We start from the raw sequence: 60,948 nt of genomic DNA on the forward strand, positions 1-60,948 counted from the left end.
AACAATGGTGACTGCCTAGTAAGTGTTCCATTCCCTATGTGACATTACATCATTTCTCAATTGTAGGTGGACACTTAAAAACGTACAATTCTCGAAGACAATGCCACTCAAATATTACTCATTATTACACGTCTTCTTTGTCATCACAGAGTCTTGACCAGTGTGGGACAACTGTAATATCACGGCCCATAAAAGACACAAGCGGTGTGAATGTAATGTTGTTGGCTTGACCATCTGTTCTTCTCGGTGTCAACAGCATTGGTACAATGGAGTATATCAATTAGGCTTAAGAATTTAAGTGCTTAAGGAGTGTAATGTGTTGTTTGTGTGGTGTTCATTTGTTTGTGTGGTGGTCAGAGTATATAATTAAGTAAAGGAGGTATACAAAGTTGGATTACAGCAAAGGGAGACAAAGTACGCCTGCACTGGAGAGAAGAAAAAAAAGAATGTAACATTTTTTTCAGCACATATTGTATGAGTCAGGACATCTGTTACTTTTAACATAGTTAATCCGGGGACGCATCTCTGTCATTTTTAGATTTCTTTGGGCTATTCAAAAATAGCAGATCTACAAGCTCGGTGCCGCGCTATGAGCTTGTAGATCGGCTATTTTAGAAAATATCGTGAAAATATCGTGCAAATCTTTGAATATGTATCATTTTAAAGCGAACATTTAAATTCAAATCTTTGCTTCTGGGGGATTCAACAAATGTCTTCTAAATCCTATTTTTTTTTTGAAAAAAAAACTTATGCTATAATATCAGTGGTTCTCAAACATTTTTCATGTCAAGGACCACCAAAATTATATGTATTTGTCCGCGGACCCCAGTCTCAAAATATTTTGTTCCAGGGACCCCCAGAAGCAAAGATTTGAGTTACAAATGTTGGCTTTAAAAAAAAAAGTATTTGCACAAACTTTCAAGATTTTTCAAAAATAGCAGATCTACAAGCTCGTAGCGCGGCACTCGGTGCCGCGCTACGAGCTTGTAGATCTGCTATTTCTACGGGACCGCCAAGCTTCAGACTGGAAATGCCAGAAAATTATGCCAAAAATAATGATTTGCCACAGCAAATGTTGAGCCGACGGTCGTTAATTCACTCATAGGCAAAGAGTGACTATTGCTTCAGTTATACTCTGCCGCACGACGAAGTATAAATCATCAGGGTTTACAATGAAAAGGAAGTAAGGCAATTAAAGGGATACTTCACCCCCAAAATGCCTTTTTTTCTATCGATTAGTCACCTCATGGAGACTTGAATTCATGGATAATTGTTAGTTTTTGTCGTATTCCTCAGGCAATAATTTGATAACAGGCAGCGGTTCCGGTAGGAGACTGGAAATTAAGCGTACTGAGCGTACTGGTCCATACAGTACAAACTAATAGGAGAGTGCGCTCCCGGTGCGCATTTCCGAACGCACTCCTTTGTGTCTCCTACCGGAACCGCTGCCTACCGGTCCGCTGGTCATCAAATTATTGGCTTAGGAATGCGACAAAAACAAGAAAATATCCACGAATTCAAGTCTCCATGGGGTGACTAATCGATAGAAAAAAGTATTTTTTGGGGTGAACTATCCCTTTAAGCATCTCGCTTGTTGTTGCAGGAAACCTTTGGCTTTTTGGAAATAGTGAATAAACGTTCCGTTTATTCACTATGGCCCGCCTGCCAGAACATTCTGCTGTCCCAAACTCAGACAAATTTGTATATTGCAAATTACACATTCATTTTTCTTTCTTTTTTTAAAGAGTGGACCGTTTTGTTCCTTTGCCGGTGGGGTCATCGCTGATTAGATGATGCGTCCTCACTTCTCTAATCCACGGTCACCAGGCTTCTCACTGTCGGGTACAACTCAAAGAATCCCTGGCAAAGAAAACACATACAGTACAGTATAAGACATTTGTTGATAAGCGTCTTATTTTTCAACCTGATAAAATCCCCCATTAGGCCTGTCACAATTATTACATAATCGTCCGATCGCAATTATTCGAGATAGTCGCAAATTATTTTTTGCATAATCGTCATAATCGTTTCCATGTTAGAAATCGTTCACACATTTTCAAATATTAAGAAAAGCAGAAATAGCCGATCTACAAGCTTACAACGCGTCACTTTGTGACACGTTGTAGTTTTGCATGTATAAAATTATTAAATATGTCAATAATTTCTTTGTATATTTAACTCATTGAGTGCCATTAACACATTGACTGCCAATCACGTAGATCTACGCGAACCGATTTAACACATTGAATGCCAAAAACGGTCCGGACCGTTTTTGAGGATCCAAACGAGAAGTGCCGAAAACGGTCCGGACCGTTTTTGACCCAATTCTATTTTTATACATGTGGGCCACGTGGGGCGCTAAAACGAAACTTTGACATCACCCAAGGAGTTTCTGAGAAGAAGAGGCTGGATCTGGCTCCATGTCAAAAATCCTTCCGGTCGGCGTTTTCAATGTTATCTCCTTGACTAAAAGCTTAATATCTCCATTTCTTTTTAACGTGGTGAAAACGAGCCGTTTTCGATCGGCGATCACGCTGCAATGGAGGATCGCGTTAGAAATATTATTGTTCCAGGCGTTAGTCGGGACCCTCCGCCGTCTCGCACGCACGCTTTGTTTACATGCACTTCCGCGTCGGGGCTTCTACAGCACGAAACGTATAACGCAAGTGGATGGAAGAAATGCAGGCACTCAACGTATAATATTTTAATAAACCTCTGGCACCCAATGTGTTAAAGCCGCCACGTGCCAATCGCGTAGATCTACTTTTTTTTTTTTTAATGTTTTTTTTTTCCAATTTCACCCAAAGACCAAGGAGATATGATTGGTTTAAGATCTAGACTCCTATCCACTTCCTTGTTAACTTAAAACTTAAAAAGTCTGTATTTCGGCTCCTGAGTACTTTTTTTTTTCCACTGGCTAAAAAAATATGAAAATAATTCTGGCAGTTAATGTGTTAACGTGTTTCACGTGTTTTTGAAAAAAAATTGCTTTTGAACCCAAGATATCATTATCTGAAGATTTGCAGCTCCATCCACTCCTTGTTTAACGTATAACTGAAAAAGGCTGTATCTCGCTTCCTAAGCACTTTTTTTTTACTTTGGAAAAAAAATAAATAAAAAAATTGTAATGGCCAGAAATAGATAATAATTTTGGCACTCAATGAGTTAAGTTATTTGTCATATCTGCCCTGTGCAATTTTTGATTACGAAGCCTAAAAGGCAAACAGAAATTGAGTTTTTATTCATATGTTCCAATGTTCAATGCCAAACACACAATTTGTAATCGTGACAGCCCTTATCTTGTGTGCAAAGCACAGAAGATGAACAACTTCAACTATGAACAATTTTCATGTCTTCTTGTCCTCTTCTCGTCCTGACATTACTTGGATCGATGTTATGTCCTCCACAGAATAACATTTGCAAAAATAAAAATGCACTCCGTACATTTCAAATCACAGGTAGGGACCCATGATTTAAAGCCAGGGGTCTCCCATGTGGGAGACCGCACTTCTACAGCTCTTGCGAGACCAGAATCCCCTTGCTTGGCCCAGGTGGAGATTTTGATCTTATGAGCTTCAGGCAGCACTGAATGTCCACCAGTAAGGTGTGCTATCTGACAACGGGGTCTAAATTTCTCAATGGAAGCGTAGGGAGACTCTCCTCCAGCCGGTGCAAATGTGCCAGTTATATTGTATTAACACCAGTGGTGGAAAAAGTACTCACATTTTTACAAGTAAAAGTATCAACACTGCAATGTAGTACTCTGTTTCAAGTAAAAGTCCGGAATTCAAAATGTACTTGGGTAAAACTAAAAGTACAAAAGTATTGGCATCAAAATGTACTTAAAAGTACCAGAAGTAAAAGTACTCATTGTGCAGAATGCTCCGTTTCAAGTTTTCAAATGTGTAAAAAAAGTTTGTAATTAGCCGATCTACAAGCTCACAATGCGTCGCGATGCAACGCATTGTGAGCTTGTAGATCGGCTATTTTTCAAATGGCCGAAATGTATATAGGGCTGAAGTGGTTAATGTATCTTTTGTAATAACAATCAAAATCTACAAAGTAACTAGTTACTAAAGCTTTCAAATAATTAAGTATGATATTTGCCTCTGAGATGTAGTGGAGTAGAAGTAAAAGTACTGAAAATTAGAAATACTCCAGTAAAGTAAAAGTACCTCAAAACTATTTACCATTTACTACTATTAAACAATTTACTCAAGTACAGTACTTGAGTAAATGTACTTAAGTTACTTGACACCACTGGGCAATACCCCATTGTACATGTTGCACCCACTAACATTTGACCGATCGACTAAATATGGAGATACAGGGATCCCTGATGTCGTCAGAAACCTCTGACGCCATGTTGATGACGTCAACGGGCATATACGAACGTGACGCAAAGCTCCACCAATCCGTGATCGGTGGAGCTGGCCAATCGAGTCCATTAACCTGTAAGACCCAGCGATGCTTTTTTAGCAACAATTATATTTTATAAAGAAAGGAGTTTAAATATTAGAGAGAGAGAGAGAGAGAGAGAAAGGGAGCGCCAGTGTTTGGTTCATTAAAACACAATAAAGCGTTCTCTCTCGCGGGTCCATTTTTTCACACCATCAGACTTATTATGTAGCTGTGGATAGGAGCGGTGCTGATTTGGACTTTTATTTAGTTTTAGTTCATAGTCTTTTGAATAAAATTCCATTTACCGGTAGTTTTAGTCATATTTTAGTCATTTGAAATGTTTTAGTTTTTGTCTAGTCTTGGTCGACTAAATATCATAAGATTTTAGTCGACTAAAACCACAGTTGATTTAGTCGACTAAAATGTATTGTGGCGGTGCCTTGATGGCGTCGTAATGGCTGATTTTACACTTGGTTGCGTGCTGAAAATAGCAGATCTACAAGCTCACAACGCGTCGCGCTGCGACGCGTTGTGAGCTTGTAGATCTGCTATTTTCAGAGCACAACCAAACCTAAAATGACTCGTCTTTTAGTCCTACTGGATCTCTTCTCCACTCGTCCCTCACTAACATTTTAGTCTGGTTTCGATTTGTTGACAAAATTGTCAATACATTTAGTCTTAGTTTTAGTCATTGTAGCTTAGTTTTCATTTAGTTTCCGTCAGTGAAAAAAACGGTAGTCGACGAGCATTTTTCGTCACAGTTTTAGTCGACGAAATCAACACCGGATATTAGGAGGCGAGGGAGGGGTTTTACCTTGAAGAGAATGGTGCTCTGCAGCACGCCGGAGGTGCAGCACATCTCCCTGATGGAGTGCATGGACAGCTGGGGGGCCCCGATGTCCAGCACGGGGATGCCCAGGCGGGCGGCCAGGATGGGGCCGATGGTGGTCCCGCACGGGCTGTCGTTGCGCACCATCACGTCCTGGCAAGGAGGACAAGGAGATGACAGAGAGAGAGAGAAGTCCAGTCAAAGTCTGCTTTTATTTGGCAAAATACACGTTCCAAAACGCACGAGAGCACCAGAGAAGGGTAAAGGCCTGATTTATACCGTGTCGCGTGCCGCTGTCACATCGCTAAGAATAGCAGCAGATCTACAACGCGTAGCGAGCATGTAGATCAGTTATTTTCATTGTTAAAGGGATAGTTCACCCCCCAAAAAAATCGATTAGTCACCCCATGGAGACTTGATTTGATGACCGGCAGCGGTTCTGCTAGGAGACACAAAGTGTCTCCTAGCAGAACCGCTGCCTACCGGTCAAATTATTGTCTTAGGAATGCAACATAAACTAAAAAATATCCATGAATTCAAGTCTGCATGGGGTGACTAATCGATAGAAAAAAGTTATTTTGGGGGTGAACTATCCCTTTAAAATCTCACCGTTTTGGGTCCATTTGCAACCACCTGACCTTGGGGGAAAGACCATGAAACTGCTCATGATCATTCTTTGTAATAAAGTGTTATTTTTACTCTCGGGTCAAAAGCACATCGAAACGAATGGCTGAAACACAAACGTCTGCGATTGAGACGTGTGTTTTCCCCCCTCTCTGCTAAAGGACTTCATAAGCAGAGACACTCCAAATCTAGAAAACGCTACTTATTTATTTGCATTCAAGTCTGACACGACACACAAGTGATTTGTGTTGCTCATGGCCGACGGCATGCTTTTGTACGGTGAGGAAAACAGATCCGTCTTTTGTTCCGTGTCCCAGTATAACTACAGCGTAGTGCAGCAATATCCACTTAGGTTAACATGTGTGTATTAAAAGTTTCATGTATTCTGTGCATGTACTGTCCTCAAGCAGTGGTGGAAAAAGTACTCAAATTCTTTACTTGAGTAAAAGTATCAATACCACAATGTAGCAATACTCCATTACAGGTAAAAGTCTGGGATTCAAAATTTACTTGAGTAAAAGTACCAGAAGTAAAAGTACTCATTATGCAGAATGCTCCGTTTCAAGTTTTCAAATGCATAAAAATCGTTTGTAAATAGCCGATATACAAGCTCGCGACGCATTGTTAGCTTGCAAATCGGCTATTTTCAAATGCTGAAATGTATATAGGGCTGAAGTGGTTAATGTATGTTTTGTAATAATAATCAAAATCGACAAAGTAACTAGTAAAAAAAAGTAAAAGTACAATATTTGCCTCTGAGATGTAGTGGAGTAGAAGAAAAAGTATTGAAAATTGGAAATGCTCAAGTAAAAGTACAAATACCTCAAAATTGTACAGTACTTAATTAAGTAAAAATGTACTTGGCTACTTTACACCACTGTCCTCAAGGCATGTGAAGTACCGTAGCAGCACCTTCTTCTGTGAGATTTAAAATGCACCGAGGTTGTAAGCATTAACATCACAGAGCATTAGTCATGCGCTTAGGATTGATTTTTAAAACGCCGTTTCTAGTGCCGTGCAGCTTGACGTTAATTGACCTCAACTGTGCCGGAGGTGTCGCACAGAGTTTAAATGGGATCTTGCATCATCATCATCATCAACGTGCCATTCTTTATCTCTAGTCTCAGAGGTGATTCAGAGAGCCTTTTGTCTGCAGAAACGGGGGAAAAGGATAATGTAATGCGTGATGATGATCTGTTTTATTGCCCCCCCCCCCCCTCTCCCCCCCCCGTTTCCTCTGCATTCTGTCGCTGTCCCTGTTCCGCCCGAACCTCCTTTTTTATAACCCATTAAATCCGGGAACGCATTTGTGTGTCATTTAAAAAAAAAAATTTTGGGCTATTAAAAAAAAATAGCAGATCTACGAGCTTGTAGATCTTTTTTTTTTTTTTAAATGGTATGTTGCTATAGCAGTGGTTCTCAAACGTTTTCATGTCAAGGACCCGCAAAATGATATGTATTTGGCCGCGGACCCCCTCCCATCTATCTCACAATATTTTGTTCCAGGGACACCCCCCCCCCCTGACAGAAGCAAAGATTTGAGCTAAAAATGTTTACGCTTTCAAAAACAAGATATGTTCAAAGATTTGCACACATTTTCCCGATTTAAAAAATAGCAGATCTACAAGCTCATAGCGCAGCACTCGGTGCCGCGCTATGAGCTTGTATGTCTGCTATTTTTTTGAATAGCCAAAATAAATCTGAAAATGACATGCAGACATGCGTATCCCGGACTGAAAGGGTTAAAGAAGTCGAGATTACGTCTTTCATTTTCTACGTTGCCAAGGAGATCTCTCTGCTGGCTAACCGGTGACTCACACACACACACACACACACACACACACACACACACACACACACGACAGACAGGGAGGCGTTGAGCCCACACCTGTGAACAAACAATACAATCTTGGTGTGTGTGCGCACACACACACACACACACGCGACACAAATCGCCATTCTTGTTCGTACCTACAATGTAAAAGGCGCAATGGTGCTTTAACCCATCAAAACCAGAAAACCATCCGTGTCATATTTTACCATATTTTATACTTTGGCTATTCAAAAAATAACAGATCTACAAGCTCACTTCGTCACTTCGTGCCGCGCTATGAGCTTGTAGATCTGCTATTTTTGAAAAAAATCGTGGTTTGAGCTAAAAAAGCATTATTTTGCACTTTGGCTAATCAAAAATAGCAGATATACAAGCTCGAGCTTGTATATCTGCTATTCTTTTTAAATCATGAAAATGTGTGCAAATCTTTGAATATTTATATATATTTTTTATAGTGAACATTTAACTCAAATCTTCGCTTCCGGAGGTCCCTGGAACAAAATATTTTGAGATGGGGGGGGGGGGGGGGGGGGGGTCCCTGGCCAAAAACATGTCATTTTGGGGGTCCTCGACATGATAAAGTTTTGGAGCACCACATGATATAGCAACATAAGACATGTGTCTAGAATCGGCCTCAGGTCCGAATGGGTTAACATTAAGCACGAATATCTGCCCACTCCTAAATCACACTGAAATGACACCAAGACTACACCACACACACACACACACACACACACACACACACACACACACACACACACACACACACACACACACACACACACACACACACACACACACACACACACACACACACACACACACACACACACACACACACACACACACACACACACACACACACACAGGCGGAGATCTCCGTCATTTAAAATCCACCCGTTCACCGCCATTGGCGGAGATTATTATTTATTTTTTTTCACACAGAACCAGGAGATCCAAAGATTTACTGCTCCATTCACTTCCTGGTTAAAGTATTTGGGAAATATTCTGTATCTCGGCGCCTGTGTTTTAATATGTATTTTTGGTGAAACATGCCATTTTCAACTGGGTATAACAAGAGAATGGGAGGTCACAATGACATTATTTTCTTTCTTCATGGAAGCACAGTGATTTCCTCCGTGATTAGCAACCATCAGGGGATCGATCATACTGGAGATAAATATTCTGTGGTTCTTGAAAAATGAAGTCAGAATGCTTAGAAATGCTGGCAGAAGCTACCTTGCCAGCATCAGAAATCCCCTGGCAGTGAATGTGTTAACCAACAGTGCATGCTATTTTCAGGCACACACACACGCACACACACTTACCTGCAGAGGTACATCAACACGTGCAGCGATCTCTCTGACGATAGAGGCGGTGACAGCTGTGGTAGCGTAGCGCTGGTTGCTATTGAACTTTATCACTGGACCCTGACACCGATTAAAACATGAACATGCATGTGTTAATAATAATAAGCTTTATTCCAGACACTGCAGTCAAAAATAAAACCATACGAACACTCTCTACAATGTCTCCAGAAACCTGGTAGACCAGTACCTCGTACTACTTTTTATCAGGCTCAGTTATAATTACATTTTCGGAGGCTTTCAGGCTCTCCATAAATGTATACATAACGTTAGGAGGCAAGGCGTCCAAGGTGGGAACATTCACGATACACAATGACGCAATCATTACTGTACATGGCAACTGTACTGTAGCTACTGTAGACCTGTCGTAACCTATACGTTGTTGTACCTTTTAATCCGGGAGCCACCTCTATGTCTCATTAGTTGTTGCTATACATAGCAACATAATTATATATATTTCTTTTGTTAGAATTTATATTCATAGCGCGGCACTCGTGCCACACTATGAGCTATTTTTGAATAATCTTGAAAATGTGTGCAAATCTTTTAATATACATATTTTTTTTTAAAGCGAACATTTGTAACTCAAATCTTTGCTTCTGGGGGTCCCTGGAATAACATTTTAGAAATGTTAAGACATATATATATATATTCAAAGATTTGCACAAATGTTCACGATTCTTCAAAAAATAGCAGATGCACAAGCTCGTAGCGCAGCACTCGGGTGCCTATATTTATATTTCTGCCTATAATGACATGCCGTAACATAGGGAAGCCAGCCGACGGACAGACTTAACGAGAGCTTGTGACAACATAACAACAACATTGGATCCACTGGGACAAAAGGTTATTTCTTTTTCCCTTTCCTGAAAAGCAGCAGGCCTGGACATACAAGGTTTTCCACATGTATATGTATGCATGTGTGAGGTTAAAGAAGGTGTAACTGTACCTTGTGAAAGGCCGGCCTGTGATTCTCATCATGCTTCTCTCTGTGGAAGAGATCATCAAAGCAGCATTTTACATTCCAGTACTGGAGTATGTACTGCGCTGTGACCGTGCACTTTACTAGAAGATTTTGATTAACCCATTAAGACCTGAGGCGATTCTTAAAAATGTTTTCTAAATCCTAACAGTTTTTTGAAAAAAAAAAAAAAAAATCGGGAAAAGATTTTTTAAAGATTTTTCAAAAATAGCAGATCTACAAGCTCATAGCGCGGCACCGAGTGACGCGATATGAGCTTGTAGATCTGCTATTTTTGAATAGCCAAAGAAATCTAAAGTGACACAGATGCGTTCCAGGTCTTAATGGGGTAATCAATGCAATTATTTAGACCATAAAATATGGTGATAAATTACAAGTATACAAGTTATCTGCTGAACAGACATCTTGACATTTTATTTATAATATGGAACAAAGACAAGACATTCACATTTTGGTAAAGTTATAAATAGCACCTACAGAAATAGAGATAATCAACATATAATAATCTAAGAAGGTGGAGATGGGAGTAGAGTACAATGTACTGGCTGGTAGTTGGTATTTACACTATACTGGTGTATTACTACTCAACCTTTACAGGCCGTGCCCACCCCCCCCCTCCTCCTAATCATATTTTAACTGGGGACCCCCCTCCCACCCTGACAAGCACTTGGACTTGTAGGAGTTCAGGCGTTACATTTAGTTTGACTCCGTTCCACAAATAAATATTGTGGAAAATAGCAGACCTACAAGCTTGCCCGATCTGCTATTTTCTAAATGTTTGCCTCTTTCTTATAATATAAGGAAGAGGCAAACATTTTGAAAATAAACAAACAAATAAAAACTGGTCACACATTGGCCAAATCGTCAAATAATATCATTAGTTTTTATTTGTCGACGACATTACTTTTGATGCAGTAATGCCCTTTTCTTTTAGGTATTAAAAAGGTCTTAAAAAGGTCCTTAAAATTGTCACTTCACCGTCATCTGGGGACCCCCTCCCCTCCAAAATCATGTGGGGGACCCCACAGGTTGAGAACCAGTGTATGTAGTGGTGGACCGAGAGCAATGTACTGACTGGTAGTTGGGGTGCAGGGCGTGGGCCATGTCGGCGCTGATCATGAAGGACTTGGGCGCCGCCTGCTGGAAGGCTGTCAGATTGCCGGCGCTGGAGGCCAGACGGCTCAGGATGAGCTCCGTCAGGTTGGACTGAGCCCCCTGGGCGCTCTCTGAACCCACCTGGCACACACCCCCACACACACACACACAAGTTATAATAATAATAATAAATACAATTTATATAGCGCTTTTACTCAAAAGTCGCTTTACAAAACCGAAAAAACTAAATAAAGACAACTTTATTAGGAAAAGCTAGGTTCGCACGTGGCAGATATGACAAAAACGTAAATACACAAAGAAATGTAATGCAGGTCTAAGGGCGCTCGGGCTGAAACCTTGCCCAAATTAGGAGTAAAAAATATCACAGATATGTCATAGGCAGTGGTGGAAAAAGTACTCAAATTCTTTACTTAAGTAAAAGTACCAATACTGCAATATAAAAATACTCTGTTACAAGTAAAAGTCCAGAATTAGAAATTTACTTGAGTAAAAGTACAAAATTATTGGCATCAAAATGTACTTAAAGTACCAAAAGTAAAAGTACTAAATATTTGAAAATAGCCGATCTACAAGCTCACAATGCGTCGCGATGCGACGCGTTGTGAGCTTGTAGATCTGCTATTTTCAAATAGCCTAGGTTTAAAATAGGTTTAAAGTGGTTAATGTATGTTTCATTATATCATAATTTATATCTGAAAAGTAACCAGTAACTAAAGTTTTCAAGCAATTGTAGTGGAGTAAAAGTACAATATTTGCCTCTGAGATGTAGTGGAGTAGAAGTAAAAGTATTGGAAATTGGAAATACTCAAGTAAAGTACAAATACCTCAAAATTGTACTTAAGTACAGTACTTAAGTAAATGTACTTAGTTCCTTTCCAACACTGGTCATAGGCGACTGACGTCTTAGACGACTGATGTCACAGACTGGTTAATAACAGATCTGGGGAAAACTATTTTGTTTTATTACACGGCTTGGTTGAAGGCTTGATTCTGATAATGACCGTTGAGCTCTATAACGGACCGCTGTCTAATCAGAGACTGACGGTGCGTTTTGACAGCGGGTGATTCAGGATAGTATTTTCCGGAAATTATATGTCTATGAGAGCCGGCAACTACTGGCGATGAGGCGAAGTGGGCGGGGGGACGATGTTGATCTGAAAAGATGGATTCTTTTGGACGATGTCGCCCGGCGATCGTCCGGAGACTCGCCCGCTGTTAAAACGTACTGTCAGAACACCTGTTCATGTCAACCTGCGCTGCTTGGTTTTATGCTTTATCCAACATGACAGCCATGTAAACAAACAAAACAATGTCATTTACAACTAAACGTTGCTCTCAAGAATGTTTTTGAAAACCTTTAAAGTGAGAAATAGACGATGCAATAACCGAGAAGTGATTCTATTTGATCCACTACACCTCCTTGTTTATCGTGGCGCACCAACGGGGGAATACCAAAACACTCGCCCCGGGGCAAATCCGGCGGCATTACAGGCAAATCGGCGGTATATAGAATGGGGGCGAGTGTGTTTTGGGGCAAGTCTTCCGCTTACCTTATGGATTACTGTCATTTGTTTTCCGAGGCGAACTTGTCCGCCCAGCCCAACACTTATGGAATACTTTCATTGGCGTAAGCAAGGAAATACTTTATTTATTCATTCATTAAGTAGCCGTGTAATAAGCGGGATAATGTATGAGGAGGTGGTCATTATTGAAATGTAAAGCCCTTCAGGGTGATTATGCACCTCCACTATCGCATCTGTGCATTATCACCCTGTCGGGCTTTAAAATTTCAATAATGACCACCTCCCCATACATTATCCCTCGCTTACTCCATTATTTCTCTTTGGCGATTGGTGCGTACTGGATCATCCCCATCGGGCCGGTTAGCTTTTCAACCGCGAAAACCCCGCCTTTGACGGCGTCACCAGACGCCCTGAAGCGTGGCTAGTGGTTCAGGAGTCAGGGTTGCCAGATCTGCTTATTATAATTTCCCCCGCAAGATTTTATTTGAAAATAGCCGATCTACAAGCTCACAACGCGTCGCATCGCGACGCGTTGTGAGCTTGTAGATCTGCTATTTTCAAATAGCTGATGTATTATGTTAATGTGCTCATGTGGCCCATAGTCGCTTCTTTTGGGCTGGTTTTCCTAGACCTGGTTGCTCGTTTCTCTCACAGAATCTGGCAACACTGGCTGGGGCCAGGCTGCGTTACGGTAAGCACGTCTCTCACCTCTTCGTTGTCATACAGAGTGATCATACGGATGTTGGTGTCACTGGCCAGAGAGTCTCCCACACAGGACTCCACCAACCCCTGGAGGAGGAAACCAAACCAACGACACATTAAGACAAAAAAGGTAGAGAGGAGAGGGGAAAAAAATTAGCCCTACTCTCACATAGAATTATGTTCAGATGCAAGCAAAGATTTGAGTTACAAATGTTTGCTTAAAATAAATTCAAAGATTTGCACACATTTTCACGATTCTTTAAAAAAATATAGCAGATCTACAAGCTCATGAGCTTGTATATCTGCTATTTTTGAATAGCCAAAGAAATCTAAAAAAAATGACACGGTCAGATGCTTTCCCTGTCTAAATGGGTTAAATTGGATATAATGTGTGCAGCAGGCTATTTCTCTCCATCTGTCTGTCGGTGTGTGTGTGTGTGTGTGTGTGTGTGTGTGTGTGTGTGTGTGTGTGTGTGTGTGTGTGTGTGTGTGTGTGTGTGTGTGTGTGTGTGTGTGTGTGTGTGTGTGTGTGTGTGTGTGTGTGTGTGTGTGTGTGTGTGCGCGCGGTGTACCTGCAGGGCACAGTAGCAACTGTGGAGGTTGTCCAGACGAGGAGCATAGATGAACTCCTCATACAAGCCCCCTAATACCTGGAGATAAGAGAGATTATAAATATTAGATACAAACAAACCAAGCAAATAAACGCAGACATGGTTTTGCAGAGATCGGGGGACATTGCATTAAGCCGGGACACCCAAGTACGTCCCCAATAAAACATGCAGTCTCCTGGTTTGATGTCCACGATATATGGCACAAAATGAGACATACAATAAGGCATGAACACACACACATACACAGTACACACATCATACATACACGCTCAGATCAACTATTAAACGGAGAGTGCATCTACCAACTTGATGCTAGTACCTGTATATCGTTGCTGTCGGGCAGAGACTACAGCGTCACACAAAAGCATCAAAAGTAGCAAGCTCGAAACGCGGTGCGAAACGACGCGTTTCGAGCTTGTAGATATGCTACTTTTGCAAAAAAAAATTGAATTGAATCCCGAAAAGTTAGTTTTGAGTGAGGTTTGCACCCGACAGAGACGATATCTGAGCTGTGGTCGATACCAGGGCAAATTATAGAAATCACAATACTGACAACAACTGAATACAATGTACATATCTCAGGAGACAGCAATTTATACAATATATGATGTTCTGTTGATTACGTTTCTGCCACTCTACCACCACCTTCTTTGGCCTGTAGCCAGCCATAGTGTGGGAGTGCCCACTATATTCCTCCCCCTCCCCCCCTACTACAGAAAATCGACATGCAAACAAGTTGACACGACACTCCAGACCAACAGAACAACACAGAGGCATCAAAGACGTTGTTGTGGAAGCCCTCACCCCGGGCTGAGTGTCAGCCAGACACAGCTCAAAGTCCAGCAGGGCGTGGGGCTCGACGCTCAGCTCCGAGCTCAGCAGCTTCACCAGCACCGAATGATGTTTCTCCGCCTGATGATGAGAGACGAGAAGAAAGGGTGGAGACGTCACTGACATGGGGCGCCAGATCTGCTTATTATAATTTCCCCCGCAAGATTTTATTTGAAAATAGCCGATCTACAAGCTCACAACGCGTCGCATCGCGACGCGTTGTGAGCTTGTAGATTTGCTATTTTCAAATAGCTGATGTATATGTTAAAGTGCACATGTGGCCCATAGTCTCTTCTTTTGGGCTGGTTTTCCTAGACCTGGTTGCTTGTTTCTCTCACAGAGTCTGGCAACACTGGTCACTGGGTGGTCCACATTTCAAGGTTTTTAGCATCTCAAGGTGTAATGACAAAAAATAAATGCACCCCACACAGTTGATTATGCGCCCTACCTCCCTCCACCTTTCTGTGTGCGGGGGGCATCGTGTGATGGCAATGTTTTGGGGTTGTGCGCATGTGTGCAAAGGCACAGGGAGGAAGGGCAATGATAAGGGACGCTGACTGTTAAAAGCCTTGTGTCAATAATGTTTGGTACACGAGTGGACTGGGACCACAAATCAGTCCAGAAATGTCAATGACAGCAGCCCCATATCTGTTGAAATTGACTAAAAAGAACACATTTTGTTAAGAGCATCCAGCCAAAACGCATCAACCAGCTTATCGGCCAATCTATGAAAGAAATAAAGACTAAAGATCCAGCATGACCAGTCCTCTGTGTGTTTTTCCAATCCATACAGTAATGTACTGCACAGGCTTAATGAAATCATCTCACATTTTGACTGCACTTTCAGTGTTGCACTCTATGGCAGCAAACCGAGCAGGAAAAGCCTAAGCCACAGTTTATTATCAACTTCATTTTAAAAAGGTGTTGTCCTGCAGAGTGCAGACTATATGATATTATGGACATGGTAAAACAATCATTGGAATCAGTGCAATGGTATTAATTAAATGTACTGTAATCTATGTAACTAAAGTGCAACAATGCATGGACTACAACTTAGAGCAGTGCAATAGGCTCATTCATAATGTGCTGCTTGTGATGGTGAAATAAAAGTCATGAGATTTAATAGGACAAATAATGCATTGTGTGAATGTCCCATGTGTGACAATAAAACACCCAAATATGAAAATAATTTTTTGAACATGGTTCAACTTTTATGTTATGCCTGAGCATTCTTAGATTTCTTTGGCTATCAAAAAATAGCAGATATAGGGCGGCACCGAGTGCCGTTCGACAAGCTTGTAGATCTGCTATTTTTTGAAATATTTTGAAAAATGTGTGTAAATCTTTGAATATAGATACGGTATATACATTTTTAACTCAAATCTTTGCTTCTGGGGGTCCCTGGAACAAAATATTTTCAGATGGGGGTCCGCGACCAAATACACGTCATTGTGGGGGTCCTTGACATGAAAAAGTTGGAGAACCACTGATATATATAGCAACATACATGTTTTCAAAAAATAAACTGCTAGGAGACATTTGTGGAATCCCCCAGAAGCAAAGATTTGAGTTAAAAATGTTCGCTTAAAAAATATAAATATATTCAAAGATTTGCACACAAAAAAAAAAATCACGATTTCTCAAAAATCTAAAATATTTTTTAAAAGCCAAAGAAATCTAAAATGACAGAGATGCGTTCCCGGTCTTAATGGGTTAACATGGTTCAACTTTTATGTTATGCCTGTGTCACAGGCTGTTACATACTGTCAACAAAGCAGAATTCATGGAATCACAAAACAGGGGACCACTGGCGTGAGGGGGGGGGGCACAGATTTCGGTAGGTCACCAATTCCGGCAAGACTAGCAACCATCACACCGGGAGTCCGGGACGCATAAACGTATACTTATACTACTTATAGGTTGCAATCAGTGGCAGTTCTAGCTTGCATGGCGCACAAACGTGTGTGTTATACTAGCCTTACATGCATAGGACACCACATAGCTGCAACGCTGCATTACCTTTTGCGCATTTTTCATCTTCTTCTTCCCTCTTTTTCCTAAACTGGGCACCTGATGGCTTAGACATTTATTTTCTTATCCATTTTTGAGTTGATATTCACAATTTGGTAGCATTTTGTAGTGTGACCGATGTTAATCATTGCATTAGTACCTGTATAAGGTTATAGGTGCGCTATTTGATAGAATACCTCACCCCCCCCTACCTCGGGCTTCCAATGGTGACCCAACCCCCCCATCTCAGTGGTTCTCAACCAGTGGTCCGGGGACCACCAGTGGTCCTTGAGGGTCTTACACAATTAGAAAATGTAGAAGAATTGTTATTTTGATCAACGTTTGCCTGTTGTCTCTCCTAATGGTACCAACATCAACACAGCATGGATGGAATTGTGGACAAAATCTTATCCAACAACAACGACAAGTTTTGGGTCTGAGAGTCTACTGTAAATCTCATCAAATGGTGGTCCTGTGGCTCAAATGCCGAATAAATAATGGACCGTGATATGAAAAGGGTTGAAAACCACTGCCCTATATCTGATTACTTCTGAGATGTGAGACCTTTCAGGCAGTAGTCTCCCTATAGCTCACAAACTGGCATCCGGGGCGCCTTCTCCAACAAGGTTAGTTGACCCACATGGTGACATACAAACAAGCAATAGCCATGTCACCTTTACCAATTTTCACATTTAATTTTCAAATTTTTTTTGTTGTTGCAGTTTTGGGACCGCATGGCGCCTTCGCCGGCCACCTACTGTACGTCTCCTATAGCAGGGGTCTTCAACAGGGGGTCCGGGACCCGTAGGGGGTCCACATAGTTACTACAGGGGGGCCGCCAAATCTTTGTGTGATAGGAACTTCTTTTTTTTTACATTAACCACTTTATTCTGAAGGGAACGTTAGCCGAAAATAGCAGATCTACAAGCTCACAACGCCTCGCGCTGCGAGGCGTTGTGAGCTTGTAGATCGGCTATTTTCAGCAAAGAAGTTTGGGGTCGGGGGGGAAAAAAAGAGCAGACCAAGTACAAGTTTTCTAAGTATCGAGGGTTCAAGTGATTAACTGTCTGAAGTAAGGCTGCAACTAACGATTAATTCCATAATCGATGAATCGGTCGATTATTTTAACGATTAATCGATTAATCGGATTATCGCACTTATTTAGCAATTACCTTATAATTTTGATTTTAGGTTGTTTTAGCATGTTCTATCTAACAATAAAGGCAATACAGATGAATAATTAATTAAAAAGTACATGTTATACAATTTTGCTCAGCTGCTGATTAAGCTACTACCCATAAAATACATATCAAAATAAATAAAAGCCACCTTATGGTACCTTTTATCTTCTGACTCCTTGATTTGATTAAAACATTTTTTTTCGATTATCGATTATCAAATTCGATTCGATTAATTTAGTAATCGATTTCTAATCGATTAATCGATTAGTTGTTGCAGCCTTAGTCTGAAGATACACACGTCTATGAATAGTATGAAGCTATGCTATGTAATATGCAACATGATTTTATAAAACATGTAGTTGGGGGTCCCCCGCTTCATCTCTCTCTCAGCTAAGGGGGTCCTTGGCCTGAAAACGTTGAAGACCCCTGTCCCATAGGAAGCCCGAGACCTGGTTTGCGATGTGAAATGTAACAATGTCGGGCTGTCACTGGCTCACACTCGCTTTGCGGGTCCTTCGCAAGAGGGAGTAAGAACTTGGAACCATACCGTGAAGCGATATAAAAACAACGGTGGCTAGTAGTGATGACTAGTGAATTTCGTCATGCAGAAATGTGCAGTCCGTCTACAGCGATGTACCTCTGATAAATGTGTCCCAAAAAATGGCTAATGATAGATGTTGTTATGTTGATACATGATCGTGAAGGTACAATATATTTTGTGTGTTTGTGTGTGTGTGTTACCGTGGTGGTAGCATTGCTTGCGTCCCCAGAGGATGCAGAGCCAGTGTCCAACTCTTCCTGGAAGGCAGTGGCTATAATGGGCACTCTGAAACACACGATTGCACGATTTTTCAAAAAATAGCAGATCTACAAGCTCGTAGCACGGCACTTGGCGCCGCACTGAGGTTGTATATCTGCTTTTGTTTGAATAGCCAAAGAAATCTAAAAATCTAAAAGAAAACAGATTCTTTACCGGTCTAAATACATTAACACATTGACCGCCGGGCCCGTAGTTCTACGGGCCGTTAAATCCAACGGTAAAGCGCCGATCCCGTAGCCTACGGGCTGTGGTGCTTTTTCCTTTTTTTTTCAATTTTCTAGTACGGCACATTTCATTGTAACACCACCGGAAACAGAATTATTTGGGATCCGGTTTTGACGATCACGCCGGCTCCCATTCTAAAGCGCACACTGAGACGCCATTTTCTTCGATTGTAGTTTTTCTCCTCGCTGATCACTGTTTAACATAAACCGTTCTAACTCAAACATGGATGCCCCGTTTGACACGTGGTTTGGACTGGTAGACGCAGGGAGATGTCCGCGATGTTTACAAACAGTGCACAGATCAATCTTAAGGATTTTAACGAGGTATATGGCGACGTGAAAAAAACAAAAAACAACAATAAAACGTTGGCACTGGTGAGTACATTATGAGATTAACCTCTGGCTGTCAATGTGTTAAAGAAGCAACGTTTCGGTCACTGATTACCTTCTTCAGACATGTAGTTTAGCTTAGATTGACTCAATTTGGCAGGTTCTCTAAGTTTGGTAACGTAGATTCAATCTAAATAACATGTACTGACGCCCGTATATGCTGTCAGCACAAAGAAAAGATACATTTCCTGTCAATCTTGTGCTGCTGTACTCACAGGTGGTTCTCCTTGTTGGGGCCAAAGGAGTCATTGATGTCCCTCTGGAGGTGGATGGCAAGGTGGGGGACCCTGAGAATAGGCCTGGGGACGTGGACCAGCCGATGGACCAGATTGTCTCCGCTCTAAGGTACCAGGACACACAGATTTGAAGAGCACATTCCAAAATAAACCTCCCAATACTCTGGTCTTAAGAGCCCCTTAATAGCCAGAGTAATAGAACTATATTATGTAAAAGACCATGGGCTACCTTGACCATAACTCGGCCGGCAACGGTCAGGTCGCGGTCGAACCAGGTGTTCCAGATGCCTCCTCCGTAACACTCCACCCCGACCTGCAGGAAGCCATGCTTGGTCTTTTTAGACCGAGGTTTAACCTGGAGAGGAGAGGAGGAGAGGAGAGGAGAGGAGAGGAATGTGAAAGCAAAGACAAACAATATTGTAAGTAAGTAAGAAAGTACATTTTGTTTATAAAGCATGTTTTGAAACAATGTTACAAAGTGCTGTACAATGGGAAACAATAAAACAATCAAGTAAAACAAGTGAAAACCAGGCACATAAGAGCAATAGCACAACAAGAAAAAATAAAAACATTGACCTGCACGAGTGGGTCAGGTAAAAAAAACTTCATAAGACAAAAATGCTTCCGAAACAAAATGTGAAGTTCTTAAAACCGTCAACTGACTCAGCATTTTTTAATCGACAAAAGGGTAGAGCGTTCCACAGTGTAGGAGCAACCACTGCAAAGGACCGTCAGTCCTTTAGTTTGAAGTTTGGCTTGTGGAAAATACTTAGAAAATCATCACGGCAATTGCCTTGGTAATTTTCTGTACCATCATCTGTCGTTGCCTGAGGTTATCCAAGCTGTGACGAATGGCCGGGCGACAGTGGTGGAAAAAGTACTCAAATTCTTTACTTAAGTAAAAGTACCAATACTGCAATATAGAAATACTGTTACAAGTAAAATACCAGTATTGGCATCAAAATTTACTTAAAGTACCAAAAGTAAAAGTACCAGGGGGTGCCGGGGGATCATTTGTTCATCACATACCCAGGGCAGATACAGCCTGGTTATGATCACAAAATGAGAAAAAAACTAATGATAAAATGTTGGTATTTGTCACCGCTCTCTTACCCTGAGGCAGGGGCTGTCTGTGTGCGCCCCTATCATCGAGAAGCCATTTCCGGGGAGGTAGCGCCCGCCTACTGCAAACGCGATGATGCTGGAGTAGTTCCTGGTCACAAAGTACTGCAGAGGAAAGGATAGCGTAAAACAGGGGTCTTCAACAACTAGGAGGGTCCGGGACCCCTAGGGGGTCCTCAAGAGTTACTACAGGGGGTGCCGTCAAATCTTTGCGATATGATTTATTTATTTTTTACATTAACCACTTGAACCTTAGCGTCCCTTTTCTGAGGAAAAAATAGCAGATCTACAAGCTCACAGAGCGCGAGGCGTTGTGAGCTTGTAGATCTGCTATTTTTGGCAACGAGGTATAGGTTTGTAGAGGGAAAAAAAGAGCAGACCAATAAAAAAAAGAAAATCTGAAACACAATTTTATACAATATAAAGGGGGTCCCTGCTTCATCTCTCTCTCAGCTAGGGGGTCCTTGGCCTGAAAAACGTTGAGGACCCCTGGCTTAAAATGATAACGCTGCCCAGCAAGTGTTACAATACAATACAAAATTATAGTCCGTCACTTTAGTATTGTATAAGTTATAATAATAATAATAATAATAATAGCTTGAATTTATATAGCACCTTTCATAAACCCAAGGACGCTTTACATCAGAACAATGAACAACTAACAGACAAATGAACAAACAAACAACAAACAACTATATGCCATAAGCCTGAGAGAATAGGTGTATTTTCAAGGCAGCTTTAAAAAGAGTCCATTGTTGGAGCATGGCGAATCCCTATTGGGATGGAGTTCCACAGGGTGGGGGCTGCCACACTGAAGGCTCTGTCCCCTAAAGTTCGCATGTTTGTGTTGGGGACAGCGAGGAGGTCCAAGTCTGTGGACCGCAGGGTCCGTGACCGGCTCGGTTTATGGAGTAGGCTTGAGAGGTACTGTGGAGCAAGGGCATTTTGACATTTGTAGGTGAGAAGGAGGAGTTTGCAATGGATGCGGAATTGAACAGGAAGCCAGTGCAGTTGTTTACGGGTAGGGGTGATGTGCTGCCAAGGCTTGGTGCGGGTGAGAACTCTGGCAAGGAATAGTATAGTGTTGGCTTGTATGAAATCCAAGCCTTATTATTCATGACCTTTGACATGAATATGTTTGAACTAACTAACTTTGAAACCAACTAAAATAACTTTGAAAGTTGCAATCCATATCTTTTTTTTGTGAGTAAAATGTTATTTCGACCTATCTGTACGATAGAGTATCTTTAACCCATTAAGACCTGGAACGCATCTCTGTGTCATTTTTTGATTTGAGCTAAAAAGCATTATTTTACACTTTGGCTATTCAAAAATAGCAGATCTACAAGCTCATCGTGCAGCACAGAGTGCCGCGCTATGAGCTTGTAGATCTGCCATTTTTGAAAAATCGTAAAGCGAACATTTTTAACTCAAATCTTTCCTTCTGGGGGGTCCCTGGAACAACATATTTTGAGATGGGGGTCCGTGGCCAAATACATATAATTTTGCCGGTCTTTCACATGAAAAAAGTTTGAGAACCACTGATTATAGCAACATAAATTTGAGTTACAAATGTTCGCTTTAAAAAAATCGCAGATCTACAAGCTCATCATGAGCTTCTTATATCTGCTATTTTTGAATAGCCAAAGAAATCTAAAATTACACAGATGCGTTCCCGGTCTTAATGGGTTAAGACAATACAGTATACTGTAACTAACATAACTCAGGTGGTTGTAGTCAGTCTACCTACTCTAATTTAGATTCTGGTAGGCTCACCACCACTTGACAAAAGGTATTGCATGAAGGTCAAATCGCAATTTCTCCTCTTAGTCCATGAGCCAGAGCCCCAAAATTGAGCAAAAATTATCGAAAGAGTGGGCAAAACCAAACCTATATTAAATTGTTCATAGGGTCAATACGAGTAAATAAATATATGATAACCTCTCCACAGGAGCAGCTTTTTCATGGTTATCACACATTTTGTTATTTTCCCCATACGTACATGACAGGTGAAAAAATGACAAAACTTAAAAAATAGTTATCATAATGAAACTTCCTGAGTTGATTACTTACATGAAGACAATGATTTATCGTATTACAAGTTTTCTGAAATTGTATATTTAAATATGCAAATTAGGCATTTAGTCCATGAGCCAGAGCCCCAAAATTGAGCAGATATTGAATATTCCCTCGTTAAAAACCTTTGAATCCAACATCTTAACAAAATGAAATAAGTATGTTGACTCTGGCTTTGTCCAATGTTGATTCTGGAAAGTTATGCAAATTTGGGCATATTTTCCTATGCCTAATTTGCATATTTAAATATACAATTTCAGAAAACTTGTAATACGATAAATCATTGTCTTCATGTAAGTAATCAACTCAGGAAGTTTCATTATGATAACTCTTTTTTAAATTTTGTCATTTTTTCACCTGTCATGTACGTATGGGGAAAATAACAAAATGTGTGATAACCATGAAAAAGCTGCTCCTGTGGAAAGGTTATCATATATTTATTTACTCGTATTGACCCTATGAACAATTTAATATAGGTTTGGTTTTGCCCACTCTTTCGATAATTTTTGCTCAATTTTGGGGCTCTGGCTCATGGACTATCTGCTCAAGCGAGCTATGTTGGCGCTCACGTGGGGTCCGGGTGCGAATCCCAGGTAGGACTTCAAAAAGTAACGGATAGCAGCTTAATAATAAGTTACTGCTGTCTGCCTTGATAGGGTGTAAAACATATGCAATCAACAGCTTTCCAAAAGCACAGGGCACACAGTCAAATCCTCAAATATAACTCAAGAGTTACACATTTTATGAATCAAAATAGGACTTTATTGTGCAACGTCAGCCTAAAAAGAGCAAGGCAGAGTTTTCCACTTGAACCTATTAAAATAGCTTGAAATGCGAGAGGCGGTGTTAGTTGGAACTGAAACTGCACATCACGTGAAACACTAGAAAAAAGGAGCCTAAAGCCACTGAAAATATCTTATCACTCTGCAAGTGGCCTCCAGAATCCATGACCATGCGTCTCTGTCAAGGCTGGAAGCATCATTATTAGACGCCGTCATGAATGTCAACACACTTATCTGACACAATAACTCTCATCTCCAATCCAGTAACAACTTGGCACCGTTCCAGTTCCCGTTCCCTGACACACCATCTAACACATACATGGCCCGCTTTAATTACTTCAGTCTATTTGTAGCTTAATGACTAGTATTACAATTCTATTGTCTTTTTTATGTCCAACGTATTCGTATTTAAGTTCATGAAGTTAGCATAAAGTATAACTAAATGCATTTGAAATTAAATAAAAATGTTACTTTTCAGGATTCCAATTCAAAAATAGCAAAAAGAAATTCTGGATTCCAATTCAAAAATAGCAAAAATAGCCGATCTACAAGCTCAAAACGCGCCGCAGGTATTCGAATTGGCAGATATTCGAATTGGCAGATATTCGAATTGGCAGATATTCGAATATTATTATTGGGAAAAAAAATATTAAAACATTGTTTTATTGTTTTTTTATTATGTTTATTTGACAGGGACAATACAAAAAACAATGCATCAAGTGCTCGGATCCAATAAAACATATTTTGTTTGTTTTTATAACTTGATACATAGTTTTTTGTATTGTCCCTGTCAAACAAACATTACAAAAATAATAATCGAATATACATTTTCATATTCTTCCCATATTCTAATAATATTCGAAGATCAAATATTCGATTACCAGCAGTGGTGGAAAAAGTACTCAAATTCTTTACTTAAGTAAAAGTACCAATACTGCAATATAAAAATACTCCGTTACAAGTAAAAGTCCAGAATTAAAAATTTACTTGAGTAAAAGTACAAAAGTATTGGCATCAAAATGTACTTAAAGTACCAAAAGTAAAAGTACTAAATATTTGAAAATAGCCGATCTACAAGCTCACAACGCGTCGCGCTGCGACGCGTTGTGAGCTTGTAGATCTGCTATTTTCAAATAGCCTTTGTATAAAATAGGGCTAAAGTGGTTAATGTATGTTTCATAATATCATAGTTTATATCTGAAAAGTAACTAGTAACAAAAGTTTTCAAGTAAATGTAGTGGAGTAAAAGTACAATATTTGCCTCTGAGATGTAGTGGAGTAGAAGTAAAAGTATTGGAAATTGGAAAAACTCAAGTAAAGTACAAATACCTCAAACTTTTACTTAAGTACAGTACTTGAGTAAATGTACTTAAGTTACTTTCCACCACTGCTTACCAGCCCTAAGACACACTGACCTTGAATGTGGGTTTGATGTCCCACTGCTCCGTCTCTTTCAGCTCGATGAAGCCGGACCCCAGCAGCCGCCGTTTGCACTCGTCAACCACTACGAGCCAAAGTGTGGGTAGAGAGAAGAAGAATGCAGACTTACTAAACTAACGTAAAAGTAGAAATACCATGATGTAAAAATCCTCTGTTACTGTTACAAGAAAAAAGGCCTGTGTACAAAATGTTACTTGAGTAAAAGTACAAAAGGTATTGGCATAAAAATATACTTGAAATACCAAAAGTAAAAGGACAATTTTTTTTGAAAATAGCAGATCTACAAGCTCACAACGCGTCGCATCACGGCGCGTTGTGAGCTTGTAGATCTGCTATTTTCAAATAGCCTATGTATAAATTAGGGCTAAAGTGGTTAATGTATGTTTTATAAAGTAATAATTTATATCTGCAAAGTAACTAGTAACTAAAGTTTTCAAATAATTGTAGTGGAGTACAAGTACAATATTTGCCTCTGAGGTGTAGTGGAGTCGAAGTAAAAGTATTGAAAATTTGAAATAAAAAACTCAAAATTGTACTTAAGTACAGTACTTAAGTAAATGTACTTAGTTACTTTACACCACTGCTAAACTCCTCTGTATGAGCACCGTTTCCTGTCACTTTTCAACGCTCTGCACCAAGACAGAGAGAGGCCCTAATAACAAGTCTTAATCTACCGAAATCATGGTGCAAAGGTAGGAGCCAAGATTATGCAACGATTACTAGATCTTATCTCCAGATCGAGGTCCACACCTGACAGACTGGCTGACAATGACTTAGGATAGAAACTGCTTGACATTATGATGTTCAATATCTCCAATACTTGGGCGAAAATCAATGCTCCTTTAAATGGTAAATGGTGCATTTATATAGCACTTTTATCCAAAGCGCTTTACATAGATTGTGCATTACATTCACCCATTCACACACACACACCGATGGCATGCAAGGCACCAACCTGCTCATCGGGAGCAATTATTAGGGGTTCAGGGTCTTGCTCAAGGACACTTCGACACTAACTCTGGGGGAGCCCGGGATCGAACTGGGAACCTCACAGTTCCCATCCGGGCCGCTCTACCAGCCACTCTAGCATTTCTATTTCCCCTTTTCAAATCTCTTCCTTTCGGTGAGGCAGCAGGTCAAACACAAAATAACAAGAAGCCATATTTTCTCAAGAATAAACTTAAAAGTTCCTTACCATGGTATGGTGACACCCCCTTGTTGACAAACTGCAGGAACTCTTTGGCCGCGAGCTGCATGGCTTCGTTTGAGCTCATGATGAGAGACTGAGAGACAAACACAAGACAGACAGAGAGAACACACAGAGGGAAGAGTGTTGTTGGTGTCAAACGCACAGACAGACAGACAGACAGACAGATCACAAAATAATGAAACAGACAGCAATCCTGCAGGGGTCTAGATAGGAGAACACTAGCCTGGCATTGGCCAGACTGATAACGTGGATTCCCTCGCACGTTCCCTCCCCGGTATCAGTCTGGACTTCGGCCCCATAGGGAGCGAGTAGGAGAAATTATTTTGATGCTTTTCACTGTTGTACGGACAGCAGTTGAAACGCAGACACCGATTGGCCCGATCATTGAGGAACGTGAGAGTGAATCTAGATCGGAAAACACAGCAATCCTGCAGAGATCTAGATAGGAATACACAGCAATCCTGCAGAGATCTAGATAGGAAAACACAGCAATCCTGCAGAGATCTAGATAGGAATACACAGCAATCCTGCAGAGATCTAGATAGGAAAACACAGCAATCCTGCAGAGATCTAGATAGGAATACACAGCAATCCTGCAGAGATCTAGATAGGAAAACACAGCAATCCTGCAGAGATCTAGATAGGAAAACACAGCAATCCTGCAGAGATCTAGATAGGAATACACAGCAATCCTGCAGAGATCTAGATAGGAAAACACAGCAATCCTGCAGAGATCTAGATAGGAATACACAGCAATCCTGCAGAGATCTAGATAGGAAAACACAGCAATCCTGCAGAGATTGATAGATAGGCTACAGATTGCAGGATATGGAAGTAACAAAAGTAACTAAGTACATTTACTCAAGTACTGTACTTAAGTACAATTTTGAGGTATTGTTTTTACTTTACTGGAGTATTTCCAATTTTCAATACTTTTACTCCGCTACATCTCAGAGGCAAATATTGCACTTCTACTCCACTACAAATATTTGAAAAGTCTTGTTACTTTGCAGATATAAATGATTATATCATAAAACACACATTAACCACGTTAGCCATATTTTATACATCTACAAGCTCACAACGTAGTAGTTCCTATCTGAGTAGTTCTTCCACCACGGATGGAAGCCACGCTGTCAGGCAGCTTATTAGGATTGATTGAATAATTGATTGAATGCTTTATTTAGAAGTTTGCAGAAAAAAAGCACATGAAAACACAGTTTAAATTACAAGGTCAACTAAATAGGATTGAAAAGCCCATGAAAGCCTAATGGTTTGTTTCAAATGGGGTCCCCATGTACTCAATTCATAGTGACATTAAATGACAGACAGATATACACTGCTACAGGGGTCTTCAACAGGGGGTCCTCAGAGTTACTACAGGGGGTCCGCCAAATGTGTGATATGATTCTTTTTTTTTACCTTAACCACTTGAACCCTAGCATCCCTTTTCTGAGGAGAACTTTAGCCAAAAATAGCAGATCTACAAGCTCACAACGCCTCGCGCTGCGAGGCGTTGTGAGCTTGTAGATCTGCTATTTTTGGCAAAGAGGTGTAGGTGTAGAGGGAAAAGAGAGCAGACCAAGTAAACAAAAAAAGTTGAATCTGAAACACAATTTTATACAAGGAGAACGAATTCAACCCCCTTGTTTGTACCAAATCTGGGGTCGCTGCTTGTCAAAAAAGGAGCAGATCTACAAGCTATCAACGCGTCGCGTGTGATTAGCTTGTAGATCTGCTCCTTTTTGACACTGCAACACCCAGGATTACACACAGGAAGCTATAACCTTCCACAGCAACACAAGACAAGTCTAATCCCACTTTAAAACGTCCTCCTTGTTGCTCTTTAAGGCTATAAAGTCAAAGCAATTCGTCTGTGGTCGAGCATAGCAGTGATAATACATTCAGACATTTATTTATGTCACTTTACCTGCATTAAGTGAGTGTAATTTCAGACTCTGTACTCCCTGTACCCGGCGTGCTGCTGGAAGAAGATACAGTGAGACTGGGGGACTCCCTCTTTCTTTGGTGTTTCGCCCAGGTAGGCGTGGTTATATGCCTTAAAGGGGTAGTTCACCCCCAAAATAACTTTTTTTCTATTGATTACTGACCATCTGGAGCCTTGAATTCATAGATATTTTTTTGTTTTTGTCACATTCCTAAGCCAATAATTTGATTATAATAAATGTGTCCCCATTGATTCCGGTAGGAGACACAAATGCATTTGTGTCTCCTATACCGGAATCAATGGGGCTAAATTTATTATAATCAAATAATAAAGGAAGGAATGCGACAAAAACAAAAAAATATCCATGAATTCAAGGCTCCATGGGGTGAGTAATCAATAGAAAAAAAGTTATTTGGGGGGTGAACTACCCCTTTAACCTAAGCCTCAACCCCTAACCTCAAACCCACGCCCACCGGGGCGAAACACCTGGGAAAGAGAGAGTCCCGGTTCAGTCAGCTGACTAGACTAGACTGTTCTGCTGCAAACAAAGGTTGTCCTCTCAACAACACACAGAGAGTACAGCTGTGCCCTCTACTGGTTAGGAGGTGACATTACAACCCCTTTTACCAAGTAGATTTTTGATTTGGTAATACAATATATGTTTGTTTTCGTGTGTTGTTGTGGTACATAATAATAATAATAATAATAATAATAATAATAATAATAATAATAATGATGATGACAACAACAGCAACGTTTATTATTATCATCATCATTACAATAAAAATATAAACATCAGCTAGTTAACTTAAGTTGTTATTACATTAAATAATTTAACATCTGAGAAGTGCTTAAAAGCAAAAATGACTAATTTTCTATCAAGGGTTTCTATCATTGGCTCAGGAATGCGACACGTTTTGGGTGAACTACTCCTTTAAAGGATACATTGAATCTTGACCATCAGGTCAAAATTCGTGTCAGATCCTATGTCTAGGTGAGACGTGACCTTTGACACGACTTAAATGTCTCAATAGAAGAGCAGGGAGACAAAATACAACCACCACAAAAGTATGAGTTATAGTGTATTAACATACTCTACCATACAGATTGGACACATTTTCATTTTATTCATAAAATAAAAAGTGCTGCTTTGAATTAAATATTGTAACATCTGGGAAGTGCTTAATGCATAATATCTGGCCTTTGAGGCCTATGATTACGTTTGAAGCTATTATTATATCATTAAGTGTATTAATGCTTGCTCTGATTTCTTCCTTAAAAAGGGGGGGGGGGTCACACTTTCATGAACATATTTTGTACAAAGCAATTACCTTACATACTGTATAACAGTAACATGTGCATATATATGGCGAGGTCCCCATGTTTTTAAAGACATGTTTTACTCAGATAAACGTACACTATTTTTTTCACCAGAGCCAGTGTAGCAGATGTGAGCCATCCTGCCTTTAAAAGTAAAGTGGGAAAGGGTTCATTTACTTGCATAGGAGCCACAGAGTGATCGAGCGATCTCCAAACCAGTGTCAAACTGAGAACCAATCTGAGACCTTTTAAGCAGCAGACAAAAAGCATGCCTATTAGAAAAGGTTCCCCTATAGAGGGTCATTCTAGGCCCTCTAGGGAAAGATAGGGGAGCACTTGTTTGTGCGTATGTACTGTATACTTTATTGTCATGTGCTTTATATATATATATGTATTTTTGCCAGACCCAGGGGGTCGGGCCTACATGAGGCTTTGTCGGTCCCCCTCTCCAAACGTTTTCGTCCATACATGGGCATAAAATGTGGCTTTGTCGGTCCCCCTCTCCAAACGTTTTCGTCCATACATGGGCATAAAAGAGGTCTGTCTTCTGTCCTCTTTTTGATTGGCCAAGCTTAGCGTGACGTAGTGCTCTGATCTTTCAACCACTAGGGGTCTGGCAGTACCAGGGGTCTATTCCACGAAAGCGGAATTAAATTATCCTGGTTTGAAAGGTAAATCCAGGTTTGACAAGCCTGCGCTGTTCAGCCTGGTTTATTCAGTTCCACGAACGCCAAGCCGGGCTGAGAAGGAGAGGTTTGTCGAGCCAGGATCGAAGTGAAAAGCTTGCCTTTTGGCGGCCGGGGGTCCCCGGTCCACGGGGGTCAACGGGGGGCCGGGGGTCAACGGGGGGCCGGGGGTCAACGGGGGGCCGGGGGTCAACGGGGGTCCGGGAGTACCCGGCCCCCCGTGTACTCCCGGACCCCCGTTGACCCCCAAAAGAGGTCCGGGGTATACGGGGGTCCGGGGGTCCACGGGGGCGGGGGTCCACGGGGGCGGGGGTCCATGGGGGGCCGGGGACCCCCGGCCGCCATAAGACAAAAACATTTCGGGCTTGTAGATCTTCGATTTTCGCATAAGAATTGAATAAGTGTGGAAAAACTCATTGGTTTATGATTGGAGTCATTGGACTAACAGCTATTTCACAAAACTTGAAGAACAAGGCACTGGATTAATAAAGCTTGGCTGTTAGGCTGGTCCGGACCAGGCTAACTTCACAGCTAAATTGCCATGGTAACTAAGGCAGGATTGCTTCAATTTTCTTTTGTGAAACAGGATCATGGATAAACATATCCAGGTTTACTGGCTAAGTTAATCTGCCGAGCTAACTCAGCTTTCGTGAAACCGATTCCTGGATAATTTAAGCCAGGATAGCCGATTAAACCCGGTTTATCCCTAATCCAGGTTTCGTGGAATAGACCCCAGGTCTCCTGGTTCCCTTGTTTACTTATTGACTGTTAAATGTGAGGACCTCAATGGAAATAAGTCTCAGGACTTTCTTGTCTAATCCTCAAACTGCTGTAACCATGTGGTTTTGCTTTTCCAAAATAAATCAAATCAAATCAATCCTATTCTACGACGACAGGTTGAAAATGGGTGAAGTGGTCCTTTAAGTGTTTAAAAACTGTTCCTCATTTTGCTTGGGACCCCCTGGAACCCATTCAAGGACACCTCGGGCCAGGGTCACTTTGAGAACAGTGCTTTACATCCTTAATCCAATCCATGTAATCACTCAAGATGGCCGCCCACTCACTGTCTGCAACATCCACCACCATGGCAATTAAAAGTTTATTAATAGACAGTAATCTTCCATCCAGTTATCAAGGCCATTTGTTACAAGACCAGCTGGCAAAGACTCTGACGACTTCTTATCACCGCAAAGGCACTTTAGACCCAAATGTGAGGACATATAAATCATTCATTAGTCCTTATACTGTTCTTTATTTAGGCTCACTCTTAACCCATTAAGTCTTGAGGCCGATTCTACAAATGTCTTCTAAATCCTAACAGCTTATTGCTATTTTCACTATTATTGATATTTCAATTGAATTTTGGTAAAGTTACTAAATATCAATACAGCAATGGATTAATATTAAAATAGAAAACATACTTTATAATTTGTACTTTTGGAAGTATTTTAAAAGTAGCCTATGTACTTTTGAATACTTAAATATTTTTAAAAGCACTTGTAGCTGAGTAATATTTGACAAGGAGTATCTACTCAAGTACTGGGCTTATAGTTTGTACAGCACTGGCTACCTGTACATGCCGGTAAAACCGCTTAACTACTTAAAAAAAAAAACATCATTCTGAAAGCAGTAGGCTATAGAAAGCTATACTCACAAGCTGCAGGGAAAAATAAGCTACCGCACCAACACTGTATTTATCATGTTATCACCACAGGAACCAGCCTTATATAGCGCTGGGCACTGAGGGAGGTGAAGGCGAGAGAGATGGATGAAATGGTAGAGATGGGGGGGGGAGGAGTAGGAGGTGTTTACATCAGCTGTCAGGTTGAATCCTCACTCCTTCCCTTGAGTAAGCCCAGAAAGACGGTGACACACACACACACACACACACACGTAGTGCACAGAAGTAGTGCATTTGCATGTACACAGGCGCATGCATACTGTATATGCACATTAACCACAAGCGCACACTCACGAACGCGTGCACGAACACATGCCCACACGAACACATGCACACACACACACACACACACACACACACACACACACACACACACACACACACACACACACACACACACACACACACACACACACACACACACACACACACACACACACACACACACACACACACTGCAATGGTTTCTTTTAGCTCTATTAATAGAGGCAGAACAGAGGCCCTATCTATCCACTTGTTAGCCTAGGAGCGGTGTGAGGCTGTAATGGCCCTGCAATAGGAAACCTGTCCAAAACATATATACCACTAAACATGTATTTGCATTGCCCATGGCATTTTATCCATAATACTGCTAATCCCTCTACACAGTTTTGCATTTTATAAGACATTCTTGCACATTCTTTCATCCGTATGGAAATGTGCACTTACTTGTAATGTTCTAGTCTAGTGTTGTCTTTGTGTGTATTTTCTTCCAAACACAAATGAGCTTCCTTGTACTGTAAAGGTGAAAGTGTGCAAGGTAAACATTTTGAAACAATTTTCGGGTTTTCATTTATATTAATAAAAGTAACTTCATGTAAATCAAGAGTACAAGAACATGAAGCTTCAACACACACACACAAGCACGTACACACACACACGTACACACACAGACAGACAGACAGACAGACAGACAGACAGACAGACAGACAGACAGACAGACAGACAATAAATAAACAAAATGTTTGATGAACGCTAAAGCCCACCCGGGTGTCTAAGCAGCGATGGAATGATGCGTTTTTACCTGTAGAGATTCATTTTGCACACAATGTAAATGTTTTTAACGGGTGGCTGCTGGGAAATGGAAACCTCTCACTTCACTCAGTACACAGGATCCATGGTGTGACACATTCTGATCTCCTCCTCCTCCTCCTCCTCCTCCTCCTCCTCCTCCTCCTCATCACCGTCTTACTGTTTAGCCCTCTAGAACCTGAACTATGAAGGAAAGGTCAGAAAATTCCAAAATTTTGAAAAGGGACACTTTATTGGGTCTTAAAACATTTTTGATTTTGTTTTATTTTTTTTAACATTCCTTTGTATCATTTATTTGTTGTATCATATTTGATACAAGGGGTATTACAAGGGGTATTTCAAGTCGGTTTGACTGCCTCCCCCTGGCCAGCCGGGGCGCCTGATGGAGGGGAAAGGAACTGGTTGGAATAACGTGTTCCTTCCACGTGCTATGTCCAACCAGGGAAACTCTCCCCTGTCAGGTGATAAGAAGGTCAGTTGGCTCTCATGCATTGAAGGAGGCATGAGCTCGGCCTTGGCCTCCCTAGGTTGGCAGAGGGAGTGTAGTGCCCAGGATTACATAGAGATTGGCACTGGGTGTAAAAAATAGGGTTACAAAATCGTGGGATAAAAATAAAAATAAAAATAAAAAAATCAAGTCTGTTTTAACATTACAAAAACAAAAAAAACATTTATTTTAGACCTGAAGTATCAAATATGATACAAATCGTAAAGGACTATAGACCTGTAGTATCAAATATGATACAAACACTTTGACATCATAAAAAACAAACTCAAATGCTAAATTTTGAGAGCTCATAAGTGCATTCAAGTTATCCAACACTTATTTCAAAATATTAGTAAGGATATACTAGGAAAACTTACCAGAACTGCTTAAAAAATAATTGTTTGTTAGTAGTGCATCAACCTCTCCTGTTTAGTTGATGGCAGCCATTTTGGGTCAGACCACCTGAGGCTCTGTAACTACCTGCAGTGCAAATGGTATGGTCCAGGGGGAAGTGGGGATGTGTCAGATATGATACAACAGGTTCTTGGTCCACGTATTGATTACACTGATTTATAAAAAAATCAGTGTAATGTGTGTATCATATATGATACGTTTGGTGACATAGGGTTAGGTGTCTGCGGCTGGAGCTCTGGGATGGGATGCAGGCACATACTGGACCAGTGCTCCCATGGAAGATGTCATTAAGAGCCCACACCATCACCTCACCATCAGGGTTGCCAGATCTGCTTATTATAATTTCCCCGCAAGATTTTTTTGGAAAATAGCCGATCTACAAGCTCGTTTTGAGCTTGTAGATCTGCTATTTTCCATTAGCTGATGTATATGTTAAAGTGCTCATGTGGCCCTAGTCGCTTCTTTTGGGCTGGTTTTCCTAGACCTGCGGTTGCTTGTTTCTCTCACAGAATCTGGCAACACTGCTCACCATGTGGGGGTGATGCAGTGTCTCAAAAAGCCGTCCATGCTGCACCCCTGCATTGTTATGTCATGACATCATTGTTATGTCATGACATCATTGTCATGTCATGTCATGACATCAACTGCAGCAGGAGAGAAGATTTCCGCGCTGAAACCACCCATGCGTTGTTGAATGGGTCCACTTTGGGGCGCAAGCCATAGTTTGAGAACCGCTGATCTATACGATCTACCCCCACCCGGTCCACACCCTGCTTCTGGTCTTCAGGGAGAACTATTCTTCAACATTAACTCCCCCGCCCCAATAGAACACCCTGGATTCAAACCCGGGTCTTTCCGTGTGTGGGAACACCAAACATCTACTGATAAACCAAAGGGGAATCCCCCCGGTCAATGGTCAACATTAGGCTTCTGGGATTCAGGCAGGGCTACTCTGTTACACTACCAAAATAAAGTAAACGGTGATTCATTCAGATAAAATACTTCGGCCACTCCGTCAGCACAACAGAGTGGGCCAACAACATGTGATTTAGGAGCCTTTCATTGACCTTTCTCTGCTCTTGTTTGTAGGCTCTGGCGTCGCTAGTGTTGTGTATTATTTGGCGTTACAGCCACAGGGGATCAGTGTAAACTGACTGACAGACCTCTATAACAATCTGATGTTAATGCCTTTAACACAAGCAACTCTGGAATACCACACACCCTGGGCGAGAGAGAGGGGAGAGATAGAGAGAGTGGGAGAGAGGTAGGGACAGAGGTGGGGAGAGAGATGGAGAGAGGGGGATAGATGTACACGAGGTGGGTCTCATGAAGAGAGAGAGAGAGAGAGAGAGAGAGAGAGAGAGAGAGAGAGAGTTGGAGGGGGGGCCCGACTACAAATAGCAGGTCCTGTTCTTCAGTGAGCCTCGTTCTCCTGCTGCTTTGTCCTGTATCTACAGTGACTGTCCGTCTGCTGGACCACTACAGATGTTTTGAAGTTTGCAGTGCTGAGGATTCCCAACTGTTTGCGGTTGACCCGGCAGAGCTAGCACCACTACGTCCCCCTGTCAGCCTACGAGGTGCAAGGCACACTCCTGATTTCTCCCAAGGCATTCCTGCTACACTGAGATTACTTCTGCTTCTCACCAAGCGCCCCCCCCCCCCCCTCACCACACAGCACCGCATCTCTCTCTTTCTCTACCCCCCCCCATAAACCACCACCAACAACATGGCCTCCTACTCGTCCTCCTCGCAGTCTGCCAGTGCCTCCTCCTACCGCCGGACCTTCGGGGGCCAGGGGGGCTCCTACGCGTCACCCTCCCTCAGCCGCTCCCTCTTCGGACGCCCCGGCTCTGCGGGGGGCCACGTCACCTCGCGCGTCTACGAGGTGAGCAGGGCATCGACGGCGGCGCCCAGCTACTCGTACCGCGCCTCCACCTCGGCCTACGGCCGTCCGGCGGCCGTGTCGTCGACGCGCGCCGCTTCGGGCCGCCGCTACGCCGCCGGCGGCATGACGGGCGAGACGCTGGACTTCAGCCTGGCCGACGCGGTCAACCAGGAGTTCCTGACCACGCGCACCAACGAGAAGGTGGAGCTGCAGCACCTCAACGACCGCTTCGCCAGCTACATCGAGAAGGTGCGCTTCCTGGAGCAGCAGAACCAGACGCTGACCGCGGAGGTGGAGAGGCTCCGCGGCCGCGAGCCCGCCGCGCGCGTCGCCGACGTGTACGAGGAGGAGATGAGCGAGCTGAGGCGACAGGTGGAGATGGTCACCAGGGAGAGGTCGCGGGCCGAGATCGAGAGGGACAACCTGGCCGATGACCTCGACAAGGTCAAACTCAGGTGGGTTGCGCTGGGCTGTTGGGTGTGAGTGTGCAGTGTTGGGGAAGCTACTTTGGAAGCATAGCTTAAAGCTACAAGTAGTTCACCATGCATGGCAGTAGCTTGATCAAGCTACATTTCTACCCCTGGAGAAATGTACATGTGGTGTAAACAAAACGTAATATCCAAACAAAAAATACAAAAAAGTCACATGACCGCAGAAATATGCCTCTCAGCTGAGTTTTATTAAAAAAAAGTTGACATTTTCTTTAGTAAACAAAATGACAAAATATATTCATTTCATGTTATTGCCCAAAACTGTAGCTTGTAAATTGAGTAGCTTAGCTTAACAAATTACCCAAAAAACAGCTTAACTACTTGACAAGGTACACAAACATGAACATAGCTAAACTACCGCAAGCTACAGCAAAATGTAGCTCAGCTAGCCTACATGTAGCTTCATGCTCCCCAACACTGCAAGTGTGTTTGCGTGTTTGAACGAACACACAAAGCCTGATTTATTCTTCCGTCATAAGATGGTGTGCTCTGCTGAAAAGTACACAATCTATATAAGCTCACAATGCGTCACATGATGCAACCCGTAGTAAGCTTATAGATTCGCTGTTTTCAGAGCATGCCACGTTGTACGATGGAGCATGAATAGGGCATAATACGGGGTCATACCTATGTTCCCCGGACCTATGTTCCCCCACTAAGGTTATGGTTAGGGTTAGGTTTAGGTTAGGTCCTATATTCCCTGCTCTCCTAGGAAAGCGGGGAACATAGAACCTGGGGAACATAGGTACGGTCCCGAAGTATTATAGACCACACAGCTTCATTCCCACTGCAGCGCAAACAACGTCGCTAGCAAGGGTTCGAATCCCTGAACTGTTGATGGATATATTGCATGCTATGGGGCTCGGACCTGCGAACCTTATTTCCCCATCCTGAAAAGAATATTACCCCGAGTACATGTCTCAAAATACACAAACATTGTGTAAGATTTATTTTTTAACATAACATTCCCTAAAATACAGTTTCCCCATGTCGGGTCTGGATTCTTTACAGTTCTGTAACTCTGAGAGTGTAGAAATGGATCCAAATGAAAAATAAAAAAATAGAAGCAAAAAAAACAACAACAAACTTCTACTTGTGGTGACTTTAGGTGAAAAAGTGAGTAATGAAGAAGAGTAGAATGATCACTGAGGATTTTACAGTGTATAGATTGGGGTCCCAGCTAGTCGCTAGACCCATTGTATCAAATTGGGGCTTGAGAATAACTGCTCTAAAATATTTCTTTGGTGACTTTTGGAATATTCTAAAACATATATTATTCTTTTCTGTACGGGATTAACCTCTCTGCCCACTGTTCTGTCCACTGGGGCCAGCCATAGCCTACTACTGCAACCTGACAGCTGATTCACTTTAAAAGCTAAAGCCACATCATGACCACAGTGGTTTAAAAATATACTCCGTGGTGGTGGTAACCACAGCAAACAACACAACAGATAACATATTCCCTGGGGCTGGTTTGAATTTATACCGCTGTGTGTTATCGCTCTATCGTCCAACCTCCGCCGTGCACGGCCCTCAAAATGCCAGGGGCTTTCTCCCAGTGGACCGGGTAGAGCATTGGTTCTCAAAGTGGGGTCCGGGGACCCCCAGGGGTCCTTGGGGGGGTTCCAGGGGGTCCCCAGCAAAATGTGTTAATATAGCATCACAATAATTTTTTTTTTATACTTAAGCTATTCGAAAATAGCAGATATACAAGCTCATAGCGCGGCACCGAGTGCCGCGCTATGAGCTTGTAGATCTGCTATTTTCGAAAAATCATTTGTGCAAATCTCTGAATATATATATATTTTTTAAAGCGAACATTTGTAACTCAAATATTTGCTTCTGGGGGTCCCTGGAACAACATATTTGAGATGGGGGTCCGCGGCCAAATTCATATAATTTTGGGGGTCCGCGGCATGAAAAAGTTTGAGAACCACTGGTGTACAGTATGTGATTCGTGCATTTCTTGAACGGAATCGAATACTCTGCACTTCGACCCCCGCCTGGAACTGTATCCGTTCCCCTGTCCATCTGCCTCATGCATTCCTTTCAATCTCAGTACGGATGGGAATTATACCACAGTTTAGCAGCAGCATCCTTTGGCCTTTGGCGTTGCCGGGAAGGGTTCACATTATATCCCTGATCATCACTTTAACTATAGGAGAGGAGCGAGATACCCTATACTTACGTCCTTTCCGGGGATTTGAGTTGAACCCCGGTCTCCTGTGTGAGGGCCCGAACATGTACTGCTCATTCAAAGAGGAAACTCCCACTTGGACAATCAAATGTGTTTATTGAGCTTATTGAGCTTCAGGCAGTACTACAGTACTCAGGGCCGGCTGCTGCTATAAGCAATATAAGTGGTCGCTTAGGGCCACAACCACTAGGGGGGCCACAAAAAAAATACGTTTTACGTTTCATATTGTAATTATATCATGTATCTCCTATCCAACAACTAGCGTTATTATTTTAGTATGCAATAAAAAATGACAATGATTTTATAATGGGGGTGTTTGGGGGAGGGGCCACCCCAAAAAATCTTGCTTAGGGCCACGAAAATCCTAGGGCCGGCCCTGTACTTGTCAACCAGTAGGTGTCCTATGCAAAAACCAGGCTCTAAATTTCTCAATGGAAGAGTGGCAGAGACCACCTCCAACCACAGCAGATGTGTTAGTTAAATATTATGTTAAAATACTCTCATACAGATTCGTTAAAACAATTAAGTTGTATTAAATGGTAAATGGTGCATTTATATAGCGCTTTTATCCAAAGCGCTTTACATAGATTGTGCATTACATTCACACACACATTCATACACCGATGGCGGAAGAAACCATGCAAGGCACCAACCTGCTCATCGGGAGCAATTAGGGGTTCAGCGTCTTGCTCAAGGACACTTCAACACTAGTCTGGGAGACTTGGCCTCAGAGCCTGGACAGCAGGGGCGCGGCCACTGCGTTCTGATTCAAATCAACAGCCAATGAAGAAAAGGGGGCGGGATCCACATGCAGTGGGTGTTGCATGTAAATAGGAGCGACGGGAAGCAATTTCTCCTTGAGAAATTGCGGCCGCCATTGTTGTGTACTGCTGTTTGCCTCTCGTCGGACTGTTTAGACGAGTTGCCCAGCTCTCAGACCGGTAAGAGGCGTGTCCGCTCAGACTCTGAGCGTAAGTTACATCCCGCCCACAAATACCAGGGTTCCGGCCCAGAAGTTTCCTCGGCCCTCCCGTTTGTACGCGAGAGCTGGCGAAAACTTCTGGGAACTCAGATTACTTCGACACTAATTCTGGGGGAGCCCGGGATCGAACTGAGAGCCTCGCGCTCACGGTTCGCATCCGGCCGCCGTATCCCTGAGCCACTGCCGCACATAATTAATTATTATATTACAGAAATTGTTTTGTTGAGATGAGTGAGGGTGAACTTGGCAAAGAACACCTGACTCTTTGCCTAAGCAAAGTATAACTCTATCAAACACCTTTGGAGTGAAGTGGAATGCCAAGTGTGAGCCAGTTCCCTAATCGGCCAGCATGAAGTGCCCGACCTCCCTGGCTGAATAGAAGCAGCAGCAGTGTTCCAACTAGTGAGAAGCCCATCCCAGAATAGTAGAGAATGATACAGTAGCAAAGGAGGGACACAATCCACAAGCCTGTGATTTACTTTGTTCTGGTTTACTATCCAACAGGGGACTTTCAGGTCCCTAAAAATAGTCAAAGACACATACATACACACATACCAAAAACACCCCTGTAACAATTGAACTGAGAGACACTTATTAGTTGAAGGGAAATCGATGGGCAGAGCATTCTTTACATCTTCATCATTGCATAATGATCGATAGCTGATCTAACTTTGCCTCATTGTTCTGTAGGTGCAAATGGGAGATATTTAGGCCGTGTCTTGGCTTGCTAATATCACAATATTATTGTGTGGGAATGGGTGGATGGCTGCCAGCACCACTGAATCAAAGTCACTTTGAGCTGAACATAAACTGCAAATAAAATAAACTAAACGTCCTCTTAAAAGGGCAGCAGCCATCAGGACAGATGTCAACAGCTGTCCCCTGCTGTACCAGAGTAGCATGGTCATTGAGAAGATAAAGATCTTCCCATAGCACTTTTATAATTCAAACAGTGGTGTAAAGCAACTAGGTACATTTACTCAAGTACTGTACTCAAAGTAAAAGTCTTAAGTAGAATTTTGAAGTACTTTTACTTTACTGGAGTATTTCCAATTTTCAGTACTTTTACTTCTACTCCACTACATCTCAGAGGCAAATATTGTGCTAAAACTTTAGTTACTAGTTACTTTGTAGATTTTGATTATTATTACAAAAAATACATTAACCACTTCAGCCCTATATGCATTTCGGCCATTTGAAAATAGCCGATCTACAAGCTCACAATTTATGAGCTTGTAGATCTGCCATTTTCAAAATACTTTATATATTTTGATCTTGTGAAACGGGACTTTCTGCATAATGAGTACTTTCTACTTTTGGTATTTGAAGTACATTTTGATACCAATACTTTTGTACTTTTACTCGAGTACATTTTTAATTCCGGACTTTTACTTGTAACAGAGTACTTCTACATTGCGGTATTGATACTTTTACTTAAGTAAAACATTTGAGTACTTTTTCCCACCACTGATATGTAATTGACTGGTACATTTCACCCTGTACACCTATCTCTTCACCGTAAATAGCCAATCCACAAGCTCTCAACGTGCCACATTGCAACGTGTTGTGACCTTGGAAGGTCAGCTATATTTCGCCTAACGTTTGTGCCAGAACAAGGAATGTATAGGGTTCATGTGCAGTGTTGCCAGATCTTGCTTATTGCTTATCATAATTTCCCCGCAAGATCTTATTTGAAAATAGCCGATCTACAAGCTCACAACGCGTCGCATCGCGACGCGTTGTGAGCTTGTAGATCTGCTATTTTCAAATAGCTGATTTATATGTTAAAGTGCACATGTGGCTCATAGTCGCTTCTTTTGGGCTGGTTTAGAAACAAGCAACCTAGACCTGGTTGCTTGTTTCTCTCACAGAATCTGGCAACACTGGATACAAAGTCAAACGATACGTTGCCGTTTGCATATCGATATACTTAGATTGTTGAAATTCAAATCGATATTTCGATGCAGTTTCTGTTACACCCCCTAATGCACAGTGATGCACCCTACGGAGACAATGACACAATTCAACAACGTGCCTCTTTTGTAATAAACCTAAATCTAAATCTATTATAATGGAGAACTCACACAGAATTTGATATATATATATATATATTACTACTGACTGAGGCTTGAGCTGCAATGATCTCTGTGACTCAGAGAAGCAATAGCATCTTAGCCGTCGTCATTAAAATGATGGACAGATAATGAGGCTGCTGAAATGTGTGCAGTATGAGTCATTATGGTGTGTGTGTGTGTGTGTGAGAGAGAGAGAGAGAGATAGATAGATAGATACAGTAGAATTACACACACACACACACACACACACACACACACACACACAGTCTCTACCCATCAGTCTTTGCTGCTCCTGGGGCAACGCTCCTCCACAGTGCTGTGTTTATGAAGTGCTCTTCTATAAAAGGACAGGAACGATAGATGACATACATTAACCACTTTAGCCCTATTTCGTTCCGAGGCTATTTGAAAATAACCGATCTACAAGCTGTGAGCTTGTAGATCTGCCATTTTCAAACATTTTAGTACTTTTACTTTTGATACTTTAAGTACATTTTGACACCGATATGTTTTTTTACTCAAGTAAATTCCTGACTTCTACTTGTAACAGAGTACTTCTACATTGCAGTATTGATGCTTTTACTTAATAAAACATTTGAGTACTTTTTCCACCACCAACTTTCTCTGTTTTGCTTGCTCTCCCTCCTTCTGTTTCACACAACAAATTTCACCCTCTAATTTACACCTTTAAATGTGTGATGTGAGAATAAATCTTCTACATTACATTGTATTTCTCCATCATTCGCACATTGCGATACTTCTTTGAGTCACAGTTTCGCATTCTTGCATGCTTTCTTTCTTTCTTTCCCTCCCCGTCTTTAAGCCTGATGTATATTTCGTTGCGCGACGGTGCCGCTTGCCAAAAATAGCAGATCTACGAGCTCACAATGCTTGTAGATCAGCAATATTTAGCCAATTAAGCATCAGGCATTTTTCTCTCTTCCTCTCTTTCATATTTTCTGTCTCTCTAGTCTCTACCCTTTCTTTCACCTCTCCTCACTTTCTGCTTTACTGCAGGTTCTGTATCATCTTCAAAGTAAAAGTGGAGAAGTTAATGCCCCTGGCATGCCTCCGAGCTAGAATATGCACAGTAAAAATCTGTTGTTGGACCTCACATCACATTGCCACAATTAAAGCTAAACTTCCATTCAAAAAGCTTTGTTGGCGCAGTAAAGACTCTATTGTCAAGGGCGAGACACATTACCAACACTCAATAAAACTCTCTCTCTCTCTCTCTCTCTCTCCAGGCTACAGGAAGAGATTCTTCAGAGGGAAGAAGCTGAGAGCAATCTGTCTGCTTTCAGAGCGGTGAGTTTCACACACCCTGCATTCCGGACTTTTTTACTTGTAACAGAGTACTTCTACACAGGGTTGCCAGATCTGCTCATTATAATTTCCCTGCAAGATTTTATTTGAAAATAGCCGATCTACAAGCTCACAACGCGTCGCATCGCGACGCGTTGTGAGCTTGTAGATCTGCTAATTTCAAATAGCTGATGTATATGTTAAAGTGCGCATGTGGCCCATAGTCGCTTCTTTTGGGCTGGTTTTCCTAGACCTGGTTGCTTGTTTCTCTCACAGAATCTGGCAACACTGCTTCTACATTGCAGTATTGATACTTTTACCTAAGTAAAACATTTGAGTTCTTGAGTACCACTGGTTTTGTCGTAACACAGGACGTGGACTCGGCTACTCTGGCCCGTCTGGACCTGGAGAGACGCATCGAGACGCTACAAGAGGAGATCGCCTTCCTGAAGAAGACCCACGAAGAGGTCTGTTTGTCTGTTCCACACATGGGCAACTGGCGGCCCGGGGGCCACATGTGCCGCAGGTTAATATCAGAATACTGATATATTATTGACTTCAGCTTACAATTCCAAACATGCAAACGTGACCCGCTTTAATTACTTCAGTCTATATTAGTAGCTTAACTCTATAAACGCCATTGACTCAAAAACGCGTCAATTACTACTTAATCCACCCACGCCATTGACGCGTTTGACGCGTTGGATTTGCGTTCATTGTTTAATCTCTGATCGCGCTATGCTGCTTAAAATCCAATGTTATTCTCGAGTTCCACTTACTTCACCCATATCTGCATCCGGTTTCATGGCCTGGGTTCCGTTTCTGGTTTTTGATTATTTTCCCCCGGTCATTTTCGTCCAAAATAGGTAAACAAACGGTTTTTCACACGGTATAACGGACAAACGGACAGCTTCTCTTCTATAATCTATGGTCTGGGTGACGATCAGTCATCGCCGTCGTGTATCACATCGTAATTTTGACGATCAAAACAATCTGGGAGGACGTCACATCCGTTTTCATGTTTTTCCCTGTCTAATCGCTCAAGAAGGGTAACAGTGACCCCAGGAGCTGATCAAGCTATCATGTGCTGCTCTCTAGTGGCGGATTTGTGCTGCGTCTTTAAAAAACAGTCTGATCAATTATTTTCATGAAAATTTTCAAAATATAAAAATAAAAAAAACACGAAAATTGCTGGCAATGGGGGAGTACTTTATGAAAATACTCTGGCAGTCAAAGAGTAATGACTAGTATAACAATTCTATTGTCTTTTCATGTCCAATGTATTTATATTTAAGTTAATAAAGTTAACATAAGTATAACTAAATGCATTTGAAATGAAATAAAAATGTTACTTTAAGATTCTAATTCAAAAAGAGAAAAAAAAAAATCTGGATTCCAATAGCAAAAATAGCCGATATATACAAGCTCAAAACGCGTCGCAGTACGACGCGTTTTGAGCTTGTAGATCTGCTATTTTTGCTACTTTTGTGTGACAGAATGGCGAAGTACAGCCTTCATTTACGAAAAAAAAGTTAAAATACGGAGATAAGAGTGTCTGCCCGACAGTATTATGCAACGTGGCCCTCTGGAGTGAGTGTGGAAATATAGTTGGCCCTCTCCATCATCAAAGTTGCATCACCTGTTCTGTCCTTTTGTCCTTTTTGTCTGTCCTTCAAGATCTATCCGTCTGTATACACTTGTCTCCTTCGTTAACCCATTCAAGCCGGGAACGCATCTCTGTCATTTTAACCCATTAAGACCTGAAGTCTCCTAAATCCCAACAGTTTTCTGAAAAAACGTATGTTTCTATATCAGTGGTGCTCAAACTTTTTCATGTCAAGGACCCCCAAAATGATATGTATTTGGCCGCCGAACCCCATCTCAAAATATTTTGTTCCAGGGACCCCCCAGAAGCAAAGATTGGAGTTAAAAATGTTCGCTTTAAAACAATATGTATTCAAAGATTTGCACACATTTTCACTATTTTTCAAAAATAGCAGATCTACAAGCTCGTAGCGCGGCACTCGGTGCCGCGCTACGAGCTTGTAGATCTGCTATTTTTAAATAGCCAAAGTGTAAAATAATGCTTTTTAGCTCAAAATCAAGAAGTGACACAGATGCGTTCCAGGTCTTAAAGAGTTTCTTTGGCTATTCAAAAATAGCAGATTTTACAAGCTCATCTCTCCTCCTCCTCGCTCCTCCTGGTCCTGGCCAGGAGATCAGGGAGCTGCAGGCCCAGATGCAGGAGACTCAGGTCCAGGTCCAGATGGACATGTCCAAGCCGGACCTGACGGCCGCCCTGAGGGACATCAGAGCCCAGTATGAGGGCATCGCCGCCAAGAACATCTCTGAGGCAGAGGACTGGTACAAGTCCAAGGTATATGGAGAGAGAGAGAGAGAGAGAGAAGATGAACAGAGTTAGACAAAGAGAGATAGATAGATAGATGTGTAGATCAGGGGTCTTCAACGTTTTCGGCCCAAGGACCCCCTAGCTGAAAGAGAGATGAAGCAGGGACCCCCTCTATATAGTGTATAAAATTGTGTCGCAGATGAACTTTTTTTTTTTTTCTCTCTACACCTTATACTACCTCTTTGCCAAAAATAGCCGATCTACAAGCTCACAACGCCTCGCGCTGCGAGGCGTTGTGAGCTTGTAGATCTGCTATTTTCGGCTAATGTTCCCCTCAGAATAGGGACGCTAGGGTTCAAGTGGTTAATGTAAAAAAATCACACCCTGTGTGAAGTGGGCGGTGTCTTGCTAGCTAATCACAATACTGAATGGAGTCGATCTATCATGTACAAAGGATAAATACATTTATTGAAACACTCTTTATGATGGACAAAACCATAACTTGAAAAAAACCAATTTATGGTTTTTTTTCAAGTTATGGTTGCTTATATAGGGCTATGCACATGTGTCATGTGACACTGGCCAATCACAGTCCTGAATAGGCTGTGATTGGCCAATCACAGCGCAGGATAATTGTACTAATTTCCAAACCTCACTTTTAGGGGCGGTTTCACTGCCCAAGATATTTGTACATTTTTCCAAATCTCACTTATAGGGGCCCAAAAAAGAAATCCTCTCACACAAAGAGTTGGCGGAACCCCTATAGTAGCTCTGAGGACCCCGGACCCCCTTTTGAAGATAGATAAGATACTGTAGCTCATACATGGGCAACTGGCGGCCCGGGGGCCACATGCGGCCCCCACCTTCACTTAATGCGTCCCACAGGTTAATATCGGAATGCTGATATATTATTGATTTCAGCTGTTATTACAATTCCAAACATACAAACAAGACCCGCGTTAATTACTTAAAGCGGGTATTAATGACTAGTATTAAAAATGTATTGTCTTTTTTTATGTCCAATGTATTTGTATTTAAGTTCATAAAGTATAACTAAATGCATTTGAAATTAAATAAAAATGTAACTTTTCAAAAATAGCAAAAAACAAAATCAGGAATCCAATTCCAAAATAGCAAAAAATAGCAGACCTACAAGCTCTAAACACGTCGCACTGTGACACGTTTTGAGCTTGTAGATCGGCTACTTTTGCTACTTTTGTGTGACATAGAATGGCGAAGTATGGCAGTATGGCGTGATATCATGTATATATACCGTCGGTGACCTTTTGGCCTTTGCCCCCCCTGTGGCCTGACCTATAGGTGACCGACCTGAACCAGGCGGTGAGCAGGAACAACGAGGCTCTGAAGACGTCCCGCCAGGAGACAATGGAGTTCAGACACCAGATCCAGTCCTACACCTGTGAGATCGACTCGCTCAAAGGCACCGTATGTACACACCCTCTATCTATCATCAGTGATGGAAGAAATACTCACATGTTTTACTTAAGTAAAAGTATCAACGCTGCAATGTAGATTCACCCCGTTAGAAGCAGAAGTCCCGTATTCAAAAAGTACTTGAGTAAAAGTACAAAAGCATCGGCATGAAAATATACTTAAAGGGGTAGTTCACCCCCAAAATAACTTTTTTTCTATTGATTCCTCACCACCTGGAGCCTTGAATTCATAGATATTTTTTAGTTTTTGTCACATTCCTAAGCCAATAATTTGATTTTAATAAATTTGTCCCCATTGATTCCGGTAGGAGACACAAATGCATTTGTGTCTCCTACCGGAATCAATGGGGACAAATTTATTATAATCAAATAATAAAGGAAGGAATGCGACAAAAACAAAAAAATATCCATGAATTCAAGGCTCCATGGGGTGAGTAATCAATAGAAAAAAAGTTATTTTGGGGGTGAACTACCCCTTTAAAGGACCAAAAGTAAAAGTACTCGTTGTGCAGAATGTCCCATTTCATAAGTTCAAAAATATATATATTTTGAAAATAGCCGATCTACAAGCTCACAATGCGTCGCATCGCGACGCATTGTGAGCTTGTAGATCTGCTATTTTCAAATGGCTAAAATGTATATAGGGCTGAAGTGGTTAGTGTGTTTTGTAATAATAATCAACATCTAACTAGTAACTAAAGTTCTCAAATAATTGTAGTGGAGTAAAAAGCACAATATTTGCCGCTGAGATGTAGCGGAGTGGAAGTAAAAGTAGCCTACTAAAAATTGGAAATACCGATCAAGTAAAGTAAAAGTACCTCAGAATTGTACAGCATAGTAGGAATGTAGTTACTTTCCACCACTGTATACATGTTCATTTGAAGTAGTAATAAATCCTTCTTTTCACTCATGTCTCATGACCCGTGTCTTCAAAAAAATGTTCTTAAAGTACCAAAAGTACTAAAATGTTTGAAAATAGCAGATCTACAAGCTCACAACGTTGTGAGCTTGTAGATCTGCTATTTTCAAATAGCCTATGTATAAAATAGGGCTGAAGTGGTTAATGTATGTTTTAGAATGTAATACTTTAGATCTGCAAAGTAACTAAAGTTTTCAAATAATTGTAGTGGAGTAAAAGTACAATATTTGTCTCTGAGATGTAGTGGAGTAAAAGTATTGAAAATGGGAAATACTCCAGTAAGGTAAACATTCCTCAAAAGTGTACTTATAAGTAGGCCTACAGTACTTGAGTAAATGCAACCTGGGACATCTGTGTCACGTTTTGATTAGAGCTAAAAAGCATTATTTTACACGTTGGCTATTCAAAAATAGCAGATATCATAGCGCGGCACCGAGTGCCGCGCTATGAGCTTGTAGATCTGCTATTTTTGAAAAATCGTGAAAATGTGTGCAAATCTTTGAATATATATATTTTAAAGCGAACCTTTGTAACTCAATTTTTTGCTTCTGGGGGTCCCTGGAACAAAATATTTTGAGATGGGGGTCGGCGGCCAAATACATATCATTTTGGGGGTCTTTAACATGAAAAAGTTTAAGAACCACTGATATAGAAACATACGGTTTTTTTCAGAATACTGTTGGGAATTAGAAGACATTTGTAAAACCTTCCTTCCTTCCCTCTCCATCTCTCTCTGTCCGTGCAGAACGAGTCTCTGCTGCGTCAGATGCAGGACACGGAGGACAGGCACGGCCGCGAGGCCGGCGGCCTCCAGGAGAGCGTCTCCCGGCTGGAGGCCGAGATCGCCAACATGAAGGACGAGATGGCGCGCCACCTCCGCGAGTACCAGGACCTGCTCAACGTCAAGATGGCCCTGGACGTCGAGATCGCCACCTACAGGAAGCTCCTGGAAGGGGAGGAGAGCAGGTAAAGAGGTCTACTGACGATAAGACAAATATAGGATCATTGGGATGGATAGAGCTGAGTATAAGGGAGAGAGTGACTCTTGCCATAGTCAGCATCAGTGGTGGAAAGTAACTAAGTACTTAAGTACTAATGTACTTAAGAGCAATTTTTAGGTAACTTTTTACTTTACTAGAGTATTTCCGATTTGCAATACTTTTACTTCTACTCCACTACATCTCAGAGGCAAATATTGTACTTTTACTCCACTACAATTATTAGAAAACTTGAGTTACTAGTTACTTTGCAGATATATATTATTACATTATAAAACATACATTAATCACTTTAGCTCATTTTATACCTAGGCTATTTGAAAGTAGCAGATCTACAAGCTCCCAACGCGTCGTGATGCGACGCGTTGCGACGCGTTGTGAGCTTGTAGATCTGCTATTTTCAAAATATTTTGATGCCAATACTTTTGTACTTTTACTCAAGTAACATTTTGAACACAGGCCTTTTACTTGAAACAGAGGACTTTTATATTGTGGTATTGCTACTTTTACTTAAGTAAAATATCTGAGTACTTCTTCCACCACTGGTCAGCATAGTAAGTTATAGCAATGCTCAGAAGAAAGACAGATACGATCAAAAATTAAGGCATTTTTACTCTTCCGCTCTCTCCATCTCTCTCTTGTCGTTGGTAGCCTGCTGTTTTGACCTATGTCTATGTTATTGGACATGGTCACATTGCAACAATAAAGTTGTTTATCCGTCTGCCTCTCACTTCAATTCAAAAAGCTTTGTTGGCACAGTAAAGACTATTATAACACTGTCAAGAGCAAGAAAGAGACACATCACTAACACTCAATGAATCTCTCTCTCTCTCTCTCTCTCTCTCTCTCTCTCTCTCTCTCTCCAGGATTGCCTTGCCCATTCAGACATACTCCACATTGAGTTTCAGAGGTACTGTAAGACATGGGTCTTCAACAGGGGGTCCGGGACCCCTAGGGGGTCCTCACAGTTACTACAGGGGGGCCACCAAATCTTTGTGTGATATGATTTTTATGTTTTACATTAACCACTTGAACCCTAGCATCCCTATTCTGAGGAGAACTTTAGCCAAAAATAGCAGATCTCTAAATAGCAGACCTCACAACGCCTCGCAGATCGGGGTCTATGTAGATCGGCTATTTTTGGCAAAGAGCTTTGGTGTAGAGGGAAAAAAGAGCAGACCAAGTAAAACAAAAAAAGTTAACCTGAAACACTTTTATACAATATAGAGGGGGTCCCTGCTTCATCTCTCTCTCAGCTAGGGGGTCCTTAGCCTGAAAACGTTGAAAACCCCTGCTGTGAGAGCAAACGCCTCGCTGTTTCCTTGTTGCGCCACTAGAGGGCACAAGTCACAAGTCTGCGAATCAACACAAACGCAAGGAGCTATTTTACTCTAACTATGCCCTTGGTTGACTTCACCTTAAGGCTTAGGTGAAGTCAACAAATCACCGTTTAAATGTTAGATTGTATTATCTGACTAAATAAATGTAATAATGATAGTAATGAAATGTCACCTTTCACGACAGCACTGTAAAAGAGCATCCTTAATAGTTAAACTAACACTCCGGATTTTGCTGTGTGAGTATATTGATACAAAATGGGGGGACAATTATAAAGGTTACAAATAAATGTTAACAAATAAATATGTTTAAGGTAGAGTAAGTGATTTTTTTTTTGTGGGGGGGGGGGGGGGGGGGGGGTAAAAAGGTTAAAGTATTATATTCTGATAGTAATCATTGCTACAGAGCGTTTGTTCGGTCACAGGAGTCTCTCCAGCTCTTTAGTAAACGGAATAAAGTACATTTTCAGGTAGGTGACAAAATGTAAGCCAATCAGGAGAGAGCACTGAAAATGCATTTTCTGTTTAATAAAGAGCTGGAGAGACATTGGGAGACTCCTTTTACTGAACAAACACTCTGTAGCAATGATTGCTATTAGAATATAGAGCTATTTAACACTTATTTTAACCAAAGTAAATCATTTACCCTACCTTTAATTAGTGTTCAGGTGTTTACATCTTATGCCATTTTGTTTGTAATTTTTACTTACGTAACTGTATATACAGTAGGCCTACTTATTGTGGTGGTTCGTCTGTGATTATATGCAGTGGTGTGAAGTAACTAAGTACATGTACTCAAGTACTGTACTTAAGTACGATTTTGAGGTACTTTTACTTTACTGGAGTATTTCAAATTTTCAGTACTTTTACTTCTACTCCACTACATCTCAGAGGCAAATATTGTACTTTTACTTCACTACAACTATTTGAAAACTTTAGTTACTAGTTACTTTGCAGATATAAATTATTACATTATAAAACATACATCAACCACTTTAGTCCTATTTTATACCCAGGCTATTTGAAAATAGCCGATCTACGAGCTCACAACGCGTCGCGATGCGACGCGTTGTGAGCTTGTAGATCTGCTATTTTCAAACATTTTTGTACTTTTACTTTTGGTACTTTAAGTACATTTTGATACCAATACTTGTGTACTTTTACTCAAGTAAATTTAGAATTCTGGACTTCTACTTGTAACAGAGTACTTCTACATTGCAGTAATGATACTTTTACTTAAATAAAACATTTGAGTACTTTTTCCACCACTGGATATAATGTGGTCTTGTTTGTCCTCACATCCATGTGCCTCACGTGCCCAGGTAGTGATTGTGTTGTACTATGTGTGTTTGAACAGGTAGTGATTGTGTTGTACTATGTGTGTTTGAACAGGTAGTGACTGTGTTGTACTATGTGTGTTTGAACAGGTAGTGATTGTGTTGTACTATGTGTGTTTGAACAGAGACCAGCCCTGAGCACCAACTACGCTCCTCTGAGATGCACGCCAAGAGATCAGTGCTTATCAAAACCATCGAGACACGTGATGGAGAGGTAACACACACACACACACACACACACACGCGCGCCGCGCGCACACACACACACACAGTGGTGTAAAGTAACTAAGTACATTTACTCAAGTACTGTACTTAAGTACGCTTTTGAGGATTTTTTACTTTCCTGGAGTATTTCCCATTTTCTATACTTTTACTTCTACTCCACTACATCTCAAGAGGCAAATATTGTACTTTTACTCCACTACAATTATTTGAAAACTTTAGTTACTAGTTACTTTGCAGATATAAATGATTACATCATAAAACACACATTAACCACTTTAGCCCTATTTTATTTGAAAATAGCAGATCTACAAGCGACGCGTTGTGAGCTTGTTGATCTGCTATTTTTAAAAAAAATTGTACTTTTACTTTTGGTACTATAAGTACATTCTGATACCAATACTTTTGTAGTTTTACTCAAGTACATTTTGAATTCCAGACTCTTACTTGTAACGGAGTACTTCTACATTGCAGTATTGGTACTTTTTTTTCCAGGGACCCCTCCAGAAGCAAAGATTTGAGTCAAAAATGCTCGCTTTAAAATGATATATTGAAAGATGCACATTTTAACGATTTTTCAAACATAGCAGATCTACAAAGCTCATAGCGCGGCACTCGGTGCCGCACTATGAGCTTGTATATCTGCTATTTTTGAATAGCCCAAAGTGTAAAATAATGCTTTTTAGCTGAAATCAAAAAGTGACACAGATGCGTTCCAGGTCTTAATGGGTTAAAATTTATTTTTTGTTTGTCTTTACTGACTGGTTGTAAAAAAAGCATTAAATTCCCCAGAATGTGTGACATTCCCTGTCCCCTTGGTCGCCCACACTTGGTAACCGGAACAGTTGATATTTCCAGCCACCTTTTTCTTTCCTTTCTCAGAACACTGGGCTTTAGATTTTTTTTTACTTTTTAACTTTTGGCTGAAACTGTCCCTGTCTTGTTTATGTATGTTTACATTTATGAAAAGCAAACCGCACACACACACACACACACACACACACACACACACACACACACACACACACACACACACACACACACACACACACACACACACACACACACACACACACACACACACACACACACACACACACACACACACACACACACAGTTGTTATTGAGGGTACATGAGGATTCCATAACATTCTCATCTCTATCTCTCTCATCTCTACCATGCGGAGCAATATTTTGTTGCCGTCAACCTCTTATCTCTTATATTCTAGCTTTTAGTGGGTTTTTTTTGTTGTAAATTAACGCAAAGGTCACACAAAAGTAGCAGATACACAAGCTTGAGCTTGTAGATCTGCTACTTTTGCTATTTTTTTATTTGAATCCTGAAAAGTAACAGTTTTGGTTTCCACCTGACAGAGACGATTAACATTGTGATGATGAAATAATTGACTCATAGGCAGTGTTGGAAAGTAACTAAAGTAATATGTAACTTAAAGTAATGTTATTACTTTTTTCCAGTAACTAGTAAAGTAACTAATTACTTTTGGCAGGGAGTAATGAGTAAAGTAACTATATTACTTTTTAATCAAGTAATATATAATAAGTAATATATTACTATGTTTTAGTGACTTTTCCAACACAGTGTTGGAAAGTAATGTTTTAGTAACTTTTCCAACACAGTGTTGGAAAGTAACTAAAGTAATATGTAACTTAAAGTAATATATTACTTTTTTCCAGTAACTAGTAAAGTAACTAATTACTTTTGGCAGGGAGTAATGAGTAAAGTAACTACATTACTTTTTAAACAAGTAATATGTAATAAGTAATATATTACTATGTTTTAGTAACTTTTCCAACACTGCTCGTAGGGTACATTATTGTTGTCTCAGAATAACAAACCCGAACAGTCAAAATGACTAAAATCATAAAGTGACAGAATGCACGATAAAATGGGATCGGCTAAAAGGACGTTAAAGGGGTAGTTCACCCCCAAAATAACTTTTTTTCTATGTATTCCTCACCACCTGGAGCCTTGAATTCATAGATATTTTTTTGTTTTTGTCGCATTCCTTCCTTTATTATTTGATTATAATAAATTTAGCCCCATTGATTCCGGTAGGAGACACAAATGCATTTGTGTCTCCTACCGGAATCAATGGGGACACATTTATTATAATCAAATTATTGGCTTAGGAATGTGTCAAAAACAAAAAAATATCTATGAATTCAAGGCTCCAGGTGGTGAGGAATACATAGAAAAAAAGTTATTTTGGGGGTGAACTACCCCTTTAAGACTAGACTGGATAAACCAGAGAGCTCTTAGAATATATGTTTTTTTTTTTACATTTGAGGTCATTTAGCTCAGGGGTCTTCAACAGGGGGTCCGGGACCCCTAGGGGGTCCTCAGAGTTACTACAGGGGGGCCGCCAAATCTGTGTGTGATAGGATCATATTTTTTACATTAAAGGGTCTACACCATGAAAATCACTTTTTTCTTGTTTTTTTGTATTTTTTGGGGTCCCCAGTGTCTCTTGTACCCCAAAAAATGTTTTTTTTTGTAATTCAGTCATTCCTTCTCATTTCATGGATTTCCAGAATGGGCGTGTCTGAACAGGCGATCTCAGAATGGCAATGTTTCTGACATCACAAACATTAATGATGGCAAACGCAATGTTAAATGAAAAGTGCCCGAATCGCTCCGAAACTTTTTCTACCCCCCCTAAGTGGGGGTCTACGAACAAATACTTCGGGCTCGGATTTTGGCTCCGCCCCCCGGAAGTGGGTGAAACAGGCAGCTCAAACACTTGGTGGAATTGTTCAAAAATGTTCAAAGTGTTTTTTTTTTCGATTTTGTATTTTTCTTAGATGCTTCTTTTTATGCAGAATTTCCCCATTTTTTTTCTTTTTTAAATAATTTTTTTAAATATTTTTTTGTATTAACAGACAGAATTGCTCAGTAGCCCCCCCCCTGCACAAGAGGACGTTTTGGTATTGCAGCTGAAAGTGCTGTATAAGCCAGAGACAATTGACTTGGGATGAGTATATCTGAGTGATGATTTAGGCTCAAACCTTTTGAAAAAGGTTTGAGGGACATACACCATATGATATTAAATATCAAATATTTTTTTTAAATTCATGGTGTAGATCCTTTAACCACTTGAACCCTAGCATCCATATTCTGAGTGGAACATTAGCCAAAAATAGCCGATCTACAAGTTCACAACGCCTCGCGCTGCGAGGCGTTGTGACCTTGTAGATCGGCTATTTTTGGCAAAGAGGTTTGGTGTGGAGGGGGAAAAAAGAGCAGACTAAGTATTGATGGTTCAAGTGGTTAAATGTCTGAAAATACACATTAATCCAACATACACTGATGACAGTGCTGTCAAAGTCTTTGAAACTGTCTACGAAATCTATGAAAATGTTTAATCTGCAACACAATTTTATACAATATGTAGTGGGGGCGGGGGGGGGGGGGGGGTCCCCCCTCATCTCGCTCTCGGCTAAGGGGTCCTTGGCCTGACGACGTTGAAGACCCATGATTTAGTTAATGCTTTCATTCAGAGTGACGTATACTAAAGTGCAACAGTAGGATCGTCATGGCGTCCTAAAGTGTGACATGACAGCAAGATGCAACGAATATTCCTGTAACCCACTCCATTAGCATTAATTCATGTGATGAAAAGGTGCTGGCAGTGGTGGAAAGTAACTAAGTACATTTACTTAAGTACTGTACTTAAGTACAATTTTTAGGTATTTGTACTTTACTTGAATATTTCCAATACTTTTACTTCCACTACATCTCAGAGGCAAATATTGTACTTTTACTCCACTACAATTATTTGAAAACTTTAGTTACTAGTAACTTTTCAGATATAAACTATGATATAATGAAACATACATTAACCACCTTAGCCCTATTTTATACATAGGCCATTTGAAAATAGCAGATCTACAAGCTCACAACGCGTCGCGATGCGACCCGTTGTGAGCTTGCAGATCGGCTATTTTCAAATATTTAGTACTTTTACTTTTGGTACTTTAAGTACATTTTGATGCCAATACTTTTGTACTTTTACTCGAGTACATTTTTAATTCTGGACTTTTACTTGTAACAGAGTATTTTTATATTGCAGTATTGGTACTTTTACTTAAGTAGAGAATTTGAGTACTTTTTCCACCACTGGGTGCTGGGTAAAGAAATGCAAATACTGAAGCCATGGACTATAGGTTTGTTTCCTCAAACAACATCGTCTCTGTCGGGCGGAAAATATGTCCAAAACTGTTACTTTTCAGGATTAATTCAATTCCAAAACGTCAAAAGTAGCAGATCTTACAGTACTTGCTCATTCGCGCCCGTGTTGTACTAGATCTGCTATTTTCAATACTCCTCTCTAAAACGTTATACTTTTTACATTTTATTTATGCAATACTTGAAAACTGTTGGAATAGTTTTCAATTGATGAAAAGTTGTGATTATTTGTTTAAACCTTTGAAATAATATATGTATTTTTTTTATGTAGGAAACGGGGGTAAAAAAGGGAATATTTACTCCCATAAAAATTGGCCAAACATGGGTCCCGACCCACTGTTTGGGAAACAGTGAAGTTAGGGCATTCATTTACAAAAACAAAACCACAAAAAGTTAGAACATGGAGATAGGAGGTTTCTGATATATCTGCTGACGACGAGTGATTGCCCCACATCCAGTGGTGGAAAAAGTACTCAAATTCTTTACTTAAGTAAAAGTACCAATACTGCAATATAAAAATACTCCGTTACAAGTAAAAGTCCAGAATTAAAAATTTACTTGAGTAAAAGTACAAAAGTATTGGCATCAAAATGTACTTAAAGTACCAAAAGTAAAAGTACTAAATATTTGAAAATAGCAGATCTACAAGCTCACAACGCGTCGCGCTGCGACGCGTTGTGAGCTTGTAGATCTGCTATTTTCAAATAGCCTTTGTATAAAATAGGGCTAAAGTGGTAAATGTATGTTTCATAATATCATAGTTTATATCTGAAAAGTAACTAGTAACAAAAGTTTTCAAGTAAATGTAGTGGAGTAAAAGTACAATATTTGCCTCTGAGATGTAGTGGAGTAGAAGTAAAAGTATTGGAAATTGGAAAAACTCAAGTAAAGTACAAATACCTCAAAATTTTACTAAAGTACAGTACTTGAGTAAATGTACTTAGTTACTTTCCACCACTGCCCCACATCCACCCTCTCTGTCATAAACACACACGCATGCACAGACTAGTTCCATTGCAGAGTAACGTTCAAATTCCTGTCCCTACCCCAGGGACCGGGACAGGCCTGACACCACACACACACACACACACACACACACACCGGCACACGCAGAGATAAACACGCTTCAGCCTATATCATGTTATGACAGGCCATGCTATTATCGTTTCAACAAAGCAGCGAACCCCATTATCGAGATTTGCCTGTTAGTCACTCAGGGTTGCCAGATCTGCTTATTATAATTTCCGCGCAATATTTGATTTGAAAATAGCTATTTTCAAATACATCAAATAGCTGATGTATATGTATAAAGTGCTCATGTGGCCCATAGTCGCTTCTTTTGGGCTGGTTTTCCTAGACCCGGTTGCTTGTTTCTCTCACAGAATCTGGCAACACCGTAGTTACCTTCTTCTCACCAGAGGTGACCCGATTTTACACTTGGTTGCATGCTGAAAATAGCCGATCTACAAGCTCACAACGCGTGGACGCAGATCTGTAGATCTGTAGATCTGCTATTTTCGGAGCGCAACACCTGAGCGCAACCAAACATAAAATGACTTGTCTTGCCCTAACATTTTAGTCTAGTTTTTATTTGTTGACAAATTAATATAAATACCTATATTTAGTCTTAGTTTTAGTCATCATAGCTTAGTTTTTATTTAGTTTTCGTCAGTGAAAAAAGGCAGTCGACGAACATTTTTCATCATAGTTTTAGCCGACGGAATTAACACTGATGGAGACAACGCATGGAACATTTTAAACGTATCCACACAAACCCTAGCATACCTATTCCGGGCATGTCATAATACGCGTAACGTTTGGTGAAAATAGCAGATCTACAAGCTCACAGCGCATCTCGTTGCAATGTGTTATGAGCTTACAGATCGGGTATTTTCGGTAAACATATTTGGTGTGTAGAGGGAGAAAATGAGGGTGCCAAGGATAGACCCCTGGGGGACCCCAGACAGTCAACCAAGTATATAGGGTTTAAGTGGTTTAACCCATTAAGACCAGGAACGCATCTGTGTCATTTTAGACTTCTTTGGCTATTAAAAAATAGCAGATATACAAGCTCATAGCGCGGCACCGAGTGCCGCGCTATGAGCTTGTAGATCTGCTATTTTTGAAAAATCGTGAACATTTAATTTTTTTATTTTTTTCCGAAAAACTGTTAGGATTTAGAAAATGTTTAGAAGCGGCCTCAGGTCTTAATGGGTTAACTTTATCTGCAAGTCCTTTTGTGTGTCCGTTTGCAGGTGGTCAGCGAGTCGTCACAGCACGAACAGGACATCATGTAACCACGTGTATCACGAAGAAGCAGAGGGAAGAAATCTCTCTTTCCTCTGGAAAAGGTGCATTGGAGGAAAAATTATGAAAAGTAAAACGGAGGAGGAAAAAAAAGGACTTTATAAACTCACCGGCATTGGTCTGTACTCTTCTTGCTGCGAGGATGCTGTTAAAATGAGTACGAGAGCAAATAAAACAATGATTTGTACGTGAAGGCAGGGTGATCGGGAGATATCAATGGGTTGGGAGGTTGTTAAGGGTGTTAGATGATGCTGTGTTTAGGCCACAGAGAGGACAGGGAGACGATGCCTTCCGATTTGGAACGCTTGATGCAAATTTTTGATTAAAGTCAAATAAGTCTCTTCACATGTCAGGCTAGTAATTAATCACGTTATCTAGTTCTCAAAGTGTGGTCCAGGGACCCACAGGGTTCCTTGAGGGGGCTCCAAATGGACCCTCACAGATCTGTAACTCTGAGAGCATACCAATTTGTATACTCTCAAAGTTATGGGGGTCCTTGAAATGAAAAACGTCCGAGAACCACTTATCTAGAACGATTACCGTTTATGGCCCGACACACTGAAATATGATTTTCTAAATAGAAGATGACATTGAAATGGTGTTTACTTTGCTTTATGGCTGCAGACAAAACACACCGGCCTTCGGACACACTGCTGTGTCATTGTCGCACGTACCCTGACTTTCAATTCACTTCCTAAGGTTACAGTCACAAACAAGGCTCACATAGAAGGAAGGACGGACAGATAAGAAGCAAAGGATGATGGGAGAGGAGATTAAAAAAAGAGAAAAAAAGAGAGAGAGGCTGAAGATAGAGCTGAGATTGGATGAGAGAGTGCAGGTGTTTGTGGAAGGGGAAAAGATGTCAGGGAGATATTGGGTATACAAGAAAAACTGCTCTGTGTGTGACTTGAAAGCAAGGCCAGCTATCAGGAACTATCATCATCCCTTTTTACTTTGAAGAAATTGTTTGCCAATAAAGCAAAACTAAAGGTGCATAATCATTAAAAACGATCTGTGTTCGGTGTGCGTGTGTGTGTGTGTGTGTGTCTGTGTGTGTGTGTGTGTGCAGTGGCGTAACGCAGAATCGCGGGGCCTCCCCGCGGTAGTTTCACGTGCGCAAAAAAATTCGGGTCTAAATCGGGTCTAATTCGGTTCTATTTGACCAATATAAATATAAAAATTAAATTAAAAATATTTTTATCAGCGCAGGCGGGGCCCCGCCTGCTGGTGGCCCCCCCGCACCGCAGCACTTGCTGCCCCTCCGTTACGCCACTGTGTGTGTGTGTGTGTGTGTGCGCGCGCGCATATTTCTTTGAATACATGTGTTGTATGTTTTTGGCAGTCTGTGGGTGAGGTGTCCAGGGGCGGGATGATTTGATTGACAAGCTACACAACCAATAGCATTCATTCCCCGCCCCCGCCCTTGATTGACAAGCTACCCAACCAATAATGGTCTGGTGTCATTCTGCAGGATATATGACGCGATATCGAAAGATGGCGGATTTGAAATTGCTGAACAATCGGCTCCATTTTCGGCCTGTAGAAAGCAGAGGTGTGGCTTTTCATGCGTGTCAATCCCGGGGGGGACGGGGGGGTTTCGTCCCCCCCCTAGCTTCAGATTGGACCCCCCCAAGTCAGATTGGACCCCCCCCAAGTAATTTAGAATAATAAATACTTATTTAATAGAATCTGAACCCACTTTTGAAATCATGCACTGCACTCATAAACACGATGTATTTTAACAGATTTTTTTTTTTTTCGCCGACCGATGCCGCCGGATATACCCGGGGCGAGTGTGTTTTGGGACGAGCGTTCTTGTATTCTATCCCGACCACGCAGCAACATGTGGTTTCACCGGTTTGTTTACAAGTCGAATTTGGGGAAGAAAATAATCAGGAGCTCAACAACATAATGAGAGGATACAAGAGCTATCTGTGCTAGCTGCAAAGTGTGCATATTTAAGCAAGTATTTTAAAACAGTGAAAGCTACCGAGGAAACAGAGACAGAAAGTGATAGACGACCGCTGACTCAAACTAACGACCACGGGACTGACGGGAGTCATCATCAAATCCAAAGATTTGTTGTGAATAATTATAGGTAGTTTGACCAAAACCGAAGTGAAGAGGAGGACACGGAGAATGTCGGTCATCACAGTGATCAAAGGATTTAGCAGCTGCAATTTTGATGTTAGGAGCAATGCAATGGACCTGGACCAGCCCAGGCAACAGTGACACTACGACCAGGTAGGGTCCAGTGTTTCCAAATGGACTGCAGTCTGCACAGAACCCTATCCATCAGATCCAAAGTAGACTATTTTTTTGCGACCAAAAGACCATGTATTATGCAAGTACTGTACATAATGAAGTTGACCAAAGTTTATCAGCTGCATTATATTTGTTATTAGTGTCTGTCTATCCTGAAACAAACCAACTCCAAGTGCGGCTGCCTGGTGATGAGTAAATTTACTAAGTTAATATAAAGCAAACTTCATGTTCTGAACAAAACTCACAAGCCTCTGTGCCAAACTTTCTATTCGTTATACTTTACAGTAGCTATTGATAATCCTAGATGGTTGATGCTCAATTCCTCTGCTCTGCTCATTATTTGAAACAGCCAGTGGTGGGTAAAATAAAATTGATATTACTCCTACTTGGCAGTTGGCTGTGCCTCGGCCTGTGTTTTGCCTTGAGGTGATCAGGGCTACTCATCCCCAAGTCATTTAGAATAATAAAAAATTAATGTTAAAATAGTATTTTGATATTATATCAGTAAAATTAGGCTAAATAACATAACCCTAACCTCAGGGACGTGCAGAAGGATTTGGAGAGGCAGGGGCTGGAATTTCAAAAGGGCACTTTTTGTATTTTGTTTCACGGACAATTATCATACTTTTAAGCCCAAAAACCGATTGGACATTCCGTTCCAGAGATAATGGCCAAAACATCTTGAAAACGGCCACTTT

At 41.1% G+C, this 60,948-nt stretch overlaps 2 protein-coding genes across 2 annotated transcripts; one reads left to right on the top strand and one right to left on the bottom strand.

The window, feature by feature from the left end:
* Positions 1 to 1,011: 1,011 nt before the first annotated feature.
* LOC308080697 (aspartyl aminopeptidase-like) lies at positions 1,012 to 28,313 on the bottom strand. The gene is made up of 15 exons (XM_080422644.1): positions 28,242 to 28,313; positions 26,297 to 26,384; positions 25,077 to 25,165; positions 20,795 to 20,908; positions 19,911 to 20,036; positions 19,661 to 19,785; positions 18,753 to 18,837; positions 14,794 to 14,901; positions 13,951 to 14,028; positions 13,385 to 13,465; positions 11,113 to 11,273; positions 10,005 to 10,044; positions 9,017 to 9,118; positions 5,216 to 5,383; positions 1,012 to 1,860 (listed from the first exon to the last, which is right to left on the bottom strand). Exons 1-15 carry the CDS (start codon positions 28,245 to 28,247, stop codon positions 1,810 to 1,812), a joined length of 1,422 nt encoding a protein of 473 aa, XP_080278770.1. The 5' UTR covers positions 28,248 to 28,313; the 3' UTR covers positions 1,012 to 1,809.
* A 7,033-nt stretch (positions 28,314 to 35,346) lies between these two features.
* On the top strand, positions 35,347 to 59,035 carry desmb (desmin b). The gene is made up of 9 exons (XM_080422643.1): positions 35,347 to 36,258; positions 42,796 to 42,856; positions 43,225 to 43,320; positions 45,069 to 45,230; positions 46,524 to 46,649; positions 48,322 to 48,542; positions 49,441 to 49,484; positions 51,374 to 51,462; positions 57,934 to 59,035. Exons 1-9 carry the CDS (start codon positions 35,645 to 35,647, stop codon positions 57,973 to 57,975), a joined length of 1,455 nt encoding a protein of 484 aa, XP_080278769.1. The 5' UTR covers positions 35,347 to 35,644; the 3' UTR covers positions 57,976 to 59,035.
* The last annotated feature ends 1,913 nt before the right edge of the window (positions 59,036 to 60,948 follow it).

Source organism: Gymnoscopelus braueri (genome assembly GCF_963280865.1).
Source record: "Gymnoscopelus braueri genome assembly, chromosome: 24".
Lineage (NCBI taxonomy): Eukaryota > Metazoa > Chordata > Actinopteri > Myctophiformes > Myctophidae > Gymnoscopelus > Gymnoscopelus braueri.

Coding starts and splice junctions, on each gene's coding strand:
- desmb (XM_080422643.1), top strand. CDS start 35,645: ATGGCCTCCTACTCGTCCTCCTCGCAGTCTGCCAGTGCCTCCTCCTAC. Junction 49,485..51,373: donor CTCCACATTGAGTTTCAGAG/GTACTGTAAGAC, acceptor GTGTTTGAACAG/AGACCAGCCCTGAGCACCAA. Junction 51,463..57,933: donor TCGAGACACGTGATGGAGAG/GTAACACACACA, acceptor GTCCGTTTGCAG/GTGGTCAGCGAGTCGTCACA.
- LOC308080697 (XM_080422644.1), bottom strand. Junction 11,274..13,384: donor CTCTGTATGACAACGAAGAG/GTGAGAGACGTG, acceptor GGTGTGTGCCAG/GTGGGTTCAGAGAGCGCCCA. Junction 9,119..10,004: donor ACAGGCCGGCCTTTCACAAG/GTACAGTTACAC, acceptor AATCGGTGTCAG/GGTCCAGTGATAAAGTTCAA.